Source organism: Ipomoea nil, unplaced genomic scaffold (genome assembly GCF_001879475.1).
Source record: "Ipomoea nil cultivar Tokyo-kokei standard unplaced genomic scaffold, Asagao_1.1 scaffold2705, whole genome shotgun sequence".
NCBI lineage: Eukaryota > Viridiplantae > Streptophyta > Magnoliopsida > Solanales > Convolvulaceae > Ipomoea > Ipomoea nil.
The window spans coordinates 516,886-588,974 of record NW_017619133.1 but is presented as its reverse complement, the minus strand read 5'-3'; the positions used below and the strand labels follow the sequence as shown (position 1 = coordinate 588,974).

At 37.8% G+C, this 72,089-nt stretch overlaps 4 protein-coding genes and 1 pseudogene across 4 annotated transcripts; all 5 read right to left on the bottom strand.

Moving 5' to 3' along the window:
• Positions 1 to 5,692, bottom strand: part of LOC109156256 — a 33,616-nt pseudogene extending 27,924 nt beyond the window's left edge.
• Positions 5,693 to 22,620: 16,928 nt separating this feature from the next.
• LOC109156254 (zinc finger protein ZAT11-like) lies at positions 22,621 to 23,178 on the bottom strand. The gene has a single exon (XM_019304112.1). The coding sequence runs from the start codon at positions 23,176 to 23,178 to the stop codon at positions 22,621 to 22,623; it is 558 nt and encodes a 185-aa protein (XP_019159657.1).
• Positions 23,179 to 26,973: 3,795 nt separating this feature from the next.
• Positions 26,974 to 27,764, bottom strand: LOC109156432 (zinc finger protein ZAT11-like). Its single transcript, XM_019304299.1, has one exon. It carries the CDS (start codon positions 27,691 to 27,693, stop codon positions 27,142 to 27,144), a length of 552 nt encoding a protein of 183 aa, XP_019159844.1. The 5' UTR covers positions 27,694 to 27,764; the 3' UTR covers positions 26,974 to 27,141.
• Positions 27,765 to 37,364: 9,600 nt separating this feature from the next.
• On the bottom strand, positions 37,365 to 38,113 carry LOC109156433 (zinc finger protein ZAT8-like). The gene has a single exon (XM_019304300.1). It carries the CDS (start codon positions 38,006 to 38,008, stop codon positions 37,478 to 37,480), a length of 531 nt encoding a protein of 176 aa, XP_019159845.1. The 5' UTR covers positions 38,009 to 38,113; the 3' UTR covers positions 37,365 to 37,477.
• A 17,758-nt stretch (positions 38,114 to 55,871) lies between these two features.
• Positions 55,872 to 59,943, bottom strand: LOC109156253. Its single transcript, XM_019304111.1, has 6 exons — positions 57,694 to 59,943; positions 57,070 to 57,597; positions 56,790 to 56,933; positions 56,302 to 56,601; positions 56,049 to 56,178; positions 55,872 to 55,891 (listed from the first exon to the last, which is right to left on the bottom strand). The coding sequence occupies exons 1-6, from the start codon at positions 59,941 to 59,943 to the stop codon at positions 55,872 to 55,874; spliced, it is 3,372 nt and encodes a 1,123-aa protein (XP_019159656.1).
• Positions 59,944 to 72,089: the final 12,146 nt, after the last annotated feature.

The following is a 72,089-nucleotide window of genomic DNA, read 5'->3' as shown; positions in this document are numbered from 1 at the left end:
CGATCGAAGAGACGATCGTTGCGATGACCGACGGGACCCTGACCCTCCGTCTAGCAGCCGACCAGCAGGAAAGCCGACCATCCACGTCATTTTCGGTGGATTGGAAGACGCTTCCCGACCGAGGAGTAATTGCCCGGTCGCCATAGTGGATTCCAGGGAGACCGGGAAGAGGCAAAAGATGGAGCCCATAACCTTCACCCTCGAAGATCAACCCAATAGCGGTGACCATGGCATGGAGGCGCTCATGGTCACGATTGATGTGAAAGGGACGGATGTCCAGAGGGTTATGGTGGACACTGGCAGCAGTGTGAACGTCCTTTATTTGGACGTGTTCGAGAAACTTGGACTTGACAGGAAGGAGCTGACTCTGGTCGGTGTACCAGTGTCGGGTTTTACCGGGGCTCTTGTGTACCCCGAGGGAAAAATAACGCTCCCGGTTGAGATCGGCACATCCCCAAAGTCGATCAAGACGGAGCTTGAGTTCGTTGTGGTCAAACTCCATTGCGTCCACAACATTATTTTAGGCCGACCCGCCATTATGAAGATCGTTGGGATAATTTCCATGCCCCACCTGTGCATGAAATTCCCCACCCCCAATGGGGTCGGCGTAGTTCGCGGCGACGTCCAATCCGCCCGAAAGTGTTATACCCGAGCGGTCAACAGACGCGACTCCGGTCAGTCTTCCCGGGTGAACACCATAGCCAAGGAGGAGGCTAAGGATCGGAAGGAGCAACCTGAGCCTTCCGAGGAGATAGAGGAAGTTCCCCTGTCCGAGGACCGACCGGACAGGAAGATCAAAATTGGTCGGGCCCTCACCCCCGAGTTACGAACAGAAATCTTGGCCATACTCCGGGAGTATGCCGATATCTTCGCATGGGAGCCTGAAGACATGCCCGGGATCGATCGATTGGTAATTTGTCACAAGTTAGCCGTCGATCCCGCATCAAAGCCGGTCGTGCAGAAGACCCGGCACCTTTCTTCCGATCGCCGCGAGTTTGTCAGGGAAGAAGTCAAGAAGATGGCAGCGATCGAGCACATCCGTCCGGTGATCTATCCCGAGTGGGTGGCCAACATTGTTCTTGTTCCGAAGCCCCCAGCTTGGAGGATGTGCATAGACTTCACCGACCTCAACAAGGCCTGTCCGCTCGACCCGTATCCTTTACCGAGTATCCATCAGATGGTCGACGAGACGGCCGGGGCCGAGTTGATGAGTTTCATGGATGCATTCAAGGGATATCATCAGATAATGATGCACCATGAAGATGAGAGCAAGACAGCCTTTGTGACCCCGGACGGGTTGTATTGCTATCGAGTGATGCCGTTCGGCCTCCGTAACGCGGGAGCGACCTACCAAAGGATGGTTAATATGCTCTTCGCTGATCTACTGGGCCGAACGATGGAGGCCCCTACATTGATGATATGCTGGTCAAGAATGGGGACCGATCCGACCACACTCGGGACCTCAGGGAGTGCTTCCAGATCATGAGGAAGTACCAGTTGCGGCTGAACCCGACCAAGTGCACATTTGCGGTTCAGACCGGCAAGTTCTTCGGCTACATGATGACCAAGAGGGGAATCGAGCCCAACCCGGCCAAAGTAAAAGCGATTCTGGACATGCAACCACCCTCTACCGTTCGGGAGGTCCAGCAATTGACCGGTCGGTTGGCAGCTCTCAGCCGGTTCCTCTCTAAGTTAGCCGAGCGCGCTTTACCTTTCTTCAAGGTATTGCGGAAAGTTAATGGATTCGTCTGGGACGAAGAATGCCGAGCGGCTTTTGATGAGCTGAAGGAGTATCTCATGTCACCAATCGTGCTCTCAAAGCCTGAGCTCGGAGAAGAGCTAGACGTGTACCTCGCCGTCTCCGATCGTGCAGTAAGCGCAGTATTGTGCCGAACCGATCTGGAAGGGGTCCAGCGACCGGTGTACTATGTAAGCCACGCGCTACATGGTCCCGAGCTCCGGTACTCCCGGTTAGAGAAGGTCGTCTACGCCTTGTACATTGCCGCGAAGAAGTTGGCTCCCTATTTCCAGGGTCGAGCAATTCGCGTGTTGACCGATCAGCCGATCGGGCCAGTCCTCCGAACTGCTTCATCATCCGGTCGCCTAGTCAAGTGGGCGTTAATGCTGACCCAGTACGCGATCGAATACCGACCGAGACCAGCCATCAAAGGTCAAGCCCTTGCTGATTTCTTGGTTGAGTGCACCACCCGGGATACCCGACCCCCTGAGGTTGCGGATCCCGAGGTTGAGTGGTGGTCGTTGGCTACTGACGGGTCGAGTAGCAAGAAAGGAGCAGGAGGAGGAGTGGTGGTCACAAGCCCGGAAGGATTCAAAGTTTATTTTGCTCTTATGTATCAGTTCCATCCGACCAACAATGAAGCCGAGTACAAAGCCTTTGTCAATGGCTTACAGTGCGCTCGGGACCTGGGGGCTGAGTACATTCGAGCTCAAGCAGATTCTGCGCTCGTGGTCGGGCAGGTTCTCGGAGATTACGAAGTCAATGGAGAGCGTCTACAACTATACCGAAACCTGGCCATGGAGAAGCTTGCTCAGTTCCGGGGGTATACCGTCTGGCATATACCCCGATTGGATAATGCCGATGCGGACATCTTGTCTAAGTTGGCTCAAGACGCCCTGGAACACATGTCAAAGATAGCTCGGATTCTGGTGATCCCGAGACACAGCATACATCGCTTACCGGTCAATCCAATCCAACCGGTAGAAGACAGTTGGATCACCGATCTGAAGGAGTTCCTCGAGCACGGTCGGCTTCCGAATGACCCTCAACGTGCTAGGAAGGCCAAGCTTAGAGCCCCGAGGTTCCAAGTCTTGGACGGTCGTCTCTACAGGCGATCGTACGGAGGCCCTCTTATGCGTTGCTTGACCGCATTTGAGGCCGATTTAGTTATGAAGGAATTGCATTCGGGTATATGTTCTTCACATCAAGGAGGCCGATCACTAGCCCGTCGTATCATGCTGATCGGGTACTATTGGCCGTCCCTCCAGCTAGACTGTGAAAAGTTAGCTCGGGAATGTGAGACGTGCCAACTGTTTGCCCGGATGCCTGGACGACCGGCAACCTTCTATCAGCCGGTCACGACTGCAATTCCCTTTGCTAGGTGGGGGGTAGACATCTTCGGCCCCTTCCCTCAGCTCTCCGGTCGGAGAAAGTTCGTGAGTGTCGCCATCGATTACTTCTCCAAGTGGATAGAAGCCGAGCCCTTAGCCACGATCACCTCTCAGCAGTGTGCTCGGTTTCTTTGGCGAAATGTGATTTCCCGCTTTGGTGTGCCTGTCCATCTCATTAGCGACAACGGCCGCCAATTCGTAAGCCAGTATTTCCAAAACTTCTTGGCCAAGATCGGGACGACTCACGTCCGGTCGTCGGTGGCTTACCCGCAGGGGAATGGGCAGGTTGAAAATGCTAACCGGACGATTTTGGAAGGTCTGAAAAAGAAGCTACACACGGCCGGTCGTAGTTGGGCCGATGAGTTGCCATATGTATTGCGGACTTATCGGACGACCCCGAGGGAAGCTACCTTGGAGACCCCTTTCGCCCTGGTTTATGGAGCAGAAGCCCGACTCCCGATCGAGGCTTGGATCCCGACCGATCGAGAGAGAACTTATAACGCGGAGGAGAACGAACATGCGATGGTCGTGGATCTCGATGGGGTCGAAGAGAAGAGAGAGCTAGCCGCTCGGCATATGGCCGAGTATCAGAAGCGAGTCAAGAGTTCAAAGGATGTCCGGGTCAACCCTCGTTATTTTCAGGTGGGAGACTACGTTCTACGACGAAGGGAGGCCAGTCAACCTTTGGAAGGAGGGAAGCTAGCTCAAAATTGGGAAGGGCCGTACATCATCAGCGCTATCATACGGTCGAGGACATATCGACTGGAGACAACAACCGGTCGGGTAATCGAGGGGACTTGGAATTCCGAGCACCTCGTTATGTTTAGGCACTAGCCTATTTTTTGTAACCTTTGGACGAATTGGGGGCTTAACCTGCGAGTTAGTCCTGGTCGTCATTTGTAATTAAGTTTATTTTTGTAAATATTTATTTAACCGCCTGCGAGCAGGAAGGTTTAATGTATATACGATCGGTGATTGCTCGACCGTTTGCATACGGCGGCCCGGTCGGTTATTTCTGTTACCTTCATTGCACGCAGGTTAATGCATCGTCAAATTACATCGACCGGGCGAGTCTATCGACCGGTCAAATGCGCTCCTCTTCGGCGGACATCAGGGTCACGCCACTGATCAGGAAAGCCAGAGCTCTCAGCACAATTCCCCGATCCGTCCAACTTCTTTCCACTATTGCACCCACTCGTGCCTTGAGGGCACAATAGTGTGGGGGCTGGGATGAAGGAAGTGTCTAAAGGCCCGTCGCTCGGGAAAATCCCGACCGTGGAGGCTTACCTATTTTCAAAATTTTGACAAGGCCAAGAGATCGGATAAACTCGATCGGGTAGGCCAGTCTGATGTCGAAATATCGGATGCACGACCGGGCCATAAGGCCATAAGGTCGGGTGTCGAACGAGTCGAGTAGTGCAGGACCTGGCCAAAAGGCCATGAGGTCGAGCATTAAGGGTCGGCACACGCATGACTAAAAATAAAAGTGCGGAAAAGAGACGAATGACGCAAGTTGGACAGAAAAAAAAAAAAAAAAAATTTATTGATTAAAAGGAGAGCGCCCGGTACAAATTCGGGACCGGGCTCCCGATTAAAGTCATTACAAAAAGAAGTATAGCTTTCTCTACTTCTTCACTTCCCGAGCTCTACCCTTCTCGGAAGGCTCTTTCCCGCTTGAAGTGGCCGCCGTGGATCCGCTGGGCTCGGCCGCCTTGTCTTTTGGGGCGAAGGCAGAGGGACCGGGATCGGCCAAGTCCGGAGGAAGCGCAGAAAGGACCAACTGGAGGTCGTCCCCTTCAAGGGCCTGCTCCATCCGATTCCGGGCCCGCTCGAGCATCTTCCGCTGCCCGGCTTTAAAGGCCCAGCGACCGAACGATAGGATCAGGTCCTCCCCGACCTTCGTTCCCCGGGCTGCCGTAAGGAATGCTGAGCCCGTCTCGTTGTCCTTAAAGACAGACTGGACCAGCTCGTTCGGGTTATCGAGTCGGGCTTTTAGCTCTTTGGCATCCCCGATCGCCCGTTGGGCGACCTTCTCCGCCAGGACCCGATCTTCCTCGCTCTTCTTCAGGTCCTTTTGGACCTTCTCCAGCTCGGCCTGGATGTCCCGGACCTCTTGAAGGCGTCGAGCGGCGGCCTTCTTATGGCGGTCGGCTTCTTCGGCCAGCATGGCCCGACCTTGCAGAAGCTGGGCCGCTCGGGAAATCTGCAATGCAAAAGACGCTCAAAGTCAGCCCGTTTAGAGACACTTGCATAAAAAATAAAATAAAATCAGTTGGAGAACGCTTACCTCGGCCAAGTCGTGGCCGATCCTCTCGGCCACTTGAGTCGGGGTCATCTTCCCCAGATCCTCTCTGACTGGCCCGGCGTTGCCGATACGGGCCAGTATGGACGGCTCGTCCTTGTTTCGCCCGGTCGAGGGGCTCGGACTGCGTTGCTCTCGGCGGCGCTTGATACCGCCCACCTCGGTCACGCCCTGCTCGGACACTTTCTCCTTGCCCCGGGCGACTTCCACCAGGGTAACCAGGACGTTGGTCGGCTCGACGACAAAGCCTTCGGCCGTCATGATGGTCGAGGCACTTATGGGTCGGGCCGTAGGGACCTCCTTCTGCCCAGCCGGTTTCGCCTTCGGCTTCTTCTTGCCGCCAAGGGAGATCTTGGCGGGTGGGGGAAGAGGAGCGTCATCATCTCAAAACTCTGCCATGGCTGTTAACAAAGAAGAAAGTTAGTTAGGTCGGGAAATTAAAAAAATGCTCGGGGAGTTACAGTCGGGAGGAGTTAGCTGGTGTTAGACCTTTCTTCTTCCGTTTGGACGGCTTGGCGACCGTCACGCCCATTGGAACGGGCAGATACTTCTCCGACAGGTCGTACACAGGGGGCCGGAGCTTAGCCGCCTCGAGACTCTCGGCCGTCCGGAAAATCGTGTACTCGTGAATTTCGCTCGAGATCCGAGCGACTGTGTCCTTGAGCGCCTGTGTCTCGACCGGCACGACTTGTTTCCGGAAATGAGTGCTCCAAGCACGTTCGACCGGAAGGATCCAGGGATCATACTTGATGGAGAAGATTCGGTTCTTCCACCCTTTGTTGTTCCCGGGCAGCCCTTCAATCGTGCACATGTCTGCTCGAGATTGTAGCATCAGAAAGTCGCCTCCGTAGCTGGCTGGGAGAACCTTTACTTGATAGATGTAGTTGAATAACTCCATCGTGCAAGCTGCTTCGTGCCGAGCGCAGATTTGGAGAAAGCAAGCGATGATCCTGTGCGAGTTGGGGCAGACCTGGGCTGGAACGACACGGTAGTACCCCAAGAAGGCTGTCAGGAGAGGGGGGAAGGGAATAGCAATCGGGGCCATCAGGGAGTCGTAGTGCATCCCGATCCATTTGCCCCGATGCCGGTCAATGACATTCCCGAGCTTCCGGCTCGTGTCGAACTCTACCCGACCCCTGAGCCTCTCTGCGATCCTGGTTGCCTCACCTTTGGTCAGTCGGCTCATTTGTTGTTCGACATTCTCGCTGTTCAAGAATTCGAACTCCTCGGCTGCTGGTGCGGCCGGCCCGGCTATATCTTCCAAGGCCGGCTCGGGAGTGTTCTCCTGGTCGTCCCCAATCACCCGGGTTGGCGTTTCCCTAACGCCCTCAGTCGGGGAATCTCGTCCGCCTGTTGAGGTTCCTTCTTCTTCTTCGCTGGAACTCCCCGACCCGCTTGAACTGGAGCTTGATGACCCGGATGAGCTTGATGTTTCTCTTCGCTCGGGGGCTTGTACTGGTCGGTGGACGACTTCGGGAGAGTAGGACATGATGTCCACTTCTTCGTCACTGAGGTGTTCGACTTCCTCGTCATAGTCCGCGATCGAGGCGTTTTGGCTGTCAGAGTCCGTCATTTCGATCTACCTAAAGGTCGGTCGGGTTAGTAAAGGACTCGAGACGTCCGGGACAGTTAGTTGCGACCTACCAGTTCTACGTATGAATGTAAATGCTAAGTAAGAGAGGGGGCTGAGAACATACCGACTGAAGGTGCTTTGCGAAGAGAGCCTTGAAGTTTTTTGCTCGACTGCCTTGCTAAAGTGCTCTGCTCGGGACTCTCTGAGGGTACCGATCGAAGCAGTAGGTTGGAGAAAGTTCAAATGAGGGCCTCAAGGGCTTATTTATAGGAGGACATTTAGGCGGGAAACGAGTCCACTTGCATGACACGACTCGCGCTGATTCCGAGGCGACCGTTGCAGTCGCAGAGGCCGGCAGTGGCCGACACGTGGCGAGGGAAGGAATGACAACTGGCTGGTCGATTTGATGGCTGACGGTTGGGCTTCTTCATCCCGTCCCGTTTTTTCCCGGACGGTCAAAAAGGCCCGGGCTGGGGGGCTCTTGGTAGGGAATATCCCGACCGACATAGCTTTACCCCGACCGGCGTGCTTTCGTCCTTTTCTCTTTGTCTTTGCAGGTAACAGGTCGGGCTTCTTGTGAAGAACCCGGTCGGGGTCCGACCGGGAGTTGCCCGGGCGGCAGTGTCGATCACCGAGCGGTAGCCCTTTGGCGAGAGAGCTGATAAAGGACACGTGGCGGCTCCTTGCGAGGACAGACAGGGCACCCGGGAGGATGACACGTGGTGGCTACGTGGAGAGCATGCCGAACGACAGGATTTGTGTCTCCGGCGCAGCGGCTATAAATACCCACAGTAGCTACAGTGTGAGGGACTTTTGGACGATCGATAGGTTGTTGTTAGAGAATCCCGACCACAGTCAGTCGGTACTCAGAGCAACCAAGTAGATTGTACTTAGGGCCTTCACCGGGATCAATAAAGATATTTACTTGCTTTAATTGGTCTCGTGTCTATTTAATTATTGCTTACGTAGTAATTAGCAGTATCATTACCAAACAGGGCTTTATCAAAACGATTAAAACAAGATTAATATTAGATATATATATTAATTAAAAATTAAATTACATAAACAATAAATTTTTAAAAAATAAATTGTACTAAAATATTATTATTTATATCACAAATTATATTGTATATTAAACTAATTAAATTCAAACTAATAACTTTTAAAATTTGAAAAATCAAAATTATTTTATTGTAGAATAGAATTTGGTGTAAAATTTAGTGTAATATATAGGTTGGAGATGAATAAAAATTGGTGAATAAATATAAAGTGTGTTCATATCTGGTCACAACGAGCAACGAGCAAGCCAAAACGGAGAATAGCTTGCCTCTAGTCGTCCGGTGGCAATTGTGTCTAGTCTTAGGCATAGATAGTTAGATACTAGATTATTATTGTAGTTGTTGTTGCTATTATTATTGTTGCTGTTGTTACTGTTGTTGTTATTGTTGTTATTATATTATATATTGTTATTATTACTATTATATTTATAAAATAATGAACGGTGTTCTATTCGATGTACTAAAACGTTGTACTGAACGTAGTTTGGTACATTACCGAACCCAACCGCCCACCCATATCAATTACAAAGTAAATTATACCCATTCACAAAGTTTGGAAACCCACAACACAAATTCAATTAAGAATACAAATTTGTTGCTAATACTAGACAATTATATTCCATTTCTGCATTGAAGAAGCTTAATACACATGACAAATCACTAACATCCTTTATATAATAAAGCTATATGGTTTGGGAAATAATTAATGTTACAATTAATGCCACAACATCCTTTATTATAAATAAATAAATAAAAAAACACAACATTTAAAAAATAAAATAGCTATATATTATATAATCATATAAAAAATATACTTTTGAAAAATAAAATAGCTATATATTATGTAATCATATAAAAAATGTGTTCAATTAGAGTTTAAATTTACACATACAAAATTTGAAATTTGCTTTCCAAATGTAATTATCTTAGTTATTATTCGTATTGTGAAAATTATAATATAGATGAAATACAATTAAGAATAAATCAATTTAATTATGTAAATTCTCTCTATAAGTTTATTTGAATATGCACATAATTAGAGACTATATTAACCATACAAAATTATAATTATAATTTTAATTTTAATTTTAATTTTAATTGTAATTTTGTATTCTATAAAAATAATAAATACTTGACCAATGGAAGCTCAAAAATATTATTATATTAAATAATTTAAAATATTTTAGTTTTTTTATTTTTTATTTATATTTATAATAGCATAATTTTTTTCCGTGCATCGCGCGGGTGAATTACTAGTTAAAAATAATATTTGGTAATTGAGATAAAACATTTACAACATTTAGTACTTGTAAACCCTAACTTTGGTTCAAATCAAAGAGGACCAATAAAGAAAAACGTTTTTTAAGTACTTGTGAACTTGGTCACCGCCTTGGTTCCCTCATAAATGGGGTGTTTAGCTAATTCGGCGGGTATTATAGTCAATTTAGTGATTTTTGTGCCATTGTATCAAGATTTCTATATAAATAACTTCTCCTAAACAAAAATAATCTATGGTTGGATGAGTAGAACAAAATGGGATGCAAGACAATGGCGAAAGGATGAGTTTCAATGAGGTTTATATAGAAAGTGATAATGAAACCTAATTGGTTGTGCGAGGCACGTGCGGATTGATGATGTGGAAGGTTATGGAGTGTTCGATGATGGTTTTGAACGCGATGACAAGTGAACGCGGGAGATTTATTCCTTAAAGTAGGATTTGCATTTTCAAAGTCTGGGTATATAGAGGTATGGTGTTTTCAAATATTTTGATTTGGGGCCTTTAGTTTTCAAAGATTTGTTGTATTTGCGCCTTATTATGATTTTTTTTAGTTCATTTTATATCATTTAGTTTATTTTTATGTATTTATATATATTTTTAAAATATTTCAACATAAGTTTTATATTATTAAACATAAGTTATATCATTTGAAAAATTTTATCAAGACGTCTAGAACAAGAATAATGTTGAATATATATTATTTAAAAATTAAATTACCTAAACAATAATTTTAACAAAATTAAATTTTACTAAAATATTATTATTTATATCTCAAATTATATTGCATATTAAACTAATAACTTTTTAAATTTTGAATATCAAAATTATTTTACTGTAGAATAGCATTTGGTGTAAAATTTAGTGTAATATATAGGTTGGAGATGAATAAAAATTGGTGAATAAATATAAAGTGTGTTCATTTCTGGTCTCTGACAATGAGCAACGAGCAAGCCAAAACAGATAATAGCTTGCCTCTAGTCGTCCGGTGGCAGTTGTCTCTGGTCATAGGCATAGATAGTTAGATACTAGATTATTATTGTTGTTGTTGCTATTATTGTTGTTATTGTTATTGTTGTTATTGTTGTTGTTGTTATTGTTGTTATTATTATTATTATATTATTATTACTATTATATTTATAAAATAATGAACGGTGTTCTATTCGGTCTTCTATAACGTTGTACTGAACGGTAGTTTGGTACATTACCGAACTCAATCGCCCACCCATATCAATTACAAAGTAAATTATACCCATTCACAAAGTTTGGAAACCCACAACACAAATGCAATTAAGAATACAAATTTGTAGCTAATACTAGACAATTATATTCCATTTCTGCATTGAAGAAGCTTAATACACATGACAAATCACTAACATTAAAAATAATATTTGGTAATTGAGATAAAACATTTACAACATTTAGTACTCGTAAACCCTAACTTTGGTTCAAATCAAAGAGGACCAATAAAGAATAACATTTTTTTAAGTACTTGTGAACTTGGTCACCGCCTTGGTTCCCTCATAAATAGGGTGTTTAGCTAATTCAGCGGTTATTATAGCCAATTTAGTGATTTTTGTGCTATTGTATCAAGATTTCTATATAAATAACTTCTCCTGAAAAAAAAATCTATGGTTGGATGAGTAGAACAAAATGGGATGCAAGACAATGGCGAAAGGATGAGTTTCATTGAGGTTTGTATAGAAAGTGATAATGAAACCTAATTGGTTGTGCGAGGCACGTGCGGATTGATGATGTGGAAGGTTATGAAGTGTTGGATGATGATTTTGAACGCGATGGCAATTGAACGCTGGAGATTAATTCCTTAAAGTAGGATTTGCATTTCCAAAGTCTGGGTATATAGAGGTATGGTGTTTTCAAATATTTTGATTTGGGGCCTTTAGTTTTCAAAGATTTGTTTTATTTGCGCCTTATTATTATAATTAAATTCAAACTAATAAGTTTTTAAATATTGAAAATCAAAATTATTTTACTGTAGAATAACTTTTGGTGTAAAATTTAATCAAATAGGTTGGAGATAAATTAAAATTGATGAATAAAAATAAAGTCCGTTCATCTAATCATCTCTAGTCTCCGGCAACGAGCCAGCTAGACGGAGAATAGCTGACCTCTAGTCGTTCGGTGGCAATTGTCTCGGGTCTTAGGCATAGATAGTTAGATACTATCTAGATGATGATGATGATTATTGTTGTTGTTGTTGTTGTTGTTGTTGTTGTTGTTGTTGTTGTTGTTGTTGTTGTTGTTGTTGTTGTTGTTGTTGTTGTTGTTGTTGTTGTTGTTGTTGTTGTTGTTGTTGTTGTTGTTGTTGTTGTTGTTGTTGTTGTTGTTGTTGTTGTTGTTGTTGTTGTTGTTGTTGTTGTTGTTGTTGTTGTTGTTGTTGTTGTTGTTGTTGTTGTTGTTGTTGTTGTTGTTGTTGTTGTTGTTGTTGTTGTTGTTGTTGTTGTTGTTGTTATTATTATTATTATTATATTTTTAAAAAAATTGAAAGATCTTCGGTTCCGTCGATCTACTAAAACGTTGTTCCGAATGGTAATTAGCTATATTACCGAACAAACCGCCCAGGGGCCCATCCCTATCAATTACAAAGTAAATTATACTCACTCTAACTAGTTTAAAAACCCACAACGGCTCTGTTTGGCAAACCTAGCTGAAAAGCTTTAAGCTAGCTAGGAGCTGAAAGCTGAAAAGCTATAAGTTCGGAGCTGAAAACTGAAGAGCTGTTAAGCTAGCTGTTATGATTGAAAGTGTTTGGTAAAATTAGCTTTTTGATAAGCTGATAAATGTAAAAAGACTAAAATGTACATCTTCATAAAATTTAAATTAATTTGTTTACATATTAAAATTTAACATTTTGAAATAAAACTATTAGCATAATCACGATCTAGCATCTCATAATGAAGTAGCAATATTGTTACAATAATAATAATAATAATAATAATAATAATAATAATAATAATAATAATAATAATAATCATAATAATAATAATAATAATCTCTTCAATAATAATAATAATAATAATAATAATAATAATAATAATAATAATAATAATAATAATAATAATAATAATAATTTTAATAATAAAAATATTTGCGGATAAAGGAGAAGAGAAAAGTGTTTTAATTGGGAAAGGTAAATTATGTCATTTCTTTAAAATAATAAGGATAAAGATGGAAAAAAAAAATTAGGAAGCTAGGAGCTTATTTTGAAACGCTACCTAAGGTAGCGTTCCAAAATAAGCTCTTATTTTAAGCTAGGAGCTTATTTTGGGAGCATTACCAAACAGAGCTTATAGCTTATTAGTAGCTTAAAATAAGCTATAAGCTTCTAAATAAGCTCTGCCAAACAGAGCCAACATAAATGCAATAAAGAATAAAAATTTGTTGATAATATTAGTCAATTATATTCCATTTCTGCATTGAAGAAACTCAATAGTCAATATACATGGCAAATCACTAACAACCATAATAATATTGTGTAATTGAGATAAAACGTTAACATCATTTAGTACTTGTAAACCCTAACCCAAGGTCAAATCAAAGAAGGCCAATTATGACTAGCAATTTTTAAGTACTTGTGAACATGGTAACCGCGTTGGTTCCTTCAAAAATGGCGTGTTTTGCTAATTCGCCGGATATTATATCCAATTTGGTATTTTCTGTGCCACTGTGTCAAGATTTTTACATAAATAACTTCTCCAAATATATATATATATATATATATATATATATATATATATATATATATATATATATATATATGGTTTGATGAGTAGAAGAACATGGGATGCAAGACGATGGTCAAAGGATGAGTTTCAATGAGGTTTATATAGAAAGTGATGATAAAACTAAATTGTTAGTGCGAGGCACGTGTGGATTGATGAGGTGGAAGGTTATGGATGGTTGGATGACGATTTTGAACACGATGACAAATGAACACTAGAGATTAATTCCTTAAAGTAGGATTTGCACTTTTTAATGTCTAGGTTGAAAAGTAGGGAGCTTTCAAATATTTTAATTTGGCACCATTAGTTTTCAAAGATTTTTCTTATTTTCACCTTATTATTATTTTTTTAAATTCATTTTATATCATTTAGTTTATTTTTATGTATTTATATATTTTGTTAAATAATTTTCTATATATATATATATATATATATATATATATATATATATATATATATATATATATATATATATATATATATATATATATATATATATATATATATAGTTAAATACTTCTACATAAGTTGTATATTATTAAACATAAATTCTATTATTTGAAAAATTTTATCGATTAAAACAAGACAAATATTGAATATATATTAATTAAAATTAAATTACTTAAACCATAATTTTAAAAAAATTAAATTTTACTAAAATATTATTATTTATATCACAAATTATATTACATATTAAACTAATTAAATTCAAACTAATAACCAAGACTATGTGGTCTAATGGTACCCGGGTTGGACTTCCATTTGGAAGGTTATGAGTTCGAGGCATTATTGGTTCTTTGTGTTTCAGTAGGTTGAGAAAGTATATGAACAGATACTACAATGTAATAGGGCCAGTAACATTCAAACTAATAACTTTTTAAATTTTGAAAATCAAAATTATTTTACTATTTTTTTTTTTTGAAAATCAAAATTATTTTACTATAGAATAACATTTGGTTTAAAATTTAGCATAATAGGATGGATATAAATAAAAATTGGTGAATAAAAATAATGTTTGTTCGCGAGCAGCTTCCTCCGTGCTGTATCTAGGGTTTTGCCATTCCGTTGGTCTCGATGGCTTCCGACGATATTTCCAACTCATGTGCGAACCTTACTTTGGCCGACGTTGATAATGAGGATTTGGCCGTGCAATTATCCAACGTTCATATCAGTGAACACGATGAGAACAACAGTTACTACGTAGTTGGCATATTAGTTACCAACAAATCGGTCAAATTTATGTTTTTTCAAGACACAATGGCGGCAGTATGTCAACCGGCCATCGGTGTTACGATGCATCAGCTTTAACCTCAACGCTTTCTCATTCGTTTCTACCTTGAGTCTGATCTCAATCGAATCATTCATGATAGGCCATGGACTTTCGAACAGTGTCTATTGGTTTTGTAGAAGCTTCAACCAGGTGATGATCCTGAAACCATAGTCCTTAATCATGCATATTTTGGGATCCAAATATGATGAAATACACTTAGAAGATAAGGACATTCTTGTAATTTCCTTCCTTCATTTCTGTTATAACTACCACTGCAGTTGGTATAAAACAGTAGCTTTAGCTATCCTTCATTTCATATATTGTATTGTTCAGTACACCATGAATAAACATTCAGATTGCTTCTTGTTTCCCATTCCTGTTAATGCAATGGTTGTTGTGTGTGTTTGAGCTTTCCACGTGGTATCAAAGCTTCGCCGAAGCTACGCCGCTGTCGTGACGATGAACACCGATGTTAATCCAGCTGGAATCGCAAACACATCTCCGAATCAGAATACGACAAGCCAAGGTCCGAGTCTGCGAAGTGATGAGTTCGATGATCCGCTCTATCTTCACATCACTGAGAATCCAAACATGATTCTCGTTTCTCCTCCCCTATCGGAGCTTAACTATGCTTCATGGAGCAGATCCATGAAGATAGCTTTGCAAGTGAAGAACAAATTCGGCCTAGTTGATGGTTCGATTCCATGTCTAGAGCAATTAGACTCCAAATTTGCTATTTGGATGAGGTGCAACAAAATAGTGTGTTCGTGGATCTTTAGATCTCTTAACTACACCATTGCTGAGACTGTTCTTTACTATGAAAAGGCAAAAGATATCTGGATCAAACTCAGAGACAGATACTCACAAGCAGACCCTCACAGAATAGCTGAGCTGCAGAATGAGATATTCAGGAATACTCAAGGTAACAAGTCTATAAATGAGTATTTCACAAAATGTAATGTCTTATGGGAGCAAATAAACACCACGAGGCCTCTACCAGTATGTGAATGTAACCCTAGATGCTCATGCAAACTGTTAAGTAAGATACATAAGGAGAAAAATGATGATCAGGTCATCAAATTTTTAGAGGAATTAAATGATGAGTTTGAATCTATAAAATCATGAGTCCTTGTTATGGATCCAATCCCAACTATGGAAAAGGTCCTTAATATGGCATTGAAAGTGGAGAGTAAAATCAATGGATCCCTCAATTAAGGGAACATTGAAGTGATTCAATCCACTGTAGTTCAGAATAACCAAAGACCGTCCAAAGAAGAACTTGGTACTGTGGCATTCTCTGCTTCTAATAACAAAAAGAAATTCAACAATAATGGTGGAAAGAATGTGCCTAAGTGCACGTATTGTAATATGAGTGGTCATACTGTTGAGAAATGCTTTAAGAAGCATGGCTATCCCCCTGGTTGGATAGCAGGATACAAATCCAAAAACAGGCAGAATCAAGATGCTCAAAATGTTGATGTTAATCATGTTAGGGATATAGGGTTGTCTACTGATTAATTTCAAAGACTTCTGACTTTGTTGCATAGTCAGAACCAAGAGAAACCAGTTTCCTCAAATGCTGCTATAACAATGAACAATTTTGGGAAGAAGTCAGAATCCAATGAAGGCAGGTTTATATCTGATCTCCACATTAATAATGTTATATCCTCTTCTGCTATATGGATTCTAGATTCAGGTGCTACTGACCACATCACATGCTCACTAGACTATTTTGAAAGCTATCACAAAGTTTATGGAATTTCTTTCAAGTTGCCTAATGGAGAGACAGTCGCTGTAACACATATAGGTGAAATAATCAGGTTGCATTTAAACCTGCTGCTAAGTAATGTGTTGTACATTCCCTCTTTCACATTCAATATTATTTCTGCTAGCAAGTTAACCAAACAAGGGCCATGTAAGATCATTATGGGTACTGATTCATGTAATATCCAGGGTCCTGATGGGATGATGGATGGTTTTGCTGAAGAGAGGAATGGCTTATATCTGATTACTAATCTTCCTGCTAAAAGGAAGAATACTTAGCCTGATGAAATGGTCAAGTGTAATAGCCTAACTTTAGAACTATGGCATTGTAAGTTAGGGCACTATCCTGTGAATAAGATACCCCTCTTTGAATGGAATAAAAGATGCTCAATTGTGTAAATCTTCTGATAATTTGAATACATGACTTTCAAAACTCTCAATTTAAACCTTTAACTATGTAATTATTAGTAGATTTGGTCCTGCCGGCCAAATTACCAGCCAATTTTGGCCGGAAAAATTAAAACTATTTTTAATTATTTAATTATGAGGGCAATTTGGTCATTTTAGAGTCTTCTTCTTCACTGAGTCTTCTTCTTGATCTTCTTCGAGTCTCCGTCCTGCGTGTAGTACTGCACTCCGAACGTGCTCACCATCGCCCCCGCCTTCCCCGCGGCGGCGCTGAGGGCGTCGCCACGTGGACCTCACCCTCGTCGGAAAAAGCTCCGCCGGAAAATAAACGTCGTGCTGTTCGGACTGAAATTTGCGAAGAAAAACGTCAGCCTGTAAAGCGTCGCGAACGTCCATCGATTCTCCGCATTCTCCCAGTAACAGCTCCCATTGTGAACTACAGCCTTTTCTAATTTCAATGTTGGCTTCCCAACATCAGCTGGAACCACAGATATCATCAATGCATCCCCTGTTACCTGCGACACCATACCAATAACAATTGTTCTTTAATTCCATATTAGGTTTGGTTACACAGATATTAATTATAGCAGGTGAAACAAAAAAATTTGGTTACACAGATATTAATTATAGCAGGTGAAACAAAAAAAAAAAAAAAAAAAAAAAAAAAAAAAAAAAAAGCAATCTATTCAAGAAAATGTACACAAAGGCTACAACCCCAGAGAAGACACAATTTCTGCAATTCAACGTTCATTTCCAAGAATGGGAGAAAAGAGCACACTGTTTCTTCTTTAATATTTTTCTACAAATTCAGTTAAAATATGGAAATTCAGACGAGTTCCCTGAGGCCATACCTGAGTTGCATAAAACTGCAGCTTGAACACAACCCTGATCTTGTTCTTTTCGCTCCGCCATCGCGCCAACTTGAACATTTTCAAATTCTTTTAGCTCTCAGATACACATTTTGTTCACCCAATCCCCCAACACTCATCGGAGCTTCCTCAGAGACTCACCGGAGCTCCAATGAGCACCGGCGGAAAGCTACCATTAACGTTAAAGATCACAGGTGCCCAGCAAAGATCAAAGATCGAAACTTTTCTCAAAATCGAAAATACCCAATACGAGTTTTAAACTCTAGACCACAATGAATCAGAAAAAGAGAGAGGGAGAGAGAAGTGTGGCACTGAGTTGACTGAGTGAGTAAAAACTCAGTAGAGAAAATGGAGCTCCTATTTTCAGAGGCTTTGCATTGAACAGTAATGAATTGAATTGGGTAAAGAGACGCAGATAAAGCAGATCTGAAGCGGTGATCTTCTGTCGTTTTCCAGTAGTCTTCTTCTTCTTCTTCTTCTCCTCTTTCTCCTTCTCTGTCTCTCTCTAGTTCATTCCTACATTTCCCTCACTATATTTTCTGTATGCAATAGTATACTTTGAAAAAGAGAAGTCACCACCTTGTGAGTTCTGCAGTACAGCACGACGTTTGTTTTCCCGTTTTTCTTCGCGAATTTTGGTCCGAACAACACGACGTTTGTCTCGAAGAATATCAAGAAGAATACTCAATGAGGAAGAAGACTCTAAAATGACCAAATTGTCCTCATAATTAAATAATTAAAAATAGTTTTAATTTTTCCGGCCAAAATTGGCCGGCAATTTGGCCAGCAGGACCAATCTGCTAATAATTACATAGTTAAAGGTTTAAATTGAGAGTTTTGAAAGTCACGTACTCAAATTATCAGTACCCTATAGTCACAGGACCAAAAGTGCAATTTGTTCATCTTCTGATTTTGTTTGTGAAGCATGCCATTTTACAAAACATAGAAGGTCTGCATTTCCTATCAGTAATTCTTGAACTGAAAAATGTTTTAATCTTTTACATATATGGATATCTAGAGTCCATTTCCTGTGGCCTCCATAAAAGGAGAACACTATTTTTTGACAATTGTGGATGACCAAAGCAGGTTTATATGGCTACATCTAATGAGAAACAAATCAGAGGTGAAAACTTTATTCCAGAACTTCTACAAATATGTTCAAACTCAATTTTCCACTAAAATTAAGGGCATAAGGACAGATAATGGCACTGAGTTTCTAATGAGTAACTTCTGCAATGAGAAGGGAATTGTGCACCAAAAGTCTTGTGTGTTCACACCCCAGCAAAATGGAGTGGCAGAAAGAAAGCACCAACATGTCCTAAATGTAGCCAGAGCACTCAGATTCCAATCTGGACTGCCTGTAGAGTTTTGGAGTCATTGTGTCATACATGCCTCTTATCTTATTATAATAGGTTGCCCCCTGCCAAGTCTGGTGAGAATCCCCCTTTGAAGTATTGTTTGGTAAAGGTGTGGAATACCACCATTTCAAAGCCTTTGGTTGCTTGTGTTTTGGATCTACTATCCCTCAAGGAAGAAATAAAACGGAACCAAGAGCCAAGAAGTGCATATTCTTGGGAATTCCTGCCAATTTGAAAGGTTACATACTAGAGGTGATTTGGCTTTGTTATGGTCTAATTGTGTGAACCTACAGATCACAAATTACTCGGCCAACTTTATTGATACCACCTTAACACTGGATGTCGACAACCATTATTGGCGTTTTACTGGGTATTATGGTTATCCCGAGAGACAGCGAAGGAGGGAAGCATGGCAGCTGCTACGCAATCTGGCAAATCAAAGTTTGATGCCATGGATTATTATGGGTGATTACAATGATCTATTGCACCAAACTGAGAAAAGAGGACGAGCTCCACACCTGCCATGGTTAATCACTGGTTTTCGTGATGCAGTTGCTGACAGTGGTTTACAAGACTTTCCCTTTAGTGGTAATCAGTTTACATGGGAGCGTTCACGAGGTACTAGTAACATGATAGAGGAAAAGCTGGATCGAATTCTTGAAACAGAGAATTTGCTAACCATGTCCGAAGGGGCTTCAATAGCCTCATTGGCATGCCCCTATAGGGATCCGGAAGAGGCGTAGGAGTCAACATGTAAGTGGGATGCGTAGCTAGTGGGTCTATGTAAGGGTACTCAAGATAATAATGCCCAGTGTAAGGGGAAGAAAACTGATCTAAGTCAATGGACTCGTCATCACTAGGCGGGAGATCCGCGTAGTCAATAGAGTCCAGGACGGTGCAAAACTCAAAGAACAAGGGTAAATCTATGAGGTGCGCATCCTCGGCAAGAGGCACTATACACATAAAAAACTATCTACGAAACTCTAAAGAGGGTATGCAACGAAACTCACTCGACACAAGCAAGGAGGACGCGGTGGGGGAACGCGGCGGCGTGGGCTCGGACTCGGGGACGCGGGCTCGGCGGGGTGTGGGCTCGACCTCGGCGGTCTGGGGTCGGCCGGATGGGGGCTCGACCTCGGTTGGGCTGGGGTCGGCTGGTCCATGGCGGGGTCGGCGGTTCGGCGGGCAGCGGCTGGCGGCGGCGGCTGACGGCGATCGACGACGAGGGGAAATGGCTGGAAAATGGGGGGAAAGGGGGAGAGATTTTTCAGATTTGGGGAGCTTTGTGGTGTGTGTGGGGAGTGAGGAAGTGCTACTTTATATAGAGGAAGGGGTGGAAGAAAAGAGGGGGAAAAGGGGTTGACATTTTGAAATTCAAAAGGGTGTTGGGAAGGGGGAAACTTTGGTAAGAGGGAGGGATGGGACTTTGGGAATGTGGAGTGGGGTTTTGGAAGATGGAGGGGGTATTTATGCGGGAAGTTGAAGTGTTATGGTGGGATGAGGATTCTTGAGCTGATAAGGATGAACACATGTCTAAATTCCAGTCTGGTTGGGAGTCCTATCGGGATGAAAATTCTACCTGGGTGTGGGTTGGATTTTTTGGAACACGATTTGTGGTCCCGTAATTATTAAATTTGTTTTACTCTATCGCGCGGATGACTTCTCACAGCCCCGAGAGTGGGGGACTGATGATGGAATAATCACGGAGCAGGATCGGAGCAGAGCGATACGGACAGGGTCGGACCCGGCACCCACCCGCGACACGTGGCGAACCGCCCCAGGGTCGGCCCGGCATGGGGTCGGCTCGGCGTCGGCTGACCTCCACGAGCTCGGCCACAGCCCCCATGGGCTCGTCGACGTGGGCTCGGCCGAGCCCATGGTCGACCCCTTGGCCGAGCTCCGTACTCGGCCAAGGACTGGGTCCTCGCGTGGAGCGAGTCTCGCGGCACGGGCCGCGGCTCCTCCCGCGGACCTAGGACCCGTAGCGGTCGAGGGGTATATAAAAACCCCCCGGTGTCCTAATCAATCATCTACTACCTTCATACAATACTTGTAACGTTATTATACGTCCCAAACCTCTGTAATAGCATTCTACGCTCAATTAATACAATATCATTTTCATACACACCCCTATTATTATCATTTTATTATTCGTTTGTCACGTTCGACTTATATTCGGGTTGCATAATCCGAACCCCGGGTTCATATAATCTATCAAGTATAATGGTTTGTCTATGATCGCGGTCGTGCGCGCCGGCCCTGACCTTGACATCCTCGCGGTGGTAGGGGGTCCGTCCCTGCTCACTACCTGACAGAAAAACCTATTTTTGGCTTATTACATATATGTTGATCCAACCAACAATTTGTTTTTGTTATAATATAGTATTTTTTATTATAAAATTGGTCCGAGTAGTTCAGAAAATTTTACCCTTCCGAGGGGGGAGAGGGGCCGAGACCAAGGACTTCGGACCAACGGTCCTCGGATCATTGCGAACTTCGTCGTCCGAGCCACAGTCGACGAGCCAATTGAGTCAATTCCGATTGTTAAAAAAAAAAAAAAAAAAACCATATGTATTGCTCGCTCAATGCATTCCCTAAAGGCCAGCATGGGATCCATACTGCTAGCTACCCGATGGAAGAACCTTTCCTTGGTCAAGCCTCCGGCTCGGGCACGGAAACGTTAACATCACCCTAAGGGGGCACGAGGTCCAACCTCGCGTACCAACCCCGACGGAAGAACCTAATAGTCCGTTGTCAAATGACTCAGGTCAAAGGGCTATCACCCTAAGGGGGCACGAGGTCCGACCTTGCGTACCAACCCCGACGGAAGAGCTTAACAGCCTGGTGTCAAATGACTCAGGTCGAAGCGCTATCACCCTAAGGGGGCACGAGGTCCGACCTCGCGTACCCTGACGAAAGAGCCTAACGGCTCGGTGTCAGATGACTCGGGTCGAAGGGCTACCACACTAAGGGGGCACGAGGTCCGACCTCATTTGCCACTCGACGAAAGAGTTTTTGGACCGATAGTACCCTTGGCCAAATAACTACATACTACGTAAAAAAAATAAAAACAAAAATAAAAACAAAAAAATCATGCGAGCAAAAATCTAATAAGCGACCATGCGTCGTCCGGAAAGCCCACTCTTGAACGGAGATGACTCGGATCACAAAGCTAAAAGCTTAAAAGGTGTTGGAATAAGCGAAATATTTTTTCAAGTTGACCCTGAAGCAATCATCCAAGCATGGAGCCCCGAGCAGTTTCAATTGGGCCAAACGTTTACTCTCTCTCGTTGTCGACTTCTCGCAACTTAGAGAGTGGGGGACTGATGATGGATATACTGGAAATAGCCCAATAATAATAGAGAGACTCGGGGTCCGAGTATGTATAATTACCCGAGCAACTCAAGAAGAGTCTCAAGCCCGGAGCCTGCCTCCGGGTCCAGAATGATAGGCCTTGACTTAGTCATATGGCCCATCGCATGGGCCTCGACTTAGTCTTATGGCCCACCGTGAAATTAGCGAGTTAGTTAGGATTATTTTGTATAAATAGGCATGCATTTGTCCTATTAAGACATTCTATCCCCATCTTCATCATTATCTTACATACTTTGTACTAAAACAAATATTGTAATAGCCTATTCACGGCATTTAAATACAATATACCGTCTTCGCGGCCTTTACGATATCGTTTCGTCCATTTATAACTCGTCTGTATTACATTCTTATCCGAATTTAATAATTCGGGCAACCAGGTTAATTAAATACATCAATAATATTAGGAGGAATGTACGTGAGTTGAAGGAATCAAAGAATGTCTACTATAATCCCAAGAATCAAAAGAATAAACTAACAAAAAAGAATTGAACAAATTCAAATGAAGCAACGTAAGACGGGAGTTGCCGGCGTCGGCGTCGGCGTCGTAGACTCTATCTTCAAATTAACATTCTCCGCCGGCGTCAAGTTGAGATCCAAATTTAATCCAAATCCAAAAATTCTCTTGCTACTAGTCGTCCTCTTCAAAACCGGAACTGCCATCGCCATCGCAATCGCTGGCGGCTTCTCAAACCCTTCCTTCATCATGGCCGCCCGGTATCTCCTCATGTGCCCACCCAACGCCTGCCCCATGGCAAACTCAAGCCCGCATATGGAGCAGCGGTGCATCTTGGGCTTCTCCGGCGAACTCGCTTGCTCTCCGGCCGCCGGAGCCACCAACTTCGGCTTCTTGTGGCTCGCCCGGTGGCCACCCAACGCCTGGAACGACGGGAACTTCTTGTCGCACGTCTTACACTGGAAAGAACAGAGATCCTTCGACACCAACGACGGAGAAGAAGAAGAAGAATTCCGGCCAACGTGCGCCAGAAGCATGAGGCAGTTCGCCATGGCCTCTGCCTCGACGCCGGCGTACTCTCTGCTTCTTTTCATGAGCATTGTCGTACTGGGACTAAAGCAAAACTTGAAATTGAATGACGATTTCTCTGTGTTTTTCGGATGATGAGAGTAGAAATGTGAGAGATGATGGTTGAGAGATGGAGTTTGGGGTTTCTTTATATATGGGTCGCCGGCGAATACGTATGTGAATAGATCAGAGAAGCTGACTTCAACAATTGCGTGTAGTATTAATTTGGCTTTTGCACGTGGAAGGTCTATCGTTTTTAATTTTCACAGAAAGTCAACAGTTTAAAAGTCGCCAGTCGTATCCTTTCCTTTTCATATTCCGAGTGCCTTAAACAATAATTAAAGAGATAAGGAGCAAATAGACCCTTCTACTATATATCAAAATGTAATTAGACTTTTGAATTAGAAAAACATTTAATTAAATGTGTTAATTGTACATTTTTAACAAGTGTCAGGGTGGAATTGAATGTTGTTTTAGTTCCAGGGTCTAATTGTATTTTGACACATAGTTGGAGGGCTTTGACTCTTATCCCGATTTTAAATTATAAATTTAAAATATATATTGTATAGTAGAGGTGGTCAAATCGCGGGTCTGGGCTAGTCTCGTGCCAGTCTGAATCAAGTCTGGGCTTAGATTAGCACTGATCAAGACCTACTATGGACTTGGGCCCAGGCCTCTTGTGGGCCAGTCCCGGGTTAGGCCCATAATTTTTTTTAATTTACTTTTATAAAAATTGTTTATAAATTATTTCTTTTTTCCTTTTATTTGAAATGAAATTTAAACCATTGACCGCATGATTAACAACGAATGTTCTTACCACTTAAACTACTTCAATCTTTAGATATAATAGAGTTAATACCCAAAATAGTCCATCGACTATGTCGTAATTACCAATTTGGTCCTCGACTATCATTCTTACCCAATTAAGTCCTCAACTATACAATTTTTTACCCAATTTAGTCCTTTATCAATTTGACTGTTTGTTGACTGTAAAAAGTGGAAATAAAGTTGTAATTTTACAAGTTTTCTCCTTCCTCCTCATTTAGCAGCGCCAAACCATGTAGCAATAAGCTCCGGTTGGGTTCTAAACATGTCAGTATCGAAGTAGTGGTTATGCATCGGATAGCCCATGAATTTGATTTCCAACGATTTTTTGACGATCGAAATCTGATCGGAGTGTATTGCTGCATGGTTTGGCGCTGCTAAATGGAGAAGAAGGAGAAATCTTGTAAAATTATAATTTTATCTCGACTTTTGACAGTCAACAAACAGTCAAATTAATACAGAGGACTAAATTGGGTAAGAATTGTATAGTTGAGGACTTAATTGAGTAAAAGTTACATAGTTGAGGACTTAATTGGGTAAGAATGGTAGTTGAGGACCAAATTGGTAATTATGACATAGTCGAGGGACCATTTTGGGTATTAACTCGATATAATAATACAAGTTAATATATATATATATATATATATATATATATATATATATATATATATATATATATATATATATATATACACACATACTCACAGGCAATTTTTCAAAGTTAATATTTTTGTTTAAAATAATATTTTAACTATTAATTTTAAAATAAAAAAAATTAATATGACGACTTTCTACAAAAATTAAAAATTTATAAGACTTTAATAACATTTGAACTTGTAATATTAAAATTTTTCATAAGACTTGTAATATTATTTGATAACTTATAAATATTATAAAGTGTATTATAATTTATAAAGTCCGTGCTAGATTTGGTCCCAGCTTGAGTCGTGCCCGGGCTGGTTAGCGACCAAGGTCGTGCCCGGACTCCGGGCTATTTTTTATAGAACCTAGGTCGTGTCCGGAGTAAACTCTGATCTATAAGCCGGTTCAGATTTGGGCTAAGCCCGGTGAAGCCGAGGCTTGCTTTTTTCGGGCCAATTCAAGGCAGGTTCGACTTTAAACCGGCCCCTAGCCACCTCTATTATATAGTAAGGGAATGGTCAAATAATTCCGGTTCTAACTATATTTAAAAAAAATGTTAATTGCACATTCGGATTATAAAAAATTTTATTATCTATTAAACTTTTTCAAAAAGTACAATTAATGTAAGTGGTGCATGATTCTCGTATTTAATTAAATTTCACAAGTTTAATTTTTATTAATATTCTCTTGGTCGACTCCGTTGTCCAGGGTATTATTAGGGCGCTTATATTTACCACTCTTGTGTAGTTTGCAAGCTATTACACAGTAGTAGAGTTTACCTATTCTAGTGCAAATATTCGAGTAGTAGTTGCAAATTTCCCTTGCTCGTTACCAAAAAAAAAAAAAAAAAAAAAAAAAAAAAAGAAAAGCAAAAAAAAAAAAAGAGTGCAATTAGAACATTCTTACATGTAACGTGCGTGGTTTTCCTTCTTAAGGTGCATGATTTTTGTGCTTAAGGTGCGTCAGTTGTTGAAACTTAAGGTGCGTTGACCTAAAAGTTTAAGTGCGTGGTTTTCTTTCTTAAAGTGCGTGATTTTCCTTCTTAAGGTACGTGGTTTTCCTTCTTAAAGTGCGTCGTTTGTGTATTTAAGGTGCGTCGATCAATTGTTAAAACTTAAGGTGCGTCGCCTAAGGCTTTCGGTGCGTTGTTTTCTTTTTTAAGGTGTGTCAGCCTAAACCTTTAGGTGCGTGATTTTCCTTTTTATGGTGTATTATTTTCCTTCTTAAGTGCTTTGTTTTTTCCTTCGTAAGGTGCGTTGTTTTTCATCTTAAGGTGCGCCATTTTTGTAGTTTTTGTTTTATAATCAGTAGAGTGAATTATGGTGGAGTTGTTATCTTTGAAGTACGTAAGCATGAAGGAGATTGATGCAGGATGGACATTTTTTTTTATAAAATAAAAAATAAAAATAATTGATTTGAGCTGTTGATCTAGATTTGATCAACGGCTCAGATCTAATATATATATATATATATATATATATATATATATATATATATATATATATATATATATATATATATTGAAAGGTTCCCGTGCGGTTAAATGCTTCCCGTGCGGATGTGCGGTAGATTAATGTGCGTGAGATTTGTACTCAATGTGCGTGAGTGTTGTGTTTAATGTGCCTGAGATTTGTACTTAATGTGCGTGAATATGTAAAATGCAGCAGAAAATATTGATGTCAGTTTCTTCCCCATCCCCAGTAGCCATTTGCCCCCTCCCTGTTAATGATGATGTGGAGGCGAGCTATGGTGGTTAAGAATTATCGGAATAATACAACAGAAATCCACACTTAGCTGCTGTGCAAATTTTACTGTGCGTACGTCATTTATATAAACATTCAACTGCATTGAAGGTAGCTGATAATCCAGAATTCATGGCCAAATTGAAGGAAGAAGTAACAAGAAGCTTGGGCGTTAATGTGCTTGAGTTTCTGTTCTGCTTCCTTATGAGCTAGTAATTCTGAAATACTCACGCACATTAAGCACAAATCTCACACACATTACACACAATACTCAGGCACATTAAATAAAAAACTCACACATATTAACATGACGCACATTAAGTACAAATCTCAGGCACATTGAGTACAAATCTCACGCATATTAAGTATAAACCTCACGCACATTAATCCACCACACATCCGCACGGAAAGCCACGAATGCACCTTATCCCTTCCCTATATATATATATATATATATATATATATATATATATATATATATATATATATATATATATATATATATAATGTAATATACCTTCATACTGCAATACTCATACTGCTAAACTTGACCAAAACACCAAAATTAAAATTTGCATGCTATGGTTCATTAGCACAAATGATGAGTGACATCTCATCAAATCAAACTTCGAAATTTAATTTATGTCAAATAGTTAGTAAAAATAAAACAAAAAATAAAATATAAGATTAGGAGGAATGTATGTCTACACATATTTGAAGGAATCAAAGAATGTCTACTGTAATCCCAAGAATCAAAAGAATAAACAAAAAAAGAATTGACCAAATTCAAATGAAGCAACGTAAGACCGGAGTTGCTGGCGTGGTCGACTCTATCTTCAAATCATCATTCTCAGCCGGCGTCAGGTTGAGATCCAAATTTAATCCAAACCCAAAAATTCTCTTGCTACTAGTCGTCCTCTTCAACACCGGAATCGCCATCGCCATCGGAATCGCCGCCGGCGGATTCTCAAACCCTTCCTTCATCATGGCCGCCCGGTGTCTCCTCATGTGCCCACCCAACGCCTGCCCCATGGCAAACTCAAGCCCGCATATGGAGCAGCGGTGCATCTTGGACTTCTCCGGCGAACTCTCTTGCTCTCCGGGCGCCGGAGCCACCAGCTTCGGCTTCTTGTGGCTCGCCCGGTGGCCACCCAACGCCTGGAACGACGGGAACTTCTTGTCGCACGTCTTACACTGGAAAGAACAGAGATCCTTCGACGCCGATGGCGGAGAAGAAGAAGAATTCCGGCCAACGTGCGCCAGAAGCATTAGGCAATTCGCCATGGCCTCTGCCTCGACGCCGGCGTACTCTCTGCTTCTTTTCATGAGCATTGTCATACTGGGACTTGAAATTGAATGAAGATTTCTGTGTGTTTTTCGGATGATGAGAGTAGAAATGTGAGAGATAATGGTGAGAGATGGAGTTTGGGGTTTCTTATATAAAGGTTTCTTATATAAAGGTCGCCGGCGAGTACGTATGCGGATAGATCATAGAAGCTGACTTCAACAATTGCGTGTAGTATTAATTTGGATTTTGCACGTGGAAGGTTTATCCCTTTTTAATTTTCAGAGAAAGTCAACAGTTTAAAAGTCGCCAGTCGTATCCTTTCCTTTTCATATTCCGAGTGCTTTAAACAATAATTAAAAATACGGCATGTTTTGTTCCAACAATGAGATTTTAAATTATAAATTTGAAATATATATTGCCCCTATTTGGTAAAGGGTTGTTAGCTAATTGGATTAATTAAAAAGTATAATTAGTTACGTTGATAACATTAGTCAATGGTAGAAAATTGTTTGGTAAATTAGCTGTTAGCTGATAGCTGTTTGATAATTTTTTTTCTCAAAAAGTTAATTGAAAAAGTTTTTTTGAGTAACTTTTTGAATTTTAGCATTTTGAAGTTATAAAATATTAATTAACCAAACACCTATATTAATTTTTTAACCAAATCAAATAATTAATAATGGTCAAATAAGTTAAAATTGACAGATAAGCTAACTATTTTACCAAACAGGGTCATTATATAGTAAGGAAGGGTCAAATAAGTCCGGTCCAAACTAATTAAGAAAAGTTAATTGCACATTTAGATTATAAAAAATTTTATATTAGCTATTAAACCTTTTCAAAAAGTAGAATTAAGATGAGTGGTGCATGATTCCCGTATTTAAATGTCACACGTTTAATTTTTACTAATATTCTCTTGGTCGACTCATTGTACAAGGTATTCTTAGAGTGATTTACCACTCTTGTATAGTTTGCAGGCTATTACATAGTAGTGGAGTTTACCTAATTTAAATATTTGAATAGTAGCTGCGAATTTCCCTTGCTCGTCACAAAAAAAAAAAAAAAAAAAGTACAATTAGATCTAGAAAATTCTTACATGTAACTTACATGGTATTGCATGTTATATTGGTGTGATTTCTACATGTAATCTTCTTTGTATACACGGATGCCACATCACTTGTAACTTTCTTCAATTTTATTTCAATAAAGAAAAAGTTTAAAAAAAAAAATTAAAATAGTATATTTGACATCCATATAAACAAAGAAAATTACGTGTAGAAATCACATCAATATAACATGTAATAATAGTTAAAAAATATTCTAATTGTACTTTTTAAAGAGTTCAAAAGCTAGAATATAAAAATTTTTGTAGTTCGAGGATGTAATTAACTTCTTAAAAAATAATAATTTGGGAGTTCAATTTATTTAACTCTTTTCTCAATTTAGTAATTTAGTAAAAATAAGTCATGTGTGAAACTATATATATATATATATATATATATATATATATATATATATCATGTAATGCTCTTTAGTTAAAATGTAATAATTTTTCACATATTCATAAAAAGTATTACATTTTAGCTATAGAGTATTACATACTCATTTAGTAATTAGAATAAGTTTTAATAAAAGTATCAAATCATCGATGATTAATTAGAATTAGAAGAAATATATATTAATTAATTACAAATAAATATATAAATTATAAGTTTTGTATAAGACCGTCTTATGTGTGAGACATATAATACATTTTAATTAACATATAATATTTTTTATGAATTCATTAAAAAACATTTTAACAAAAAAAATAAAAAATTATTACATGTCTCACGTGAGATGATTTTACACAAGACGTACTGATATATATAAAATATATAATACACAAAGGTCTCTATCATGTGTATGTATATATATTCCTTCAAATACAACTCTCTTATATTCTAAAGTACATGGTACTTAAATTAAATTGTGAAGCAAAATGTGGGTCTACACTTCTATTTCCAATCAACGGTATGTAAGCAAGTTTTGTGGTATAATTTGAACGAGTAATACTACACATACTTTCACATTCAACTTCACTGTTCACTTTCTATTTGCATATGACATTTTGATTCATTCAAAAAAATATGAATCCAGATTTTTATTACTTTCTTTTCATCGTCCTCCAATAAAATCAAGACATATAACATGAGATTTACTCTATTTGAACCACTTAAGGCATCATCAATATGCATGAATTTTGATGAGTTTTTGCAGAGATGACTAAGAAAGAGAAGGGAAAGAGAAGAAAAAAAGAAAAAGAAACTGCAAATAAAATAATGTGCTCAGCAAGCGCATGAAATCCAAGCGCTCGGCTGAACGCTTTTGGTGTGCATAATGCGCACCAGAGAACAATTTCACTGATTTGGTGAAATTTACACATCTGACGAAAATCAAAATCTTCCTACAAAAACTTAAATTACTATCTCTCTCCTCTTTCTCTTTCACATAGAATTATCTTTTCTTTAAAATTACCTCAAAGTCTCTATTTTTTTTTTAATTTTAGCAGTCAAATAAGAGCCGTCAGGTACGTGAGACCGCGTGTGGGGCAGGAAGTTAAAGACAAGTCGTACGATGTGAACTAAAATTAAAGTGACAGACGGCTTCCTGGATACTTCTAGAATGTTTCCGTGCATTTTCGTAACTGATTAAGTGCGAATTTAACACTCAGCAGACAGCTGGCACACGTTAATTGATTCATGCTCCGTAATAGATACAGTCACGTGCAGCGCAAGTCATTGCACATTTGCACTTATTTGGGCCTTGTGTGAACAGACACAAAATGTAATTCGGAAAAGACGCATCGCGTAAAAGTGTAAAACTATTGGTTGAAACTCTCATTACAATTGTCAGAATTTGATTTTAAATTTTTACCCACAATCTATCATTCAATAATAAATTGACAGGATGTTTGGTTGGGGTGAATTTAAATTTTATTCCCACTTAATTTTCACATAATTTTAAAGTTCATAAAATTTTTTAGTTTGATTGGAAGGAATTACAATTCCATGGAATTTCAATTCTCCCATTTTCATGGAATTAAAATTTCATGTCACTCTGAGATTTTAATTTCTGGAATTTTAGGAAGAAAAAAAGCTAATGATGAGTCAAAATTATCCCTTTATTTTTTGTTTAAATCTAAATTTAATACCACAACAACAATGGGCATTTTGGACTTTATACCACTTATTCCCTTTCAATTCCCATATACCAAACGTTGAAATTGAAATTCTCAGTAATTCTATTCTTGTAAACCAAACACTGGAATTTAAATTCCCACTTTATTCCCAGTAATTTATCTCCATTGGAATTGCAATTCCTTTCCTACGTAATTCCCCCACCAACCAAACGCCCTGTGAGTTGTTGGTGTGGGTTCACTCATTTAATTTATAAAATATGATTGATATTCTAGAAAAAGATTATTTTATATTTGTAAATCAATTAGATTTGTGTGAAATTGTTGATCATGTGAGACATGTATTGTTTTTTATTTTAAATTTTAATTTTTCTGAATGTGTGATACATTTTTTTTGGACCAATAAAAAAGTATAATATTTTTGTTAAAATGTATTAAATGTCTCAGGTGAGATAGTTTTACACAAAGTTTTGCCTTTGTAAATATATTTTATCTTCGGGAATAATATTTCCACAAAGAAAATGCTACATTGCAAGGAAGATAGTTATTTTAATAAAGCGAAAACGCAACTTTATTTCCTTATATACCTCCACATTTTGGAGAAACTCACATAACTACCAATTGTTGGACTTGCCTTTTCGGCCTTCGTCCAACAATTTCAGCACTAGTCAGTCTGGGACTTGAACTTTTGACATGATTCTGATACCACTTCTTAAAATTAAGCATTTACTACTACGCCAAAATCTATAGTTCGTAAACAAGACGTAATTTTATTTCTTTATACGGTACGTCGGTACCGTAACATTTTCGAGAGGTAAGGTACTGGACTTGTTTCTATTACCTTCATCCAACAATCCCCTAACCCCCAATTGCTAAACTTGGCCATTCACGGTCCTCAAAGAACCTAATAATAGAAAAAAATATATATATAAGATTTCAATTTTTTCCCAATAATATATCCTTATAGAATAAGATTATATTCTCACAAATTTTACTTCAAGAATTAAACATGTTGTATTTTAGTTAATGATCCCGAAATTAGAGACGAATTACACTTAATATCAAGTAACATACTTGCCCAACCACACCATCCACATTTACTAGATGAAAAAACAAATATATGCCTTGAAATGGTTATTGGAGTAAGTAAAGTATTGAAAAATTATGAGTTTAATTTTTACTAATATTTTATTTAATTTACCATTAATTTTATGTGTAATTTTGGATTGCGTCCTATTACACAAGAACGACTTTTAGCTTCTATGCTCCCTTAATTTGACAACATGAGAAACCCAACAAACAGACAAACGTGTTTAAGAGTAGAAAGTTTGGGTAAAACATTTGTGAAACATCATAGAAATTTCCGGAAAGTGGTATTTATCGTTTAGGAATTCACTGGCAAGGCACTACGAACACTAGTTGTTTCTTAAACAAGTTACGCGGCTACGAGTCGTAGTTTGGGAGTGAAGTGAAGCTTCGTGTTTCACATGATGCAGGTAGAATTGGTTGACCATAACTTACTATTTCAGAATCTATAATCTTCGATGCAGAGTATGTATCTATGCAATAGAAATGGTTTGAATAATATAATAATATAATGCCCCTGCTTTTTGACATGAAAAATTCAATTTTTCCACCTTAAAACACTTTAGACTAAACCTTCTAAATTTGATAATCTTGTATGGAAGAAATTAAACTTTGGTCAAACTGCTTAAAATTTGATAATTTCATATTAAATTCGATGTTTTGATGCAAATTTGACAAATTCTGCTATTTTGTTTAGAAAAAAAAAAAAGACTGAGCTTGATATATATATATATATATATATATATATATATATATATATATATATATATATATATATATATTGCAAGGCAATGAAACATTAATCCTAGTTAGTAATTCCCACTCCAACAACCATATCTAAAAATACTTAAATTTTTCAACCACCAAAAAGTGGTTAGAAATCAAGTGTGTTTAATTTAACATCAATTCTGATCACTTTTGACATTTGCATAACTTTTTGCTAATTTTAATTTGACCACCAAGCAATAATGTGGTTGAAATTTTAAACCACTTTTTTTGTGGTCAGAAATTTTAACCGCATAAAGTATAAAAATGAACGCTAATGTTTCGACCACTCGTGGTCTAAACTATAACTTAAAAAAAAAATAAAAATATGCATGATTATAAATAAAAAGAAATATAACAATCATACAACAACAACAACAACAACAACAACAACAACAACAACAACAACAACAACAATAATAATAATAATAATAATAATAATAAAATCTTTTTATCATTCATATAATCATATATGCTCGCTGGATTTCTCAACTTGAGAAACCCAACAAAACTGTTTACTTCTCAAGTTGAGAAACCCAACTAGTTGGTTTTTGGCGGAAGTCCTTCAATCATTATTGTGTGGACTATGTGTGGATCATATTTTGTCTATTGTAAAATAATGTACATTCAGTACAAAAATAATATACATTTAGTATATTAAAAATGTACTTTTTGTTATGGTCCACATAACATTGTGTGGACCATGCATGGTCCCGAAGTCCTTTTCCCCATATATATATATATATATATAGGGAATGGTTCAGGTGCGGGTATAGCTTCTCGTGCGGTTGTGCGATTAACTCAAAAAGATGCACCTTAAGCATTAAAATGACACACCTTAAGTACACAAGCCACACACTTTAAGTACACAAACAAAGCACCTTAAGAACACAAACAACACACCTAAAGTTTTAAAGTGGCACACCTTCAATTCAGTATACAAACTACGTACGCACCTTAAGCACACAAACAAAGCACCTTAAGAACACAAACCACGCACCTAAAGTTTTAAAATGGCGCACCTTAAGTTTCAACAAAGAACGCACCTTAAGGGGATGCTTGGTTCATGGAAAATGTTTTCCAAAGAAAAATATTTTCCAAGTGGAGGAAAATGTTGTTTTCTGATGTTTAGTTCATGGAATTCATTTTCCATTTGAAAATGAATTCCTAAAATTTGAGGAAAACAAAATCCTTGGTTGGACCAAGGATTTTGTTTTCCATGGGAGATAGGAAGAAAATGTGATATGGATTACCAATTTTACCATTGTTTTCTTTTTTAATTATATTACTCTTATTAATTTGTAGGGGCTTATAGGTCTTTATACTCGTTATTCCTTACAATTCCAAATCTAACCAAACAATAGAATTAGTATTCCCAGTAATTCTTTTTCCACCAACCAAACAATGAAATTCATTTTTCTAGTAATTGTTTTTTCATGGAATTTCAATTCCACTTCCCTTAAAATATTTTTCCCGAACCAAACGAGCCCTCAGAAGTAAAACAACGCACCTTAAGAAGGAATACCACGCACCTAAAGCTTTAAGCTGACGCACCTTAAGTTTTAACAACTGACTCACCTTAAGCACACAAACCACGCACCTTAAGAAGGAAAATCACGTACCTTAAATTTGACCTAGATGCAAAAAGACCAAATTGCCACCACATTTTTTTTTTAATCATTGTTAATCCTAAACGTTGATTTAAGCAATATGAATGGCTCAGATTTAACCGCACAACCGCACGGGAGACAATCAACCGCACGAGAACTGAATATATATATATATATATATATATATATATATATATATATATATATATATATATATATATATATATATATATATATATATATATATATATATATATATATATATTCCGTAGTATGTATGTGTGAATCCACATTATTTGGGCCAGTGTGCACACGCCCATGAACGACAGTACACACAGGCGGACACAACACACAAAAACATAAAAACTATTCACAACCTTAGATATCCAAAATCTAACGATCTAGAAATGTCCACACGTTTGTATTTTAAGCCATGTTTTTACATGAACATAATTCTATATATATATATATATATATATATATATATATATATATATATATATATATATATATATATATATATATATATATATATATATATAGAATTATGTTCATGTGCGGTAAAAGCTTCCCGTGCGGTTGACGGCTCAAATCAATGAAAATTAAAAAAAAAAAACGTGTGTTTGGAAGAAACGAGCTAAAAATGGTGCACATTAAGTGATAGAAACACGCACCTTATGTATTAGAACAACGCACCTTAAGTGTTATAACAACGCGCCTTAAGTGCTAAAATGACGCATATTAAGTTTTGTTCAAAAGTTTTGTTCTTGAGGGTCTGAACCACCCCTCAGTTCAAAAGTTTTGTTTTTCTTGAGGGTCTGAACTACCCGTGACTCAGAGAATGGTGAGCGAAGAAGAAACATGACGCACCTTATGTATTAGAATAACACACCTTAAGTGTTATAACAATGCACCTTAAGTTTTGTTATTGAGGGTTTGATCCACCCCTCCGTTCAAAAGTTTTGTTCTTCTTGAGGGTCTGAACCACCCCTCAGTTCAAAAGTTTTGTTCTTCTTGAGGGTCTGAACTATCCGTAACTCACAGAGAATGGTTCGCGAAGAAGAAACATGACCCACCTTAAGCACAAAACCCACGCACCATAAGCACAAAACCTACACACCTTAAGCACAAAACTCACGCACCTTAAGTTTCAAAAACTATTCACATTAAGCACCAAACACACGCACCTTAAGCACAAAACTCACGCACCTTAAACACAAAACACACGCACCTTAAGCACAAAACTCACGCACCTTAAACACAAAACACACGCACCTTAAGCACAAAACTTACGCACCTTAAGCACAAAATTCACGTACCTTAAATTTGATCTTTTTGCAAAAATTACCAAAATTGCTACCGTTTTTTTTTTAAATTTTATTTTAAATTTTGTTAATCCTAGACATTAATTTAAGCAAAATAAATGGCTCTCCACTCCCCGCACAACCGCATTTGGGACTGCCACCCGCACCAATTTTAAGCTACAAATAAGCAAATAAGCTCTGTTTGATCAAATAAATGAAAGATTAAAATAATAGTTCATTTTAAAGTGCTATCTTAACTAGCGTTTCAAAATAAGTTCCTCATTTTTAACTTTTACTTTTTTTTTTTTTTTTTTATTTTTTTTATCTTTCTTAATTTACAAAAAATGACATCATCTATCCTTCATTAATCAAATTCCTAATATATTAGTTTATCCCTTTGTCTCTTTGTATTTATCAGCTTAGTAAACAATACTATAATTTCAATTAGTTAGCTTATTAGCTATTAACTTTTCAGTTAATTTTTCAATTGTGCGTGTCAAACAGAGCCTATGTCAAATTTAAAAAGATTATTTGCACAAAATTAAACCTTCAATAGAAGATAAAGGTTCAAAATTGTTACAAAATATAAATATTTGTAATGTTTCGAATTTAGTATACACAAAATATTTTACATTTTTAACTAATTTTATACACATATGTTCAAATCTAAGCTAATATATAAATAATTCAATATATTCATAAGGAATGATAAATAAATAAATAAATAAATAAATAAATAAATAAATATATATATATATATATATATATATATATATATATATATATATATATATATATATATATATATATATATATATATTAGTACTAAGTACTAACTTCAAAATTAAACAAACAAATTTAAATTTGTAGGAACAAATCTCCTATATTAACATGGAAGCCTAAAATTATAATAAAATATAAATATTTATTATATGTAATAGCTGTGGTTTAAATAAATTGGGGATGCCAGACATCAAACAATGTAAATCTACTCAAACTTATTGATCTTATATATTAGATCGAATCACTACTTTTAAAATTAATACATGCATAAATTTAGTAAGTCAAATCAATTGTCTTTTATGAATAAACAATAATTAAGTACCCTGCATTCAAAAAAAATAATTAAGTACCCTAATTGTACTATTTAATTATTTAAATTAGAAAACTAAGTGTACAAATAAAAATATATTATTTCCATGTCATCAAAACTTTCAATACAAACTCCTAAAATTGAATTGTTAGTTAGTCGGTGTTAGATAGGAATGAGTTAAGTCTTCAAAATTGTATATAAAATTAAATGTCAAATTTGAAAGGATTAATCACATTTGTGACAAATTAAAGCTTCAACTTTAAGGTGAAGCTTCCAAATTAATACAAAATAGAAATATTTAGATTGTTTTGAACTTACTATAAACAAAATAATCAATCGTTTTTGTTTTTTTTGTTTTTTTTTTCTGGTTGTTAATTTTGTACATGTCTAAATCTTCTCCCAAAAATGTTAAACTCCCAACCCCGATCAAAGAGCATATAGAAAGATTTAAATCACAGTGACAAGGTTGAATTCCCAATCCGACAAAACAGAACATATAAAAAGATTTAAATCACAGTAACAGAGTTAAATATCGGTGTGCATAAGAGATCTGTCCACTTTGAACATATATAAGTCTTATACTACCCCTGTCAAGATTCGAATCTTGATTTCTTTTTCCAAATACTCTAGCTCTATGAGCTAGTGAGTTAAGCCCCGTGTCACACAAGTTTAAATCTAAGCTAGCTAGTACATAACTAATTTCATTCCATATATGTATACTGATGAGCAAAAATGAGATGAATTCAATCAACAAATAATCTAATGAATTTACAACTCTGAATCATAGTACTAACTACAAAATTAAACAAACAAATCCAAAGTTATAGGAACTAATCTCCTATGTACAATGGAATCATTCTCTAGAAGCGTAAAATTCAAGTCAAACAAAACTTGCTGCTTCTCCTTCTTCTTAATCCCATCATCAGCGCTGTGCTCCTCGTTCTTCACCGTCGTCACTGTTAACAAATCTGGGGATTTGGATTTCTTGTCGTCACTATGTGATTGGTCGGAGCGATGTTTTCTCATGTGAACGCCCAAGGCCTGGCCGAGGCCGAATTCCAAGCCGCAGACCGGACATTCGTGTCGTTTCTTGATATTCACTACATTATTGTTGTCGATTTTGGGGCGCTTGTGGCTGGCCCGGTGGCCGCCCAGAGCCTGGAAAGACTTGAACTTCTTTTGGCAGGTCTTGCACTCGAATTCCCATTCTGACGGCGGCGTTTTCTCGCCGCCGCCGCCGCCTGCCGGACGGGAGAGCAACTCCAGACAATTCGCCATGGCCATCGCCTCCGCCCCCGCTGCTACTTCTTCTCTACTTCTCTTCAGCGTCATTATGTTATTTAGATCTGATCTGATGATTTCTTGGTTGTTGGGTGTTTACTTAGTATGGAGTTTGAGAAGGTTTTTTGAACTTAATTAGGTTGTAGCAAAGTGTACTTCCGTATATATAGGAGGGGGAGGCGTGTGGATCTTTGAGAGTGTTGCTAGTACGATGTAGAATTGCCTAGTATTGGATTACTTGTTGCCGAAGAAAAAACAAAGAAAGAAAAAGCAAAGTCAAAGGAAAATACAGCGTTACTTCCTTAATTATACAGATATATATTGCGGTTTGGAAGCTTGTGATGATGTAATTGACGTCACCGACTACGATTATGCCGCCTTAACTCTTTTTTTATTTTTATTTTTTATTTTTTATTTTTATTTTTTATTTTTTATTTTTTTAATATATATATTTTTTATTTTTTATTCCTCCGGCTAGCTACTCCAATATCGCTTCTTCTTCTTTTTTTAATCTTTTAATAATTTTTTCCGGTGGTTGTGATATGCAAGGGGTTGATATGATAATACGTTTCTTTATAAAAGTTGTGAACACGGCCATATCCTTCATTTTGAGAAATAAAAGATTAAGATTTTGTGATTACTATACTTTTAAATTTGTAATAATTATAAAATGAATTGAATAAGTGATTAAGATAAATCTTTACTTTTTACAAGAAAATTATGTTCCCATTTGATCCTTCTATCTATATATATATATATATAATACACCAATAGTTAATTAAGATATACACCATCAATGTCAGAAAATGCACCACAAAAAACGCACACAAATTAGGTACGTATCACCAACAACACACCATTAGGTGTGAGTAAAAACACCATACAGTGTTTGAAAATACACTATTGGGATTGGTGAGTTATATGGTATATTTTTTGGGTCTGTTGTGTATTTTTTGGTGTTTTTTTTTTTTTTTTACATTTTATTGTGGTGTGTTTCCCTTACACTGTTGGTGCATGTTGTTTACACTGTTGGTGTATTCTAAAATTTCGTCACACGACCACACCTAACAACATGACCACATATGAGCATTATTATATATATATATATATATATATATATATATATATATATATATATATATATATATATTCAAATGATAATTATACATTTTAATTCTTCTCCCAAATTGTGAGAATGTTATATTAATTTGGCTAATGGATAAGTGATTGCAATAACTAGCAAAATAAATGTAAATTAGAAAAATTATATATTGAATGAAAAAAGGTAAACTATACTCAACATGGTAGTTTAAGTGCTAAATGAGCTCTTTTTGTTTAGGAAAATTCTGGGATAATAATGTGTTCAATTCTCACAAGTGATTTCCCTTGGGCCGGCTCTTGAGTTGGGTGGACTTGAATCATTAAACGGACAGAGAAAGACCCGAACCACCTTGTAGTTTACACCAAAAAGGTAAACTATAAAATAAAATAAAAAAGATGAAACTTTTCAAATTCACATCATGAGATACAACAATCATACTTAGGGATAGGGATGACAATGGGGCGGGACGGCCCCCGCACCGGCATTCCCAACCCACTCCCCGCATCCAACCTACACCCGCGCGGGTAATGAAATTCCTACCCTATTCGTGCTCCCGTGGGAATTTTGCGGGTGCAGATAATACCCAACCCGCAACTATAATTAGTAATATTGCACTTAAATCTTTTAAAAAATTTGTACTACAATTCTAATTATCACATTGATTCTTTTTATAAGTTTGAACATAACTCTTAATCTACAATTTTCTACAATTTTAATAAGAGCCAATAATGTTAGGCCCTTAACTGGAATAAAAAAATATCGGTCCTAATTGTTTCTTAAAATGAATGGTTCATATTATTTTGATTTTAGTATTTCTTAATGATTTTCCTTATTTACCCTTTATTATATTATTTTATTCCCTTAAATAACCTTAAATTCCGTTAGTATAAACTTTCTTAACGGAATATTCCGTTAACTATTTATTATTCTTAACTTACTCAATAATTTCTATAATAAAGGTGTTAGATTCGAACCTCATCCCAATTAGAGTTGGCATAATTGTTAAACATATACTACGAATATGTTAAAATGTATTAAAAAAATATATATAATACAAAATTTAACATAAACTTTGTTCAAATAATTAGTCCGACTAAATACATAACATTCAAAGTCAAGCATCAAAGATTATAAATCAAGAACTTTAAAATCATTTGATTTTTATGCATTTTTTTTTTAAATAGTGAATTCTCTCCCTGGTATCTAGGGTTTTCTTTTCTCTCTCCCTGGTATCTAGGGCTTTCTACGTAATCGGCCATTGGAACGTGCTTCTTCGCTTCGTGTGTATGTCCTCTCGCCATGGACGTTCAGATTATTATTGATAGCACCGCTGATATCATGCTGGAGGATGAGGACCTGGGGGTCCGGTTTGAGGAAGAGCCAACTGGCAGTATCGATCAGGCTGCGGAGCGTCGAACGTGGTCGATTGTAGGCCGATTTCTGACTGATCAGAATTTGAAGACTGAGATGATGAAGTGGGTTATGGCGTCTGCATGGCGTCCGTTAATGGGGATTGAGATTTCCGATGTTCAGCCTGGGCTATTTCTGTTTACTTTCTTCGATGACGCAGACTGGCGCCGTGTCCTGGATGAAGGGTCGTGGGCCTTCGAGAATGCAACGTTTCTTTGCCAGCCGCTAGAAGGGGATGATCATCCGGCACAGGTGGCTTTGAACACGGTGGATCTTTAGGTGCAGGTGTTCGACCTGCCAATCGGCTACCGCACAGAGAGAGTTCTGGAGAAGGTGGGCAATTTCATAGGGGTGTTTCTGCGAGTAGATGACCGGTGTTTTGTGAGACCCTGGACTGCTTTCTATAGGGTGCGAGTAACTCATGACATCTCCAACCCCCTAAAGTGTCGAATAAAGATGATTTTGCGCGATGGTTCTTGGGTTTGGGTCAACTTCAAATATGAACTCCTGCATATGTTCTGCTTCTTTTGTGGAAAGTTGGGCCACACAGATAAGTTCTGTTTAGAGGCACGACGTTCGCCATTGGAGCCAGCACAGTATCTTTATGGACCGGGAATGAGGGCGGGTGGGATGAACCCAACAAAGGAATTAGGGGATAAATGGTTCCAGCTTGGCCGGGAGAGCCGGCGTGAGATAGGTATGGCAGTGTACCAGCGGGGGGCGGACAGTCCGGGGACTGCGGCCTGGTACGGGGGGAGAAGCTGCGGTTGCGGGGCAGGGACGGTCGTCGGCGGCATCCGCCTTAAGTGTGGTGCCGGAAACCCCTGTTGCTGATTTGGTGGATGACGCCGTAGAGGCGGAGATGGGTGTACGGGCAGATCCCAAAAGGCGTAGGAGGGTTGATGGAGTGGAGTTGGATGGTGGAAAAGACATGCAGGTGGACTCTGGTTTTTAAAGTTTGGTGGGACCTGGGATCGGGCCCGCCGTTCCCAATGAGTACCTTGTTTTGGAACTGCCGTGACTTGGGAAATCCACGGACGGTTCGTGAGGTGGTGGACTTAGTGTCCAAGAAGAAGCCCGAGTTCGTGTTTTTTATGGAGACGATGGTAGATGGGAGTCATGCTGAGAGGCTTCGTCTAAGGTTGGGGTTTGAGGGGTGCTTTTGTGTGGATAGTGAGGGCCAGAGAGGAGGTATGTGTTTTTTGTGGTCGAAGAATAACTGTGCCAGCCTGATTAATTATTCACGCAACCATATAGACTTAGTGGTGTCGCTTCCAGATAGGCGACAATAGAGGCAAATTTGTTATTACGGGTTTCCACAGAGGGATAGGAGGAGGGCTGCATGGGAATTCTTGAGGTCTCTCAGGGGGGTGTCTGATCTTCCTTGGGTGGTTTTAGGTGATTTTAATGATTTGTTGATGCAGTTTGAGGAGAGGGGTAGGTTGCCGCACCCAGCTGGTTTGATAGAGGACTTTGGGGAGGCCTTAGATGACTGTGGATTAATGACGTTACCCATGATTGGTTACCCCTTTACGTGGGAGCGTGGAAAAGGGACTGCTCGCTGGGTGGAGGAGCGTCTGGATAGAGTGGTGGCAAACATGGATTGGCTAGAAGAGTATGATAAGGCAAGGTTGTTTAACATTCGTACTAACGCATCGGATCATACCGCGCTATTTCTTGATATTTATGGGGTGTCACATGCACCAAGGCAACAGGGTTTTCGTTTTGAGAATGCATGGCTTCTGGATGATGGGTGTAGGGAGGTGGTGGAGAGGGAGTGGTCTAGATCCCCAGGTATGGCTATGCAGGCAAGGTTGGACTCATGTGGACGGGGTCTCAAGAAGTGGGGTGGTTACCACTATCACAAGTTTGGTAAACGGATTGAGAATATTCAGAGGGAAATGAATGCGTTACGGGGTTGCCACGATCCTGCTTCTTTGGCACGGTTTAGGCTCCTTGATGACCGTTTGAGTCTGGTGCTCTCCCAGGAGGAGGCGTTTTGGAGGCAACGTGCAAAGCAGCACTGGCTTCAAGGGGCCGACCGGAATACTAAATTCTTTCACAAGTATGCTTCGTACCGGAAGAAGAATAATGTAATTCTGAAGTTGATGGATGATAGCGGTGTCTGGAGAGAGGGCAACGCATTGGACACGGTGGTCACTGCTTATTACAGGCAGATCTTTGCTTCAGGGGGGAGCCCTAGGGCTTTCAGTGTGGATACCATGCAGGCACGAGTGACCAGTGTTCAAAATGAGGACCTCCTACGTCTTTTCGAGCCTGAGGAGGTGCGGCGCGCGTTGTTTTCTATGGGCAAGGACAAATCCCCGGGCCTAGATGGCATGAATCCGGGCTTCTATCAGTCTTTCTGGGATATCATTGGTAAGGATGTTACTGATTTCGTTATTCATTGTCTTTCACAGTCATCTTTTCCTGCTAATTTGAATAACGCCAATATTGTCCTGATTCCAAAGAAATGTGTCCCTGTGTCTTTGTCTGATTTGAGACCAATAGGTTTATGTAATGTGTTGTATAAGATAATGACCAAAATGCTTGCGAATCGCATGAAACCGCTGCTTGAGGGTATTATTTTAGTGTCTCAGAGTGCTTTTGTACCTGGTCGATTAATCTCAGATAACATTCTTATTGAGTCTGAGGTTGGTCACTTTTTGAGAAGGAAACAGTTGGGGCAGGTTGGTTGGGCAGCCTTAAAACTGGATGTGGCAAAGGCATATAACAGGATGGAGTGGCCTTTTGTGCGTCAGATGATGCTTGGTTTGGGTTTTGATGACCGATGGGTCCAGCTTGTGATGATGTGTGTTCAGACAGTACGTTATAGGGTGCTGGTTAATGGAAGGCCTACCGAGGAGATAATCCCGAACAGGGGGCTAAGGCAGGGTTATCCCTTGTCTCCTTATTTATTCATTATATGTGCCGAGGGTTTATCTTTGTTGTTGCAGGACTCACAGTCCAAAGGACTAATTCATGGTTGTAGAGTGGCTCGGGGGGCGCCGCCTATCTCACACTTGTTTTTTGCAGATGACAGTATGCTTTTCTTTAAAGCTAATTTGCAGGAAACATTGGAGGTGAAGAAATTCCTGGGTGTATATGAGTCTTTTTCGGGGCAGGCGGTAAATTTTCACAAGTCTAGTATTACGTTTAGTAGTAATACTACTGTGGAGGATAGGGAGCTCGTTGCAGGTGCGTTGGGGGTTGGCCAGGCTGATGATTTTGACAAATATCTTGGTTTGCCATCAGTTGTAGGCAGAAACAAAAAGGCGGTCTTTGCCTATGTCGAGCAGAAGCTGAAGCAAAGGTTCGGTTCGTGGAATAAGAGGCTACTTTCCAGTGCTGGGAAGGAGGTTCTTCTGAAAAGTGTAGCTCAGGCTATGCCTACCTATACGATGACTATATATTTGCTCCCTAAAACCCTTTGTGCTGCTCTTGAAAAGTTGATGAATAGGTACTGGTGGGGTCAGAAAGGCTCTGAGAGTAGTATCCATTTGTTGGCCTGGGACAGAATGTGTGCACCTAAGAAGTTTGGTGGCTTGGGTTTTAAACACCTGCATGAGTTTAATCTAGCCTTACTGGGGAAGCAGGGGTGGCGTTTGCTAACGAAACGGGAATATCTTTTGGCTCAGGTTTTCAAAACCAGGTATTATCCTACAACTACTTTCTATGAAGCTACTATGGGTGGTAATCCAAGCTATGTGTGGAGGAGTATTATGGCTAGTCAGAATTTGGTTAAGTCTGGGTGCAGACAAAGAATTGGGAATGGCAGGAAAACTAAAGTTTGGTCATATCCTTGGCTCCCTGATGCACACGACCCCTATGTGGGTCCGAGTCAGCCGGGCTCGAACCAGGCTCTTCTGGTTTCGGACCTGATTGATAATATCTCAAATGGGTGGAACGATGCATTTATTCAACAAATTTTTGCCCCACGGGATGTTGCGCTTATAAAGCAGCTGCCTATCAATATGGACTATGAGGACATGTGGTATTGGGAAGGGGATTTAAGGGGTTGCTATTCAGTCAAGGATGGGTACAGAAGGTTGGGTGAGATAAATACCCCGTACTCGTTGGTTTGGGGAAGAATTTGGAAGCTCCAGGTACCCCCGAAATGGAAGAATTTCCTATGGAGAGCGCTATCAAACATCTTGCCTACTTTAGATAATCTGATTAAGCGTAGGGTGGACCTTGTTAATGTTTGCCCGTCATGCATGCTTTATGTTCTTGTTCTTTTGCTTCACATGTTTGGAATTTATCTCAACTGCCTATCCCCTCTTTTAACGGCAGGAGTTTTGTGCAATGGACGGAAGAATGGCTTGGCGACTCGGTGGGCTCTACTTAAGACACAAAGGGGCAGATTTGTGGTTTGTTATATGATGTTTGGGCGGCCAGGAATGCGGCAGTGTGGGAAGGCCATCTGCCATTACCACGCAAACTGCTTCACGGCAGCTTGGCTAGGTGGGAGGTGTGGGCGGCATGTGAGCAGCAGCACAACTGCTCTCACGTACGGCAAGCAGCGTCGGCCCCGACCCCAGTCCCCCCGTCAGCTGTTGGGGTCGTGTGCTATGTAGATGCAGGTTTCCACGGTCCACAACATGCAGCCACGTATGCGTTCATTGTACATGTGGCGAATGGTTCTTTTTTGGCAGTGGCGAATGACCCAATTACTTGCTCGTATAATCCTCTCTTGGCGGAAGCTCTGGCGATGTGTGAAGCACTATCGTGATTAAAAGATAACGGTTACACAGCGGTCACATTATACACGGATAGCTCGGTTTTGGTCTCTAGTCTAAGTCATGCTAGTTCTTTTCGAACCTACCTTGGTTTTGTTTTGCTTTCTTGTAATTACTTGTTTTCTTTCATGTCGAATTCGTTGGTTAGATATGTTGGTAGGGACGCTAATCGGGCGGCTCACACTCTAGCTAAGCATGTAAGTGCCAACTTGGCACGTTCAGTTTGGAGGGATGATCATCCTCTCTTTCTAGCGCTTGATATGGCTAATGCAATCTGATTCTTTTGGCTTTCAAAATTTTTTTTGATTTTTATGCATTAAAAAAAAAACAAATTTAGGTTAAGTATTTTTTTCTCGTTTAATTAATCTTCTTTTGATTATTTAGATCAGAACAAAACTTAATATTTCAATTATACTTTTGCATTATTGGTATGATTTAGGTCGTTATGGTATTAATATTTTTTTGTATGTATTTTTATAATATTACAATTATACATTACTTTACAAATATTATACTATTATTTTTTTATCGGACAAAATTGTTTTTACATCCTTGTAAGACCTGTATGACCTAACTACAAATTTGTTGATCATAAATCATAAATAAAATTACACCTGGACTCTAAAATGGTAGGACCATTTTTCAAATTAAAGAATTGACAATGTTGATATCCCACTGGCACCAATTGATCAAGTTTACACATCAGAATTTTATCAATGCAAGAAAACTTCTAAAGAAATTTGTATGTTTTTTTTTTTGAAATAAAAGAAATTTGTAAGTTAATTTTTACTATATCATTATAACAATATCTATTGTAAGTTTGTAACTATATATTTTGAATTATTTATTATCATCCTCTATTGACAAGAATTGTGCATTGACAAACTCCCAGAACAATTTGTCTCAATAACGAATGTAAATTTAAAAAAATCAATGATTTCATTATTGTTGATGAAAAGTATGTACGCCACTTTGTTACTCTTATTAAATTAAATAAATTAGTAGCTACAACAAAAAATTATACATATGCATTTAATTAATTTAGAATTAGATGTCTATAATGTCTTTATTTAAAAAAATTATTCATTATAAAAAAATTAAAAAGAGATATAATTTCATTAGTTATATTATCTTTATTTTCTACAATTCAAAGATTCATCACCTTAAAATTTATTAATTTATTATAATAACTACATTGTCCGTTGTCTTCTTTTTACATTATCTTGTAATTAAATATCAAAGTTATAATACAAAATATGTTATATATATTTATTTACCAAGTGTTTTATACAAATATAATAAATATTAATATTTTGTTCAATACTTTCACATGATAACCTACGACACACATCTCACAATGCATGAAACATATAGCGGAAAAACTACCACACTACCAAATATCAATAGGTGCTTGTAAGATAAAAAGTTAATAGTACAACTAATTAGATCTCATCATATACACAACAAGACAAATCTAAAGCTTCCTACACCATAATTTCATTGCATGATGAATCCATCTATGCTACCACCAGTAACCCAATTGCACATGACACACCAATAAAAAAAGAGAGCATGTACTGAAGATGAAAATAATGACAATGCTACCCAAAAGAGAATTAAGAAGAATTAGAGAAATTTAAACCAAAAGTAGTATTTATTTAGACTATCATTTTTAAACTAAGTATTTAGACCGACGTTATTACAAAGTTGCAAACATTTATTTTAGTGACAATATAATCAATCTCTCATATATTATGTTGCATTTATATATTTTAAATTTTAAATTACATATTTAAATAATCAAATTCAATATTTATCTACCTATGCATGAACATCTCCGATATAATATTGCATTGATATACTTTGAAATACTTATTTAAAAATAATCATTGGACATTATTCCATTCGCGCAAAGCGCATAAAAGAACTAGCAAGTTTAATAAGAGCCAATGATCTTAGTCTTTAATTGGAACTAAAATTATGTTGTTAGTATAAATTGTATTAAGTGTTTGCTCATTATGTTATTTGTGTTGTTCCTTTTTAATTGAGTTTTTTCTCAAAATGGTCCCTCGACTATGGCTCATTCTCAATTTTGCATTTCGACTTTCAATTGCACCCAATATGGTCCCTTAACTTTTAAAAACTACCCCAAATTGGTCATCCGTTATATTTTTCGTCAATTGGCCGTTAATGCTGGGGTAATTCCGTCCATTCAACCTAATATTAATGTTATTGTGGATTTTTCCCAATTTCTTCGCCGCTGACGGTCAATTCCGGTGGAAAAACCAAAGATCGCCGGCATGCACCATAGCCTCACCAACCACATCCACCGCTGCAACTACCGTGACCTCCAGCTCCGTCACTGTCATCTTCAAAAAAGACATCAGAACAGACAAAATTGATGAAATTATAAAGAAGCTCATTAAGAATGGCGAGCAACCAACGCAAGCAACAACGCTACCCTCCGTCTCGACTTTCATCCCCTTCCCTGGCTCGGTTTTCGCAGGTCAAGAAAACCAGACACCTCTAGCTTATTAGCCACTGCTATGTGCCGGAGAAGGACCAGCTAAAGGTCGCCGGTGTTAACCAGCGTCATCCCCGCTCGCTGCCTCGCCGGAAAGAAGCCAGAGGTCGACGCCACTGCTGTTCGAGTTGGTTTCTCCGTCTGATTGGTCGGACTCTGCAGCAGCGGTGGTTTCTGGCAGGAATCCTTCACCGTCTTTGGCCTATGTTCACGGGGGCAAGAGTGTTCAACATCGCAGCAAGAGTGTTCATGGCGGCTAGTTGGAGAGAGGTTTGCTTTGATTTGATGCCATAGCTTTTTAATTTTGCATTTCGATTTCCTAGAAATTAGTAATTTCATCAACTCTGTTGGGTGAACTTTTTTCTTGATTGTGATTTCAAGTGGTAAAAGTTTTTATTTTTCCTTGATTTTAGGTGCTAAAAGTTTTTTTATTTTTTTTCCTTGATTTTAGTTGCTCACTTCTATGTGTGTATGCATTAGTTCAGTTCTTGTCCTGTTTGGAGGAGCATCTTGAAATTTCCATGAATTTGGAAGTTTCTGGATTGAGTTATAGATAAACCTAAAGTGTTCACAGTAAGTAGCATGAATCTGTTGTGAGTAATGGTTGCTTGCTTCTATGCTGGACTGCAACTAGTCTAGAATCGTGAGAAAACTCATGTTTTGTGGCAGAAGAGCTGGGGACAACAGGATGAGCCCGCTATCTCGGAGCCCTGTGAGATCGAGCCAGGGAAGGAGATGAAAGCCACAATAATATTAATATTAGATTGAATGGACGAAATTACCCCCAACATTAACGCCCAGTTGACGGAAAATGTAACAGAGGACCTATTTGGGGTAGTTTTTAAAAGTCAAGGGACCACATTGGGTGCAATTGAAAGTCGAAATGCAAAATTGAGAATGAGCGATAGTCGAGGGATCATTTTGGGAAAAAACTCTTTTTAATTTTCATAAACAAAAAAACTAAGACAATTAGATATAATTCAATTGAATCCCTCAGACACTAGCCCATAAAAAAAGTTTAATTCATTATGCATTTTTAATTATAAAAGATACATAAATTTATATAATAAATAAATACTAATAACACAAGTGTGTGTCACTGCTGGAAATTATGTAATTTCCGACCACCTGAAAGTGATCTTAAATCAAGTCGAAAGCCTTGTTTCGCCCACTTTTGGTATCCGAAAAAACCTTTATTGCCATTTCCGACCACTTTTTGCTTTCGACTTGATTTAAGATCACTTTCAGGTGGTCGGAAATTCCATAATTTCCAACAGTGTGTGTGTGTGTATGTGTGTGTGTGTGTCTGTGTGTGTGTGTGTGTGTATAAGTGCGGGTGCGCGTGCGGGGACCCGTTTGAGTATACAAAATTCTCCCTATCCCTGCACCCATTACCCAAATTGTGCGGGTATTTTAAAACCCATAGGAACGGTATACAGGGAACCCATTGGGTGCGGGTAGAATTGACATCCCTACTTAGGGATGGCAACGGGGCGGGGCGGGGACTATACTCCCCGTCCCCGACGGGGAGTAGAAAAAATTCCCCATCCCCGAATTTGGCGAGGACGGGGACGCGGGGAATTTGGTGGGGACGAGGAGTCCCCGTCCCCGTCCCCAGTCAACCCATATATAGTTAAAATGTTAAACTAATACAATTTTTAATAATACAAAAGTAAAAAAATTGAAATAGTACATGCTTTATGCTATGAAATAATGTAAAATTCAAAACTCAGACACAATACATACAAAACTCACAGAAATGTACATTCAAAACTCAGACAGAGTAACTCACATTCATTACATATTTGACAAGTACATGCTTATTTCTAATTCTAATAATCTAAATTCTAAATTTCTAATAATCTTAAAAAATATATATATATATATATATATATATATATATATATATATATATATATATATCCAATGAGAACACTTGCTTAGGTGAGAACGTGAGAACAAATCATGTGCATCCATTTAATATTTTTTAATTGTCTAAATTAGATTAAGTGTGTGCGAAAGCGAATTAAATGTGCGCAAACACATTTAATCGCGTTTGCACACATTTAATTCGCGTCCGCACACACTTAATCTAATCTAAACAATTAAAAAATATTAGATGGATGCACATGATTTGTTCTCACGTTCTCACCTAAACAAGTGTTCTCATATGATCCTAATATATATATATATATATATATATATATATATATATATATATATATATATATATATATATATATATATATATATATATATATATATATATATATATATAGGGTCCGGATCAGGTGAGGACCTAATCGCGAGGACGTGAGGACTAATCTAGACCATTAAATCAGAATGATGTATGGCTGAGATTAAAACGAAAAAATCACACGGATTAAGAAAACAAATCCCTTTAAAATAATAAAATATATAAATTTAGGGTAAATCAGTCTTATTAAAAGATGTGCATTCCTATACAAAATGTTGTGCATTCTTATACTGAGTGTTGTGCATCGATAAATTTATTGTTGTGCATTCAAACCCCGCCAAAAAATCATACAGTGGATATCCCAATGTCCTACGATGCACTGAACTATGTGCTATAATGCACAACTCTCTAGCCTATTGTGCACAACATACAACACTAGGTTGCACAATCAGCACACACAAATGCACAATTGTACTACCCATGCATTTATACATATACACGACAATCCAAATATAGACAATATTATACTCAAAAGAACGAGCAAAAAAAAATAAAACATACTGATTAGTTTGCATGGGCGAACACTCAATCAATGATGAAGAAATCGCGGCTCCAAATTACAACGGTGATGATCCAAGAAAATAGGAAACCAATTTGGCCAAGGATTACACATGTGTTCACACTTAAAAAAAATAGAAAAAGACACTACTACCCCACTTTAACAAAAAAGATCAATCCATATCATCTCAAGAACTCAAATCTGGGTCATCCAAATAAAAAAACAAACGCACAAGATTAGTCCTCACGTCCTCACCTAAGATTAGGTCCTCACCTGATCTGGATCCTCTCTCTCTCACACTCTCTCTCTCTCTCTCTCTATATATATATATATATATATATATATATATATATATATATATGGCAGAACGGGGAGAGATATCCCCGTCCCCGTCAAGAAGTTTCAAAAATTTCTCGTCCCCGTCCCCGCCCCCGACAGAGACGGAGACAGAAAACATTGCCATCCCTACATACTCAATATGACGAACAACATGATCTAACTTGAGACACTAGAAGACATGCCAATACAACCTTTTACTAATATATTTCACACTTTTTGAAAAAAAAAAAAAAGTATATGATTATACTAGTCCAAACACATACTTTTCCAGTGTAAGATATACATTTTTCAAAATTTATTCAGATGACATTTAATAATTAAGAAAGTTTAAACGTTTTTGAAATTTAAAATCTGAAAAAATTATTTCCTGATTAAGTCTTTGACTTGGGTAAGTTCGAGTCAATTAAAAATTAAATTCTTTAAAATCAAGGAAAATAAATTTGGCCAATTTGTTTTCAAGGTGATTAAAAAAGTATAAAACATACTTTCTTTTAAATATATCATATTCCCTTCCAAAAAAAAAAAAAAAAATAATAATATATCATATTTGTTTCTTGTGTTAAAGAGAAATAACACTGAACCATTAAAGAGAATATCTCAATTGACCACGAAATATCGCAACCCACCAAAAAGAGTCTATATGCTTCTATTTTTTAAAAAAAAAAATTGGTAAACTTTCTTTTGTATGTATTTTGTTGCCGAATGCATTCTACTGATTGCATTATGCATATATAATAAATATTTTATATTGTATGTACATACCGTACAAAAGAATGGGTTATTCTAAGAGTTTTATTGTTTGTTTCATCATTTTGTCTTATTGGTCTGAGTTAATATTTAATGTTTATATGTGATAAGTGTATATTGGAGATTTACAAATTTTACTAAGAAAGTTTAAGTGAATCAAATATCTGAAATTACTTGCATGGTAATTTAATTGTTATGATTCTATGGTAATACCAATTATGTTAATTAATTTTTTTAACAAAATTAATTGATGAGAAAATAACAGACTGTCGAGTCTCACAGTGATAAAATAAGAGAGAATATATAGAATTATAAGGCCATGATCTATGTGTTAGATTAGCTAATTGGTTGGACTCAATTTTTTAGTGTGGTTTGATTCGCTAATTTCAAATATATTTTTTCCAAGTTCATTGTACGCTTTACAAATTTATTTATTATTCACTCATTAACCATTTTGAGTGTATAAAAATATAAAATTTATCTTCACATTTAGGAGATACCAAACTTATTTTGACTTGATTCGAATTATTTGTAGATCAATTCAAAATAATTCCTCAAAATCATGTATTACATTCCAATCTTTTAGCAATATTTTTGTAAATATTAAAATAAAACTATAATACAATTTTTGAAAATAACATTGTCAAAATTTTATATATAACTCTTTGCGTCCAATTTTATGTGTATGATTCGATTAATAAGGTTTGATTGAAGTTATTTACAAATCAATTTATTGTATATTTAATTTAGTATTAATATATAAAATTTATATATTTAGAAACTACATCAAAAGTACTATTAAATACAAAAAAAAAAAAATCAAATTTACAATTTATAGAGTATAAGACAATGTTAAAGAAAATAAATAAAGAAAGAAGAATTAGATTGACTAGTGAATAGTAAATAAGTCAAATAAAATAAGACCGAGGGGCTAATGACCTTGTGGTCTAGTGACACGAAGTGGCTATCCGATTCCAAATGGGAGGTCATGGATGGGTTCGATCCCAGTGAGGCGGTATTGACTCTTTGTGCTTCAGTAGGTTGAGTTTGGGAAAGTAGTTATGAACATATACAACATTGTAACAGAGTCAATAGTACTCAAAAAAGTAGGTGAAAAATAGAAAGTGGAATCAAATGGTAACATTACTTTTTTACTATTTAACCACATATGATAAATTCGACTAAAAACGTATTGACAAGAATTGAAACCGTGAACTTCAGGATTTTCATTTTGGAAAAAATAGTAAAAATTGACATTGAAAGTAGCTATTTTGTGGTACAAATATATGTGGGTGCACTTTCGATTTGGATCGGTTTAAAGTGGATTCGGGTTCTTCACAATGAGACAAAGATATTGCTATATTGTACGCTCAAAACGGATAATGAGTGAATAAGAAATTGATTTTCAAAGTAAACTCATTTGAGTTGGAAAATGAAGGTGGAAACACTAGTACAAAAACAGTCATTTGCGTCCAAAGTTGAGGCTCATTCACGTCCAAAGTAGATGGGACGCAGTTGGCGGGGACGCTGATTGTATATACAATCAGCGTCCGAAGCTACTTTGGACGCGAAAAACGATTAATTGCGTCCGAAGTTGAAGAACTTCGGACGCGATTAATCTCATTACATTGACTTTGCGCGTCCAAAGTTGGTCCACTTCGGACGCGCAAAGTCTGTAAATCGCGTCCAAAGTTCTTCGACTTTGGACGCGATTAATCATCTTCTTGTGATTAAAATGATTATTCGCGTCCAAAGTTGAAGAACTTTGGACGCGAATTGTAGTATTTTTATTTTATTTTATAATAATTTGTTAATAATTCCAGTTTTTTTCTGTACAGAAAATATTATGTTTATCCACAACATGCACTCACAACCACTACATACCACTTCAACGCTTTCAACTAATAAAGTTCAATACATCATTACGCCAACACTTTAGCCCTACTAAATTAAACTCCAATACATTCAATTCACAACACTTCAAAGTTTTCAATACATAATTGCCAACACTTCAAAGTTTTCAACACATTTAAACTACACTACTTCAACACTTATGCAATAAGCTAAACTAGATAAGTACCAACAATTCATAGTTCAAAAATTTATATGCATTCTTCGGTAAAATATTTAGACCAAATCTCACGAACCTCATCAATTTGCGCTTCTGAATAAGGCTTTCTATTAAAGAATAATTCCTACAAAAATTTAAAATAATCAAGTAATTAGTTTAACCATTACTAAAGTGTAATTTTTTTTTTTTTTTTTTTTTTGACAATCTAAAGTGTAATTTAAAACTATTTACTTTTAATAAATTTTACATACCATATCTAAATCATCAGAATCCCAACATTGAGTGCATATTTCATACATGAATCTCATCACATGATACCCGCACTCCACACCACCCGGTTGTTGAGGACACTAGAAAATATGTATATATATTAATATGTTAAACAATAAAAATATTAATATGAAATATGAAAGATATATATACCTCAATGTGAACCCAATCAACGTTGTTTTTAGGTCTTCTCCCTCCTAAAGTTTCAACCGATCGAAATGCCCTATAATATACAATCATAAATAATTTATAAACAATAGTGGTTAATAATTCTCAAAATATAATATATATATATATATATATATATATATATATATATATATATATATATATATATATATATATATATATATATATATATATATATATATATATATCTGTGTGTACTTACACATTCAATGTGGCCTTAATCGCAAACTCGCGATCACTTAATGCAATGGAGTCTAATACATAGACTTTTCTTAATCGAACAGAAATAACTAGAAGCATCCAATGATTCCTAAGGCATTTAAATAAATATGTTAAGTGCTATTCACAAATAATGCAATTAAGTTAAATAAATAATTAAAAATATAAATTTAGTTTTCTTACTTTTCATGGTATGGAGCTAAAATGAAGTGTCGATTCGTCTGTTCAACCATGGCATTCACAAGATATTTTGTGACCTTATCAATATCTGCAAGTACAGAGGCAGCACAAATAGTCCTTGGGCAGAGGAATCCAATTGTATGAACTCCAATTTTGGAGCACATCTGACTAAGACATCTACAACATATATATATAGATAATTAATAAAAATGAACGACTAAAGACAAGTTTTTAAATATAAAAACATTATAAAAAATACTTACATTATGAATATTTGTAATATGGTCACATCAAGCCATCGCATCTTCAACAAGTCTTTAATATCTTGAAACAGCACGTGAATGAAATCCACATCTTGATGATGGAAGATTGCCTCATCTAGATCCACGTTAATGTAATCTAAATCGAAAGGTATGTTCTTAATAAGTCTTATCATTCTCTTAGATTCATCTCCCAATTGCTGCAGTGTATCATCATCAACAAGAAGTGGTCGTAATTGGACAGCAGATTGATCACCACTTTCAAAATTCATCATTCGGGTTTGTTTTGGATTTTCCTATGAATCAAAAGTAAAAGACATAATAACAATTAGATCGAATATCAAATATTCAAAATATTAAAGATATTCAATATTACCTTAAGTTTGTTGACTTGATCAATAGAATGACAACTGCTCTGAGTTGGTGTGCCAACTTTTGGACTTGCTTGTGCATTCTTCATCAAATATTCCAGTTGGGATTGCATCAAATCAAACTTGGGCTGCATATCTTCCATTGTTTCTTTTCTAATCTTTTCAGCCACTTTGTCATATATTCTCTTCTCTATGATCTTCTCCATATCACTAACTGAAACAAGCCCAGCTGAATTTCCACGACTTATGCTCTCCGGTTTACCAAACACATCCCGAATATTGGAGTACACTCCAACACCTCTCACATAGCCACCGTGCTCATTGGTGCCAAGAGCTGTTGTCAATACATCATTTTGCCTTTTGGGTTGGAATGAGCCTTGACTTATCTCTTCACACTTCTCAACCTATATTTCAACAAAAAAAAAAAGATTTAAAATTTACATGTTAGCTAGTAATCTCATCAATAATATATATATTTAAAGTATTTGTATTACTTACAATTTTATCCAAACACTCCCTTCGTTTTTTCATTGGGAATGTAATAACTTCCATCTTCAGATTTTTTAGATCGCGCTCGAACCCAATCCAAACTACGATCAGTAGATGATATGGTCGAGGTAATAGCCGCACAAGAAGATTGTGAAGACAATGGGTCGCACATCAACCACTCATACTGCTTTCCAACATAGCCCGTAGACCCTAAATAGTGAGGATGCACATTTCGCGCTTGCAACTCCCTATACTTTTGACTGTTGGCCTAAAAATAAAAGTTATTATTTAATAATATGTTAACAATAACCATGTTACATGATTATTAAGGATGTAAAGTATGTAATGTACCTTGGCAGCTTCACTTTCATGCGTGGTTACAAATTGCTCCCATTTTTTTTCATCCATGAACTTATATAACTCACAGGGAGAGCTATATTTTTCATTCGGTTTGTTGATGAAGTCACGCACCAATCTTGTTTTGAAATCTTTCGAACGTATCCGTGCATGGACCAAAATATGACTTCTTCTTGACTCAGGGAGATTAAACTCTTTCTGAAAAACAACAATAAAATAAGAAATAATTAGGCCTTTATTGACATTAACATATATAAACTAATGAACTCAAAACTAAAATGAAATAATGATCAATATATAAATTAAATTATTGACTATTACCTTAAGTTCATCCCAGACTGCATCTTTAACCGCAGTTGGAACAAGACGCCAGTGTGGAATGTTTATGTCTATGTGAGTACGAACCATAAGGCCAAGGTAATTTGAGTACTTCCTTGCATTTGGCCCAAAAGGCCTATTCTTCTCATCAAACTCAATTACCTTAGACTCATCCTCTGGTCTCTTCTTTAAGATTTTACTACAAGTTGTAGCTCCTCTTGCTTTACGCACTTTGTTCTCTGTTCCCTTTGAAGATTCCTCCACCAACGGATCTGTGTGATCGTCAGCCATGTATATATATACCTGCACATGCATAAGATAAATATGTTATAAAGAACATCTTATAAAATATAACCATGTTATTTGAATAATAATAAGATTACATTATAGAAATTATACTGTCGGGTGGTCAATCCACAACCCTTCTTCATGATCAGTGCGCATGTAATTAGTATCAATGTTATCTTCACATAAAGTCACATGTTGAATACCAATAGAAAATGGTGGGGTTTCATCAAATTGGTCATATTCCTCTTCATCAACAACATCACCAACACCAACAATACTTCTTTTGCCTTGTAAGACAATTGACCACTTACTATCAATAGGATTAGAAACATAGAAGACTTGTTTAGCTTGAGATGCAAGTATAAACGGTTCATCATGATATCCAAGCCGACCAAAATCAACTAAGGTAAAACCCAAATCATCTACACGGACACCCCGCCTGTTATCAACCCAAGAACATCGGAATAGAGGAATCCTAAACACCTTATAATCAAGTTCCCAGATTTCATCAATGACTCCATAGTATGACATAGTAGCATCTACCGGGTTAGTATCTTTAGCACTAGAATACTCTATTGATTGTGCTACTAATGTCACTCCACTATTTTGCACTACACTTTTTTGATCTTGACATTTTGTGTAAAACATATACCCATTAATATCATATCCCTCATAAGTGCTCACAACAAATCTAGGGCCAAACGATAACCATCTAATGGTTTCAGTGATATTATTTGGCACTTGAGATAACTCTTGCATCACTGTATCTTTGAACCATGTGATAAATGTAGAATTGTGTTCTTTTGTCACCCACATTTCACCTTTAGAAGGATTTTGTTGCCTTATAATAGACAAGTGTTGTTCCAAATATGGATGAACCTCAGAAAGCTGCTGCAGTACGAGATGATGTGCTTGATTTCTGATTATTTGACTTGGGACATGTGTTTTAAATCCAATGGTACCTTTTCCTGTGAGTCTTCCCTCATGACGTGATTTAGAAACACCAATGGACTGAACATTAGCCAAATAATCAGTACAGAACTCAATCACTTCTTCAGCACCATAAGCTTCAATTATACTCCCCTCTGGCCGATATCAATTTCTCACATATCCTTTCAAAATTCCCATGTATCTCTCAAATGGATACATATACCTCAAGAATACAGGACCACACATTTTAATTTCCCACACCAAGTGAACTGTTAAATGCACCATAACATCCAAAAATGATGGAGGGAAATACATTTCAAACTGGCATAAAGTTACTACCACATCAGCTTGCAAAGAATCCAACACCTCAGGATCAACAACTTTACTACTAATGACATTGAAAAAGTAGCAAAGCTTTGTAATTGCTTGTCTAACATGGTTAGGTAATATGCCTCTAATAGCAATAGGTAACATATGTTGCATTAGCACACGACAATCATGTGATTTCATACCAACCAATTTAAGGTCCTTCATTGAAACAAGCTTTTTAATGTTAGATGAATAGCCAGAAGGAACCTTGACACCATTTAGACAGCTACAAAAACTTGTTTTTTCCTTTTTAGACAGAGTATAACAAGCTGGAGGTAAGTATGCCCTCTTTCCAGATTCTTGTGCTGCTAATTGAGTCCTTATCCCCAAGTCTACCATATCTTTTCTAGCTTTAATACCATCTTTCGTCTTACCTTGAATATTCAACAATGTCCCGATAATGCTATCACAAATATTTTTCTCCACATGCATTACATCAAGACAATGTCGAACAGATAAGTGCTCCCAATATGGTAAATCCCACAATATAGACCTCTTTTTCCAAATACCCTTTTGACTTGTTTTTGAAGTTTTTCCCCACACATTATCAATGTTTTTCACTCGATCATAAACAACATCCCCTGATAATGGTAAGCGAGCAACTCCAGTCTCAGATTTTCCATTGAAAGCTTTTTTCCTCTTTCGATAAGGATGGTCAATAGGTAAAAAGGTTCGATGACTCATGAACACATTTTTCCTACTGTTGTTCAACCAAAGATCAACTGTTTCATCTTCACAAACAGGGCATGCCTTAGCCCCTTTAGTAGTATACCCTGACAAGTTACCATATGCTGGGAAGTCATTGATTGTGCAGAACAGCATGGCTCGTAAAGTGAAGTTGGTTTGACTATGAGCATCAAATACTGTCACACCTACACTCCACAACATCTTTAAATCTTCAATAAGCGGTGCTAAGTACACATCTATGTCGTTTCCTGGTTGTTTAGGACCAGATATTAGCAATGATAACATGATGTACTTGCGCTTCATACACAACCACGGAGGAAGATTGTAAACTGTTAAGAGAACTGGCCAAGTGCTATGGCGACTGCTCATGTTACCATGAGGGTTCATTCCATCCGTGCATAGTCCAAGCCTAAGATTTCGATTTTCAGCACCGAAATCAGGAAACTTCTTATTAATGTTCTTCCACTGAGGAAAATCGGCAGGATGTCTCAACTTTCCATCTTCTTTTCTCCCACTAGCATGCCATTGCAAATTCTTCGCATCCTTTGCATTTGCAAACAAACGTTTGAATCTTGGAATCACCGGTAGATACCACAACAACTTCGCTGGAGGACCTTTCTTCTGCTCACATGCATCATCGAGCCCTTTTCGTTTATAACGCGATGCTCCACACTTTGGACACACATGCAAGTCTTTGTTTTGATTCCAATACAAAATACAGTCGTTTGGACATACATGGATCCTTTCAATCTCCATACTCAACGGACATAACATTTTCTTTGCCTCATAAGTTGAACTAGGAAGTTCATTCTCATTTGGAAGCATGCCCTTTAAAGGCTCTAATAACTCCGTGAAACTCTTATCACTCCACCTATGTTTTGCTTTTACGGTATACAATTTAAGCACTGCTGATAACTTTGTAAATTTACTACATCCAGAAAACAAAGGTTTTCCAGAACTCTCAAAAAAACTTTCAAACTCTTGAGGCATTTGATTCAAATCCCCTTGCATATCCCGCATCAATTCATCTAGCCGATCATTGTCTCCATCATTTCTAACATTATCTTCATTACTTTGATCTTTCTCTTGATTTTTTCTACATTCTCTTTGATTTGTACTGTTACTAGTAAGGACAGTTTCACCATGCCATATCCACCGGTCATATCCTATCTTAAAACCACGACGTATCAAATGTTCCTTAATTTGTTCAGAACTACGAAACTTTTTTAGATTTCTACAATCATAACAAGGACACACTATATAATTTTCACCAATTTTACTTGCATATTCCTCGGCAATTTTAACAAACTCTTGAACCCCATGAACATATTCAAGTGTATTGCGTTTTTTATACATCCAACTCCGATCCATATCTCCTATATATTGTCACACAACATTTAAGAAATGATAAATGAGTTAGTTTCTTAAGTTATAACTTAAAGGTTCAAATTAAAGCTTTAACTAAATTTATCAACAATACCTAACATATACAATAATACACAACGAATTTGTCAACAATGTCTAACTTATACAATAATACACAACAAATTTGTATATACAATAAACAAAAAATACAATAATTAATGATTTACGAATACATCAAATGCAATGTAGGTAATTTTCTTCCACCAATGCTACAATAACCTTTGATCCACAACTACTAAAATAACTTTTAATATTTTAACCAAGTAACAACATTATCCAAATTAAAACATTTATAAAATTATACGGTAAAGGTGCAATCTCTATAAACAAATAATACAAATAACACAACAAATTTGTATATACAACAATAACAAATAATACACAATAAACAACAATAACAAATAATACACAATAAACAACAATAACAAATATACAATAATACACAATAAACAACAATAACAAATAGCAAAAAAAAAATTAAAATAATTAATGATTTTCGAAAAAAAAAAAAAAAAAAATTAACAAACTCACCGTACCTCGATCTGTCGGCGTTCGTAGCAGCGACGGTGGTGGCGGGGAATGTAGCAGCGGCGACCGGCGTCCGGCGTTCGTAGCAGCGGCGGTGGTGGCGTGCGATGTAGCAGCGGCGACCGGCGGTGGTTGGCGTGGTAGCAGCAGCGGAGACCGGCGGTGCTTGGTGTGCGAGCAACAGCGACGACCGGCGGACGATGAACGGCGGGTGTGAGCAGCACCGGTGAGCGAATTGAAGGACGGAGACCGGACGGAGGACGGAGACCGGACGGAGGACGGAGAGCGGACGGAGGAAGGAGACGGAGAGGTCTGATTTGGGGGGTTAGGGCGGAGAGCGGGCTGAACTGGATTTGGGGGTAGATTAGAAAATTAATTCGCGTCCAAAGTTGCCAATTTTGGACGCGAATTATATCCGCATTAAGTCATTCGCGTCCAAAGTTGGCAACTTTGGACGCGAACTTTGGTCTCATTAAATTATTCGCGTCCAAAGTTCGAAACTTTGGACGCGATTTATTTAAAAACAAAAAAAAAAATATAGTGGCAATTTAATTACAAAATTGCCACCGCACTACACATTCGGCGTCCAAAGTTGTAACTTTGGACGCGATTTATACGATCTTATTGATATTTTTTGTACTAGTGAAAGGCTTTAAAGTATCTTTTGTCCCACATTGAAAAAACAAATGGATTTGCACCATTATATATACAAAGAACCTTTTAAAGGTATATTAAATTATAGGAAAAGGGGTCAATCACACCCCTAAACTTTAGGTTAGAAGTTAGAGTCATTTAAAAAATAAATAAATAAAATGATTGCAGTATGGCTGCCATCTTCTGTATTTTTTAATTTTTTTGAAAAAAAATAGTTCCCCCTTCTTCTTCTCCGCCAGAGACGAAGAAGGAGGCATTTTTATTAAAAAAAAAAAAAAAAAAAGTCCTCCCTTCTTCATTTTCGGCGGAGACGAAGAAGGAGGTAAGAAGAGGATGGCAGCCATGGCATATGGGATAGCTTACAGTGGTGGACATGTTCATGAGGTTGTACTGGATATAAATCATGTGAAGGTGAGCGTAAATGAAGTTAGTGATCCAAGTGCACATGTACCAATCTCCACCAGTGAGGTTCAGCTTGTAGGTGATGCAATTCAACACTTTATTGCTTGGCCAAAGAAGCTGGTAGAGTTATGTATTGAAGCTGATGCGGTATGTACACTGAAAATATTTCTATTTTAAAATAGTAAGTACTTTACTTTTTAAAATAACAATTCTTACTTGTATTATAATTCACAGTCAAAAGAAAAGACCAAATTGACTTTTCAATCGGGTGTGCAATCCGTACATCAACAATTCACTATAGCTGATCCAGATTCTTTGACTGATGGATGCAAAAAGGCCTTTTCAATAGCTTGCCGTTTTGAACACCATCTTGTGGTCCATGTGGCTCGTGGTATTATGGGCAACATTGACTATAACTTATACCTTACAAGTGATGAGATAATGCGTTTCTTAAAAATGGAGACCATCGATGTTTCTCTAGTTCAGTTCTTTATGAGGTAATAAGTTCTTTAGTATTATTTATTCATAATAGTTTTATATTTATATAGTCGGTAATCTATATATAATTGGTTGTGTTTGTGAATAGGGGTATTTACATTAGTTTTGAGCTGGCATCAAAAAATACGTATGGCTTCCTAGATCCCTATTGGATTCAACCACAAATGAATAATATGGAGGACAGAAAATCGTATATAAATGCCACCATGCAGTCTGGGAAGAAATTTGTATACTTAGCCCCATATGTTCTCAAGTAAGTATTAATTACGTTTTAAGTAAAAATACTTATATATAATATAGTTTTATTATATATTATATTCACTTAAAACTAATAAATATTTATTTGTAGTGAACATTGGATGTTGATGGCGATTTGTCCTGGACTAAATGAAATTTTTTGATTTGATTCACTTGGTCATGGGTCGCGTGAAGACATTAAACATATAATGGAAACGTATGTAAATTTATATAATTAATTAACAATTATCATTAAACTAGTGATGCTAAGTATTTATATATATTTTATGTCTTATATTAATAGGTGTATGACTGCAACAAACATGATGAGTGGAAAGAAACAAAATCGTTTACCAAAATGGACTATATGTTCGGTAAGTACTTCATTCACTTTGTAAAACATGCAAACTTATTTTTTTTTATTAATTTATTTTAATTTTATTGTAATTCAAATTTAGTGTGCTATACAAAAAGGAACCACCGAATGTGGTTATTATGTGATGAAGTTCATGTTGGAAATTGTTTCCAACAACCTAAGCAAAGGAATGGATAAGGCAAGTAATTTCATAATATATCTTTTTTCTTCAAATTTTTAAAAATACTTGCTTATATATTATTTTTTATTTCTTTTAATTTGAACTTTGTATGCTTTGGAAAGACAAGGAAGATTGCCCTACAACAAACAAGAGATTGATGAAGTTCGAGACAAATGGTCTAAGTTTCTTATTGATGAATGGGTTAATAAAACGCTTCTTAGTAGATACTTTACGTTTAAAATTAGTTTATGTTTATTGGCTTGATGTTTAGTAGTTTGGTCTAAGTTTATATTAGTTTTATGTTTAGTAGCTTGAATTAGCTTAATCAATTGTGTTCTTTATATTAGTTTTATGTTTAATAATTTGAATTAGTTTAATGAATTAGTTGATATTGAATGTTAAATTGCTAGCTGTGCAGGATCAGAAAATTGATACAGGTTGGGGTAGAAACCATAAAACAAAAAAAAAAAAATAATAATAACATACGACGTCGGGTTTTAGGGTAAAGTCGGTGTCGTATAGTTTTTAAAAAATTTATAAATTAACATACGACGTCGGTTTTTACCTACAAGCCGACGTCGTATGTTAATTATTTTAAAAAAATAATAAATACTATACGACGTCGGCTTTTAGGTAAAAGCCGATGTCGTATGTTAATTATTTTTTTAAAAAATAAATAAATAATATACGACGTCGGCTTTACCCTAAAAGCCGACGTCGTATGTTAATTATTTTTTTAAAAAAATAAATAAATACTATACGACGTCGGCTTTACCCTAAAAGCCGACGTCGTATGTTAATTAATTTAATTTAAAAAAACATACGACATCGTTATTTTAACCGACGTCGTATCATTTACTTACTATGTCTCTAAAGTCGACGTCGAAAGATAATCGACGTTAAATGGGGTATTTTAACCGACGTTAAAACCGTTTTTTATAGTAGTGTACACACTGTGTGCATGTAAGTGTGTTAATGTGTGCACGAGCTAATTCCTGAAATTATTGGCAGTGCGCCCTCTGTGTATTTAAGTATGTTAATGTGTGCACGAGCTCAAGTTTGTGTTTTAAGGGTGTTTGTATTTTAAGGGGGTTTGTATTTGAATGCAACCCTATATATATATATATATATATAGATTTTGGATCTGATGCACCCCCCATATTTAGGTGTGTTTGTGAGTTACAATCTGGGCCCTTTGTTATATTTTTTAAACGGTGATGATGAGATGAATTTTGTTACACGTGTGTTCTCTTGTGTGGTAAGCTGAGGGGTATTATTGTATTTTTATAATGGTCTATTAATGTCAATTGCTTGATTCGTGGGGATGTGTGATAGTGGGTATTAATTGTAGGATTTGTCTGATTCAAGAACAGGGCGCCGTCGTTTCAGTGTAAAGCTTCAACCAGAAGCTTCTTCTTCGTTCCCGCACGGTTCTTCAGGCGAGGCCGGGGTTTGTTGCTTGGGCGGACGTTGGCGATGGCAGGGACGCGTTCGAGGAGTGCGAAGCGGCGTAGGGGTGGTGCACCCGTTCCTATTCAAGGTATTTTTGCTTTCATACTTGTGTTTTCCCGGTGTATTTGAGTGTTGGTGTGTAGTGTATGGTTTATATTTTGTGGGGGTTGGCTATGGAGTACAGTGTGTGTTGCGGGGGGCGGCGGCGTGGGGGTTCTATTTTGGGGGTGGGGAGAGTCCGATTTCGTGGTCCGTTTTTTTTTTTTTTTTTTTTTTTTTTTTTTTTTCGTAATGTGTGGTTTTTGTTTGGGGATAGGGGTGAGGGTCTGGATTGGTGGGCTGTCCGGTGGTGTGGGTGTTCTCCGGGCGGTCTGGTGTGGTGGTGGTGGGCCGGGGGGCGGTGGGTGGTTCGAGCTGTTGCATGTGTTGATTTTTTATGGGTTTTTGGAGTTTGTTTGCGGGGTGGAGTGAGATAGTGGGGCGATTGCCGGTTTGTGGTTGCCATGGTTGGGGGCGGTGTTTTTTTTTCACCGGAATTTATGACGGGGGGTTTGTGGGTTTGTCGTTTGGGGGTGGTATGAGGGTACGGATAGATGGGTGGTGGCCGGGATTGGGTGGCCGGAATGGGATGGGGTTTTTTTTTTCGGGGGGACGTGTGGTGCTTGGGGACCGTGGGGTGGTAAATTCTGATTTTTAGACTAAATTAGTACTGCCAGAAGTGATAAGCTTCTTAGATAGATAGAAAATACCATCCAACAACACAGAAATCCAGTCATTACACCAAAAGAAATGTTAATCTTCACTACAAATCATGGATTATATTGCATCACATCTGTGTCTTATTTTTTTCTGGTTTTTGGAATCAGTGGTGATTGCATATGTGTTGAATGTCTATGTTTATTGTAATTTAATTCCGTCTAGGGTGTGGATTTTTTTCATTGTTATTAGGAATTGAAAACAGGTTCTAATACCCTTTGTTTTTTGGAGGTTTAGTACAGTAATGGGTTGTTGGTATCGCATGTGTTCGATGATAATGAAGTGTTCACAGTATTTTTGTTGAAGATGGTGTGTGCGTTTTGCTGTTTGCCCTTGTGCATGTCAGTGTTTTATTTTATTGTTGTTTTTACTGTTCACAGTAGGTTTTTTCCATGTTCTAATACCCATAGAGTTTTAAAGGGTAAATCAGTATTATTTGGTGCGGGACGGGGTTGCAACTTGGTGCATGTATTTGTTACTGGTTTTATTGTCTTCACTGTAATGAAGTGGTCACAGTATGTTTGTTGAAGATGGTGTGTGCGTTTTGCTGTTTGCCCTTGTGCATGTCAGTGTTTTATTTATTGTTGATTTTACTGTTCACAGTAGGTTTTTTCCATGTTCTAATACCCATAGAGTTTTAAAGGGTAAATCAGTATTGGTTGGTGCGGGACGGGGGTGCAACTTGGTGCATGTATTTGTTACTGAATTATTGTCTTCACTGTAATGAAGTGTTCACAGTTTTTTTGTTGAAGATGGTGTGTGCGTTTGCTGTTTGCCCTTGTGCATGTCAGTGTGTTATTTTATTGTTGATTTTACTGTTCACAGTAGGTTTTTTTACATGTTCTAATACCCATAGAGTTTTAAAGGGTAAATCAGTATTGGTTGGTGCGGGACGGGGTTGCAACTTGGTGCATGTATTTGTTACTGGTTTATTGTCTTCACTGTGGTGGGGGTCTTTCTGTGTCTGTGTGGTGGTGGTGGGGTGGACTGCGGGGGGGTGGGGTTGTGGGTCTATATAGGTGTGTGGCTTCATGCTTTATGTCTATTTTATTTTGTCATTTTGTGGTTGGAATATGGTTTCGTCTTTGTTAGTTTGGTTTGTGTGTGGTATGTATTGCAGTGCCGTTTGATGTTGCTGCGGCAGAAGCGGCGGCAGATGGGGTGGCAGTTTCGCCTGTGGCTGATGCGGCCGATGTTGCGGGAGATGGGGGGACAGTTTCGGCAGAAGCGGTTTCAGAGTTGCCCGATACTGTGGGGGGTGAGATTCCCGTTGAGCCGGTACGTCAACCCCCCGTTGCGGATGGTTCAGATGTGGAGCCTGACGAGGTCGATCATGGTTTGTTCCCGCCATTGAAGATCCGTGCTTCGCCATCTCATCTCGTGAGACCAATGAAGAAATTCAGTGCCCACCAGCGGAGAGCCGTCTGTGAAATGGGTTTGGGGTTGGAGTGGGCCGGTGGGCGGCCGGTGGATGGGGCTTTTGCATGTATCGTGGGAGGGGGGGGGGGGGTTGTATGTCGATTCTATGAATTTTGGAGTTTGTTTTGGGGTTGGGGGTTTGTGAGGCGGTGGCCGGATTGGGGATTCCATGGTTGTGGTGGTTTTTTGTGTTTTACCGGGAAATTTCTGGGATGGGCTGTGTGGGTTTGCTGTTTTGGTGTAGTGAGAGGGTATGGTTAAATGGGTCGTCGAAAGTCCGGGGGTTGGGTTTTTTTTTTTTTTCGGGGGGTTGTGTGGTGGTGGGGGGGGCCGGGGGGTGATTTATGTGTTTCTTTTTCTGTGTGTTTGGAGTATGTTTGGGGGGGGGGAGGGGGGTGGGATGGTGGGCGGTGGGATGGTGGGCGGTGGCCGGAATGGGGGTACGGGAAACAGTGGTGTTACGGGTTGGCAGTTGGGGTTATGTTGATATTATTCTTTAATTTGTTTTTGGAGTGTGGGGGGATGATGGAAAGTGTAGACTCGTGTCGTCATTGCATTGTTGTTTGGTGTGTTTATCTTGATTATCCACGTAAACTTTTTTCCGTATTAACGATGTTTGGTTATGTTGCATTTATTTTTTATAGCGGTTGCAGGAATGTCAGTCTACATGCACAGTCGTTAAAAAAGAATACGCACTCACTTTTTTTGTTTTCGTAATTTTCTTGTTTTTTTTTTTTTTTTAATCTTGAAAATTTATGGCCGTACGTATAATACTCTTTTTGGGTTAGGTAACCGGTTGGTCCTGAGGCTATTAGATGTTTACCGTATGATTCTATTACTAATTTCGGGCGCTCGTTGTATACGCTCATCCGTAATTTTACAGGAACGCACTTTTGATTTTTTTTTCCATTAATATTTTTCACCACACCAAGGTTTGAGTCACTATGTACGCACACGCACAGTTTGCAATCAAGCACCGTTTTTTTTTTTTTTTTTTTTTTTTTTTGGTAATAAAATCATTTCTACGTACGGAATTTGATATGCAGTAGCTACATTAGTTAACTGAAGGGACGAGGCGCTTTCAGATGACGACCGTATCAGTTTATTTCTACGGTCGGTCGCTCCTTGCATACGCACATGCGATCAAAAAGAATATGCACTCACGTTTTTTTTTCCTCTCAAAAATATGCGTGGACGTATAATAGGCATGTATTTGTTTGAGTAGATAACAGATGGGACCAGATGTTGTCAGTTGTAGACCGTATCATGTTATTAATAATTTCTCCCACCCGTATACGTTCATGCGTAATATTGTTTTTGATTTTTTTGTTTCAGTAATATTTTTTTGCAATCCATGGGGTTATGTCGCTCGAAGTTATCCAACATTCATGGTCCATTCTTGGACCGATATGGTGTTGATCTGTTTTCCTCGATAAAGTGTTGATTCACTATGGACGCACACCCACGCACCCAACCCTGTTAGATGGGCGTCGTCGTTTTGGTTGTGCTGTGGTATTTTGCTCTGCTGTGGTGGGTGGTTTTGCATCCTTATACCCTTCACGATTGAACACTAGTTTCTTCTTTAAGATGATCCCGTACCGGTTCTTAATGTCGGAACTCTTGCGCACATCAAATCCAGTTACGGATGCATATGTCTTGTAGTATGCAATGCCATCTTCCAACGTATCAAACTCCTGTCCGACAGTTGGTTTTATCGATGGGTCACATTCCGTAAACCAAATGCTTGGACCGTCTTGGGATTCATCCATCACACAGTGTTGGCTTTTCCCTCCGTCTTCCATGCTTATATCACCTGCGTAACGATTCGTATTATTCGTAATGGAGTTTTAAAAACATAGTTCACACAGTCAAACGGAATTTAGTCGTCATGCACGGGCATTGAAACAAACGACGCACCCACGCAAACACAAAAGCATTCACATCCATTGCATGCATGGCGACTCATTATATGCGTAGTGCACAATGGTTTAGTCTACAACGCACTCACCACTATAACTCACAGATGGTTATATACAACGACCTAAATTATATGCGTGATGCACAAAGCTGTTTACTACCACGCACTCACCAATAATCAGCTTTATGCATCATGCATATAATTTAGGTCATTGTATATAATCATCTACAACGCACTCACCACTATAACTCCCAAATGATTTCATAAAATAACCTAAATTATATGCATGATGCACAAAGCTGTTTACTACCACGCACTCACCAGATTAGACATTGTTCAGAGGTGTGGGGGGAGCCCAAATTGTGGCCGTGTCGTTACACGCGTGGTGCACAAGGCACCATAATGCCGTGCACCATCTCCCAGATTCGACTTCGGCCTTTCCGGATATAATACCATGCATCAACCAAAACACGGATGCCATTGAGGCAATACGTACAAGTTTATACACCATGAAACCACATGCCTGCCATTAGACTACACACTCGCGCACAAACATTCATATGCACACGCACCCACTACATTTAGTTCATTAGGTGCTAACTGGCAGCTTTTTTTTTTTTATTCTGGGCTTTTGTCATTTTGCAAATTAAATGTCAGGGGGTAATCAACAACTGTCCGGTAACAGATAGCCAAATTCACAAACGTCAACAAAATAAAATTGAGTACACAAATTCGGGGGACAAAAAAAAAAAAAATATCGCTTTCATACGCATATGTACTGCGTGTTCTAATATTCATACACACCAGCTCAAGTTCGCGTTTGCCACTTTATACCCATTTTTTGAATCAATATATTATACTTCCACGCACTAACTGGTACATACCCAATTATCCTTAAATGGCCTCCGTAATCAAAAGTATGTGGTGTGTATGTTGGTTCCCAAACTAGTCGCATTCTCATATATACACACAGACACACATACAGTTTGTTGGGTTTTTAGTGCTCAAACCTTTAAACTCGTATCCCAGTTACATATAAATTTCAGAAACTAGACACGCACAAATTGTGAATCTAATATGCACAAACTGGAATGGTAGCTTCTTGAGCGTCCAACCTCACCGTCCGGCTTCCAACATGAAATGTATCGCCCTTTGCTTTTTACTTATTCCCATGTGATGTATCACACCATATATATTTACTGTGTTAGTATCCCTGGATTCATGCATAACTTCCCATATTAATTTTAACCATAATTAAGCCATTAGGTACAATTACTGATAACACCCTTATTAAAGACAAATCTTTATTTTATTCTAGGAAGATCACATGATCTCAACCATTGATGGGGAATCAATCTATGGATATCAACAATCTCACAGGATCATCTAATTAGGGGGGTGCACCAGATTTGAAGCCTATATATATATATATATATATATATATATATATATATATATATATATATATATATATATATATATATATATATATATATATATCTGTGTGTGTGTGTGTGTGTGTGTGTGAAAACATAATAAGCCTTAATTAAGGTTATGTCCTTTATTTATGTCACTCTTTTTGTATGCAAATAAATGTGCACATTTTACTTTAAATGTTGTACATTCCAATGTTATTAGACAAAACTACCCTTACACCGTTAGTTTTTAATTCTATCATTGATAACACATCATTATTACCATACACTTATATCTATCATATTTTTTTCCTATTTTTAAATTATCATTCTATTAAAATCATTATATATTAATTTAATACTTAATTATATTTTAATTAAATTTCTATGAATGATAAATTATATATGTGTATGTACAAAATACATAAATTATTTGTGTATATATAATTTAAATTATAATTTTTAATTAATTGTGTATATATATATATATATATATATATATATATATATATATATATATATATATATATATATATATATATATATATATATTGGTTCATGTGAGAATAGGTATTCCCGTGCGGTCAGTGCGGCATACTCCATTAGGTATGCAAAAATGCACCATATAGTGTTTGAGATTACACCATCAATGTTCGCCCCCCCGTAGTAATGACATCCCCGTTCGAAGATCCTTCACAAGAAAGTGGGAATCAAAAAATTCAACCGACACTTGATTAGTTTTGCACAATTGCGATATGGATATTAAATTATTATGCAACTGTGGAACACGTAGGACATTTTGGAGAGTGAGCACGGAAGAGGGAGTGAGAATAGATGACTGAACAATGTGAGAGATGTTTAAAGAATTACCGTCGCCCAGACGTATCCCATCAGGACCATTATACTCCGTGAAAGTGTGCAGAGGAGTCATATTCGGTGTGGCATGGTGAGAAGCCCCGCTGTCAAACATCCACGGCGTAGTCGATCCCACAGTAGAATTAGCTGCGGGTGACTGAGACTGAGGAAATGTAGGAGCCCTGCACGGGAAATACGTTTTGGGCCTTTAAAAATCGGGCTAACTTACGGCAAACATGTGTTTCATGACCAGCAAGGTGACAGAATTGACACACAACACCAGGTCGAGTGTTGCTGTTGTGCGACCAATTCGGTCTATTATTGCCATACGTGTTGTTGGTGTTGTTGCGGGACCTCCGATCGGCAGTGGAGTGCTGAATCTTTCGAGAAACCGAAGGACCACGCTGGAAGGCATTATTAGCAGTAGCCAGAAGAGATTGGCGAGCATCCTCGACTTCAGCCAACTGACGTTCATGATCCGTGAGCACATCGGCTAACTCTCCCAAAGAAATGGGTTTGTCACGGATACGAACGGTAGATACCATGGAGCTATACTCGTCCCCTAGTTGTGTTAAAATGTACACAACCATGTCTTCATCAGAAATAGGGCATTGAGCTAGGTCGAGATCGTCAGCTATGGATCGCATGTCATTCAAAAATGCGGTGACTGACCGATTACCATTCGGATTTCTGGTAAGCTTGGCCTTGAGGGAAAGGATCCGTTCTCAGGAGGCACTAGCATAGCTAGCAACGAGCCGTTGCCAGGCATCACAAGCAGTGGATGCGGAAGCTATAAGAGGTTGTATGGTGTCTGAACAACTCCCAAGTAAAGCACTGGTAATTATTTGATCTTGGCGATACCAAGTCAAATGTGCTGGATTCGGAGTTGTTTGTGCAGTATCATTGAATTTTGCCTGCTCTTTGACAGAACCGTAGGAGTGTAAACAGTAGGAAGTTGCAACCAAATATAACTAGTCTATTGGAGCACAAATAGAACAAGTAACAACTAAAGCATTCTAGCGACATATTGACTTAACAAATAATATGTTCATATATGGAAAATACAAACTGACATTTGGCATTTTGGATGGTTGCCAAGAGTAAATCATATGAACACACAAATTACACCTCAGTAGTGATCCAATCCTCTTTCTGCAGTTTTGTTATGGATATACATAAACCTTAATTAATAATGATCATCTCTTTGCTATCATCTCAGTGATAATTCATAATTCATATTATGTTTATTATTTTATATATTTTATACCTAATGAGCTGAGAATAGGACATGTATGTGTAATATTCGATGAAATGAAAAAGATTTTACTAACATGAATTTAATGATTTAAAAGTTGCTGTGCAATATTATTTTAAAGGAAATCCATCTTCCTATCTTACACTATTATATATTTCTGAATATAG

Bases quoted from the DNA above. Each gene is read 5' to 3' on its own strand.
- LOC109156432 (XM_019304299.1), bottom strand. From the start codon at position 27,693: ATGACAATGCTCATGAAAAGAAGCAGAGAGTACGCCGGCGTCGAGGCA.
- LOC109156254 (XM_019304112.1), bottom strand. From the start codon at position 23,178: ATGCTCATGAAAAGAAGCAGAGAGTACGCCGGCGTCGAGGCAGAGGCC.
- LOC109156433 (XM_019304300.1), bottom strand. From the start codon at position 38,008: ATGACGCTGAAGAGAAGTAGAGAAGAAGTAGCAGCGGGGGCGGAGGCG.
- LOC109156253 (XM_019304111.1), bottom strand. From the start codon at position 59,943: ATGGATCGGAGTTGGATGTATAAAAAACGCAATACACTTGAATATGTT. The intron at 56,179-56,301 runs GTAATAGTCAAT...GTTGTTTTTCAG, and splicing joins CAGTCTGGGATGAACTTAAG to AAAGAGTTTAATCTCCCTGA. The intron at 55,892-56,048 runs GTGAGTTATATA...TTTTATTTTTAG, and splicing joins TGAAAAATATAGCTCTCCCT to GCCAACAGTCAAAAGTATAG.